General features: G+C 39.9%; 1 protein-coding gene and 2 long non-coding RNA genes across 3 annotated transcripts; 1 reads left to right on the top strand and 2 right to left on the bottom strand.

Annotated features, from left to right (window-relative positions):
* The first annotated feature begins 19,589 nt into the window (after positions 1 to 19,589).
* LOC121774643 lies at positions 19,590 to 20,590 on the top strand. The gene is made up of 3 exons (XR_006044965.1): positions 19,590 to 19,817; positions 20,257 to 20,306; positions 20,502 to 20,590. It is a non-coding gene; the product is annotated as an uncharacterized LOC121774643 (long non-coding RNA).
* A 2,310-nt stretch (positions 20,591 to 22,900) lies between these two features.
* Positions 22,901 to 29,820, bottom strand: LOC121775088. The gene is made up of 2 exons (XR_006045095.1): positions 25,369 to 29,820; positions 22,901 to 23,151 (listed from the first exon to the last, which is right to left on the bottom strand). It is a non-coding gene; the product is annotated as an uncharacterized LOC121775088 (long non-coding RNA).
* An 8,206-nt stretch (positions 29,821 to 38,026) lies between these two features.
* LOC121774389 lies at positions 38,027 to 39,095 on the bottom strand. Its single transcript, XM_042171275.1, has 3 exons — positions 39,042 to 39,095; positions 38,425 to 38,772; positions 38,027 to 38,317 (listed from the first exon to the last, which is right to left on the bottom strand). The coding sequence occupies exons 1-3, from the start codon at positions 39,093 to 39,095 to the stop codon at positions 38,027 to 38,029; spliced, it is 693 nt and encodes a 230-aa protein (XP_042027209.1).
* Between the last annotated feature and the right edge of the window lie 32,994 nt (positions 39,096 to 72,089).

A 72,089-nucleotide genomic window follows, 5' to 3' on the forward strand; every position in this document is an offset into this window, starting at 1 on the left:
AGGAGGTGGGAAAGGTGTTGGACAGGTGGCTGTGTACGTGGAAAGTGGGGAACATGGTTTTTAGGAAGTATATGGAAAGTACTAGTTTACTATAAAAGGTTAAACAAAATATCAGAGGAAAAAGAGGTAGTTAGGTGACTAGGCCTATAGATCTGAAAAGTAACAGCTGAAAAGTAAGGACAAAAGTAAAAAGTAGTTAAAAAGCAAAAGTGGTCCCAAAGTTGGATGGAGATGTTATCTTCTACAACATGAATCAAATCAAATCAGCGAATCCAGAATTATCACCATAGAAACATAGATTAACGACTTCATGAGCACAGATCTATAATTAAAACCTCCAATTGAAAGATCGAACACCGGAACTGCAATTACGCTTACTGGGTGACATGCAAGGTGGCAGAAATCACGTAAACTGGACTTTCACACTTAACCATTTCAGATCTAAAATCTAACAGCTATCTAGACTTGCAAACTCAGAGAGATTAACTACAGAAATGAAAAACATGCGATTCAACACTGGAAATATTGTAACGATTAGATCTAAGCTATCTAGGCAGAAAAGAACGAAATCAAACAAAAACCGATGCACAAAATAACTTCATATCATAGAAACGTTTGGATCACAACTAAGACTTCAAGGTAAGCAAATATTGAAAGTACGACAAATCCAACGTGAGAAAAAAAACGCGATTAACTAAGAAAGCAAATAAAGATTGTTTTGCCACTCCGGGCGATGAAACTGTTAAAACTACGAGACACGCTGGCTGGAACGAGATGATGGGGAACTCCGGCGAACTGATGAGCTTCAGGTAACCATGGCTGTCGGCGAGGAACGAGAATATGAAGGATAATGATGAAGGATTGATCTACCGAAGAGAGATTGCTAACTAAGCGTAGGAGTTCATGATCTAGTTGATGATAATTCTCTCTCCAAGTGGCTTCCTTTTATAGGGAGGCCTCCCTTGATTTTCAGGGTATACTTCAAACATGAAATGACTCTTTTGCCCCCTTGCTTGCGGCTGATCTTCCCAGCTATCCTTCTTCTCCATCTCGAGCCTTTTTGGCATGCATACTGGTCAGGATAGCAACATCCTGACGCCCTTTTTACCTGAATTCTCCGAACATTCTCATACTGGCTAGAACATTTCCCTGTACACTTTAGCAACTGTTTTACAGAATATATTCCAATTATGCACATTATACTGACCAGTAACCAAGGCCTAGAATACGACTTATCAAGGAGTGTTCCAAATTAAGCTTAATTTGGAATCCTCTTCACGACTTTGGAATCCTCTTCACTACTTACGTCGATCACATCTCCAAGAAGGACGGGAGCGTTATTTTTTGCGGGGGATTGATCGCGGCGATTGCCGAACACATTGAGATCCTGACTACGGACTTTGCCGTGGATATGGGGGAGAGGAACATCACCTACGAGGTGTTGTTTTCGGTCGGGCTTTTGAAGACTGATTCTAGTGGTCAAGCGTTCTTCCTCCAAGTGGAGCGGGATCACTTTCCCCTTCCTATTCCATACTTGATCAAGGTCGACACGTGGGACAACCAAACCATGTGGAAATTCAACACTCCCGCCCACCGAAGAGCCATTGAGCAAACCCCATTCAAGGGGAGTTTAGGAAAAGGAATGTCCCGTTGCGTATCCCCGCCTTCGACTCCGAGGAGGACTCCACCTTTGACGCCATCGAGAACTATCATGAAGGCGGAGAGCATTCACGTGCTCATGGGAGTGGGGCACCGCAACCACAACAAGAATAAGAAGAGGAAGAAGTCGAGGGCCACCGCCGCCGCTGAAGGCCGAACGCCAATGAGGAGTTCCAAGCCGACACCTCCGCCCGCTTAGGAGAGATGTTCTCCTACATGCAAAATATGTCCAACACTTGGGACAATCGATGGGCGGAGCAACAATAAGAGAATGCCTTCAACCGTCAAGGTTGGGCGGCACAAGGTGATTGGCGGACGGCGGAGCAAGATTTTTGGGAGACTAAAAGGTTAACGGATGTCAATCAATGTGAACAAATCGCCGAGCTCCAAAGGATGGTCACTGAGGCTCAAGTGGAGCGCCAAACGATGAGTAATGACATTGTTTATCTCATTGGCGCTTTCGATGACCTTAACACTCGCTTCCCTCCTCCTCAAGAATGAAGAATGAAGAGTCATGCTCATGACTTTATATGAGCATTTGTATCATATTTGTTTTTGTTTTTGTTGAAAACAATTTTTATTTTTATATTTGAACAAATTTTTCTTTAAGTTGTTGAAGTTTTTAAGTTTAATTCTTGTTTTTGTGTTGATTAGAATTTTTCGCAGGTTCTGGACATTCCTCAGTGACCGCTGACGCGCTCGCAGCGGCCCGCTGGCCACTCACTGGAACGTTTTGACTCTTAAACATGGACCGCTGGAGAGCTCCCAGTGACCGCTGTCCACTTACAGTTTTCCAGTCGCAATTTTACACTTACAGTTTTTCCAGCCGCAATTTTTGAATTTTTTCAAGGTATCTTTTCAGTGTTCATAGTTTACTCACGTCCCTACCAACTCTACAAACTTATTTTACACTTTGTTGTAAATAAGTTTGGGGGGATGAAGTGGTGGACCGTGAGTTTAGGTTTTTGTTTTAGTTTTAGTTTTAGTTTTAGTTTTAGTTTTAGTTTTTGCTTTAAAAACCCGAAGGTGAATCCATGTCATGAACATAACATGAAGAACTTAGAAACACGCATGTGTAGGGACACATTAGACCGACTTGCCAATGATATGAAGTTCTTTTCATCTTTGATTAAGTATTGCTTGACGTTTTGATTTGATGGCTTGGTGAAAAGGTGCATAATTAGTGAACTGCTTGTTCGCCTTGAATCATGCTTATACCTTGTGAGATTTGAGTCTTAATTTTTTCTTATGCGAATTATCTGCTTGCATGTATATGTTTCTAGAACTTGCTCCTAGTCTGCCTAAGTTTACATAGTGTTTAAGTTGTGAAGGAGGATGTTAGACCATTTTTTCTTAGCTACTTTTATATCCCAAATTTTCGACCCTTTCAATTTTTTTCCTTTGAAGCCAATTTTGAGCTTTTAAGCCTATTCTTTGGAAGACAAAAAATGGGGACAATTCCTTAGGTTAGTATAGTTTTTATTATCTTTTGTAGAGGAATTGGAGAAATAAGGAGGAAAGTTATAAAAGTAGTGTGCTTAAATAAAGAAAAGTGCAATCACAAGTAGAGGCAACCTCTTCGGTTACCTTGCGGAGTCTGAAGATAGATCAGACTATTTCGGTCCGATCTGTTGTGTTGGAGGTCTGAGTGGATCTGACAATCTGACGGTTCGTGTGAGAGTTCTCGTGTGTGTGCTTAAAGGTTCCAGTGTGAGTTGGCCTGGGTGACTCATAGTCGGTGAAACTTGAGGGTTTCTGGTTCTGGTGTTTTCCATGGTGCTCTCTTTTGGTAAGTTGGTCGAGATTAGATGAGGTCCTTGGCCTGGGTGAAGTTGTTGCGTGCGACCTGAGCCACAATTCCTTAATCTCTGATATACTTGGAATTTCTAATTTGCCTTTACTCGATTTTCTTATGATTGATTTTCTTGTCTACTATTCAGCTTCACTGAGTGCGCAGGTTGTTACAAGGGGTGACTGGCTTGGAGTCAAAGCCGATCAAGGTTGTTGACTAGTGCTAGGGTTCAATACCTTGTACTCCCTCCGTTCCATAGTAGTGGAGGCGTTTCTTTTCGGCACGAGATTGAAGAAAAATTGTGTTAAGTGAGTTAGGTAAATGAAGAATAAAGTAGAAAATTGAAAAGGTAAAGAGATGGAGAGAGAATAAAGTATGAGAGAATAAAGTAAGTGAAAAAAAATGTGTTGACTTTTACTAAAAAGAGAAATGGCTCCACTACTATGGAACGTACCAAAATGGAAAATGACTCTACTACTATAGAATGAAGGGAGTATTTGGTTACTTGTAGATTGTATCTTATTCTTTCTTTGATTGTATCTGGTTTGTTCTTAGGAGATTGACCATCTCCGACTTGCAATGTAAATAAAGAGTGAATCCCGAATGGCATGATCTCTACATAACGCATTTTACTTATTTCAGAATTTCTTCATTTATCCAACGCTCATCATTTGGTCATTCAGTACTACTCCCTTCGTCCCACTTAAGATGACACATTTTTCTTTCTAGTTTGTCACAACTAAGATGACATATTTCCTTTTTTGGTAACTTTCTCTCTCCAATTAATACATTTAACCACTTTTTCTTACTCCTATTTAAATATTCATCTTTCTTTCTCTCTATTTTTTACTTACACCCATCTTCTCTCTCTCCAAATAAATACATTAACCAATAACTCCTAAAATCTTGTGCCGGCTAAGAAATGTGTCATCTTAGCCGGGACGGAGGGAGTATTAGATTAGAATATTTTCTATTTCTAGTCTAATATATACTATACTTAAAAGCTCAGTTTCTTTGGGGGGAATTTTAAGGGGATTCCCCCCCTTGTTTTCAATTTTCGGTTTTGGGGGAATTTTGCTAATGCCATCCACCAACTCACACTTCCATGTATTAACCAATAGTTTAAATGACATCACACTTTTTATGCATAAAATCCGATGGTTAAAAGCAATTTACTTAGTTGTAAAGCTTATTACATTACATCATTTGCATATATACACATCATCTGTATGCATATACAACTCAAACAATTGCATAGTGAGGGGGTTTTCCCCCCCAAAAAAACCGAGCTTCCCCCCCCCCCAAAAAAAAGAGGGGGTTTTCCCTCTTCAAAATGAAGCATTTCTTAGAGCCAAAAAAGAGGGGAAATAAATTTTGAATTTGAAATGCTCAGAAATTTCTCTATAAATATCAGTTGCAATTGCACTCAATTATAATTTCCAGGTTCTTATTTCTCTCTCTACACTCTTACTGTTACTTATATATCTCTCATCAACTTCTTATTTTCTTTTATTTCTAATAACTCACTGCTTATTAACCATTTCTTATTTTGCAGATAATTAAGGTAAAATCGGTGTAATTTATTCTTCGCGTTTTAGTATTGTTTTGTTTAATGTTTATTTTTAAAAATTTATTCATTAATCCTTAATTCATTTGATGCTAATGGTTTCATATTTTACAGAGTATAAAGGTGAAATCTTCGTAGTTTAATTCTGTCGGTTTTAGTATTGTTTCTTTTCCGTTTTGTTTTTTTATTTAATTTATTTAATCATTTGTTTGTGTATTCATTTTATTTTATTAGCCTATCTATTACAAAGAAGCAATGTTAATAAAGATAAAAATATAAACACTCATTTATTATTTTTACAATATCTTCAATCCTTTTGCAGAAATCGACTTCAACTTCTACGCAGATGTTAGCCATTGTGTACTGCAAGTACTACACAAGGAAAACCAATAGAACTAAGGAAATTCGTCGATATTAAATGATTTTACCTTATAGATCTGGATCTAAAAGGAAAGCAAAAAATGTAAATTACAAAAATACGCAACAGAATTATGTTCTTTGTAGGAAGAGCTGAGAATGAGCTAACACAGATTGAGTTTGAAGATGGAAAGTAGGAAGAATTGAACAGGCGAAAACGTAGTTTGATTTGGAAGACGGTGGAGACAATTGAAAAGCTGTGTAAAGTTGTTACCATGTATATATAGGACAAATAGATACAAATCCTAATTTTATATTTGAGCTTTTTTTAAAGAGAATATGGGCCTTTTCTATTCTTCTTTTATGTGTAACAGTTGTATAATTTGTGGAATGTTAAACAATGAGTGGAAGTTCAAATAATGAAATAACATTGAGAACCATGTATTTGTATGTACTAAGTTTGTTCATCGATTATCCAACTATATGATTGATATAATGTTTTGGGAGATTCACCTTTATTAGAATATATGACAATTTGATGATATTTTGTTGAATGAAATTTTGTGTGTTGCAAAATAAATTTTATTTTATTTTTGGCGATAAAGTATATAAATTTTTGTTTAGTTGCAAGTAATTAATTTTTACAAATAATGCAAAAGATATTTAGTTTTTTCAGAGTGTAGTATTGTGATTATTTTGCAATATTGATTATCGCATAAAAGTAGTGACTACTCATTTGTAGATAATTTATATAATTGGCATATATTGTTAATTAAATATACTCCATAAAATTAAATGAATTAACTTGTCTGACCAGATACTTCATTTGTTCGTGACAGTTGTATATTTTGTGGATTGTTGTCCTACTTTCATATAATATTGTAAAAATGTCAAAAGTTATTTTGAGTGTAGTTATTAGTTTGCTGCATCGATATTTTCATAGTGTTAGTGTGAATGTATTAATACACACAAAACTCTAGGGTTTAGTAGTCCATGAGGTTAGGGTGTAGTACCTACTTAGTGAGTGAAGTTATATCCATAGCATAGTGTTCACTAATTGATCGAAGTTAAATCCATCCCCAAAGGCTTTAGTAATCCATTTGGCTAGGTTGTAGCGCCTACTTAGCAAATATTGTTTACAATTTAATACTTTTTGTTATGTGATACTATGTATAAAATACTACATTAACTAATAAATTTAAGAACATGTGATTTTTGAAGCGATGTTCAATCGTAATGTTCCAAAAATTATAATTTCATGAAATTCAAAATAATTTATTAGATATTGCAACATTTGATTACTTTTTTTATCTATGTTTTAATGAATAGGTTAAATTTGTTTTTGGATTGTCTAGGTTTATTTATGTAATTAAATAGGTTAAATTTTTGTTTTGGTTGCTGTTGATGCACTTTTTATTAGCACTAAATAAACCTGCAAGTATACAGAGTATATATAGTATATCTAAAGGTCAGTACCGAATATCGAACACAGGGGAAACAATCACAGATTGGCTACCTTCTACTAAGCTTCGTTCACTATTTGGAAAACCGAAAGTTTTGGAGATTTTGAAAACTAAAAACAGTTTGAAAACAATAAAACAACTAATTGCAAATAATTAAAGAGATAATATATCAGAGATAAGAGAATTCCAGGGATGTGCGTTCACAGTTATGGTTATACGAATTCCAACTACAATACCCTAGCACAATTTATACTTTGATAGAACGAGTCACATAAATTATGCCCATGCGATACAAGCGTAGATTACTAACACTAGGGTTGTCAATCCTAGATTCGTAACTCCTTAAAGCTCCTAAGACCCTTGAGAAGTCCTCACTCTCAATTAACAATGTCGTTTTAAGGGAAGCTAATTGTAGTGTCTACTAAGTTGATCTAACTCGCCAACCTCCTCTCATGATTATGTAGCAAGTTATATTAAATCATCATTGAATGTGTCACTCAAACATGAAGTATTATGGAACAACTTAATTACTTAATTACTTCTTTCCTCAATACATCTTGCATGATAGGATTAAGTCTACGTTGATTTTGCACGTGAGGCTTATGCCCCTCCTCAAGTAAAATCCTATGCATGCATGTGGTTAGGCTAATATCTTGCAAATCACCAATAGACCATCCTATAACGGACCTATACTTGTTTAGCACACACAACAACTTTTCACATTCTTTTTCACTCAAGGCGGCGGACACGACAACAGGGTAAGTATTACCTGGCCCCAGAAATGCGTACCTGAGGTGTTCCGGGAGTGGCTTCAATTCTACCTTTGGTGGTCCTCGTGGTTTTCCCAATGCTTTCTTCCTCTCTTCTTCTTCTTCTGGGGTGCGCAATGGCTAGAATGTGTTCCCCTTTTGAGGAATTCTTTCGGGAAGAACCTCGAGTTCTGCAATCATAGCACACAGATTAGCATCACAAGTAGATGAATCAAAAGTAGGAGTAAAAGAATTTATGACACAATATTCTAAAGGGTCCTGAGTTTGGTGGTATGTGACTTCCACTTCCCCTACACAATCCGTGACTACTTGGATGACGCTACACTCTTGATAGCCTTCTACTCCTTCCTTCCCATGGAATTTCAAAACGTCATAGATGTTGAAGGTGATACTCTTATTATGCAATCGCAATGTTAGCTCCCCCTTCTACACGTCTATCATGGCTCCCTCGGTGGCTAGAAATGGTCTTCCAAGTATCAAAGGCACCTTCTTGTCCTCTTGCATGTCCAAAACGACAAAGTCAGCGGGAAATATGAATTCTCCTACTCTTACCATAACATCTTCTACAATTCCCCTTGTTGTTGTTGTTGTTCTGTCTGCCATTTGCAAGGTGATCGAAGTGGGGAGGAGGTTGTCAATGTTGAGCTTCCTGTAGAAAGATAGAGGCATCAAATTAATACTTGCTCCTAGATCACACAATGCCTTACCTTCTACATTATTTCCCAAAACACAAGATAAAGTAAAACTCCTTGGATCTTTGTGTTTGGTAGGCAATCCTTTCTGAATTATAGCACTGCAATTCTCTGTTAGGCCTACTGTCTCATATTTCCACCACTTTTTCTTCTTGGCCACCACATCCTTCAAGAACTTGGCATAGTTGGGAATTTGTTGCAGTGCTTCCACTAATGGTATGTTGATGTGGACCTTGCTTATGGCTTCCAAGAACTTGGTAAACTGGGCGTCTAGCTTCTTGCTCTTCAATCGCTGGGGATACGGGATAGTGGTAGTGCTGGGAAACTGCGGATCTGGGGGTTGGCTCTCGGGTAGCGGACTGCTGCGAAGTGGTGCAGCGGCCGCTGGCGGCAGCTCTGCATCAGTGTCTGACTCAGGCTTGGCTGGCTGGGAAGTATCCGGCGGACCGCTGTAGAAATGTGCAGCTGGCCGCTTGATTTGGTCAGCGACTGATGTGTGAGCAACTGGTTCCTATTCCCTTTCTTTTCTTCCCTTGCCTAAATCAGCTGCTTGTGGAGTGGTATGTGGTACCACTGCGGAGTTGCAGGGCATGGCAATTTCCCTTTGGATTGATCTCTGGAGTGTGCTTGCTCCCTATTGCAGTGGCCAAAACTCCCATGTTAAATTTTAATTCCCCCACTTGTGCGGCTAGACTCGTCAATCCTTGCTCCAAAAGGTCGGTGTTTTTCTTCCAAATTGATTAACCTCTGACTAGTCACCTTCCTATTTTCCTTAACCTCGATGATGCAAATTTCTAGCACTTCCTCCCATTTAGAGCGGGGTTGTTCCTCCATACCTGCACATATTTCAGAATTTTCATTAGTATAATGATCTTGTGCATCGTATGAAAAATCAAAGCAGACTGGATCATAATAAGATCCCCCTTGGTCGGGGCTATAGCACTCTTCGGAGTACCCTCCTTGCTGATCATCACTGTAACTGTATGTACTCTCCATTTGTGTGGAGAAATCCATTGGACTAAATTAAAATTAAAATAAAAATAAAAATGAAAGTAGTACAATTCAAAGTAGCAAATTCGTCCGTTTGAAGATATCTAATCACAAAGTGAATGTATTCCCCGACAACGGTGCCAAAAACTTGATGCACTTTTTATTAGCACTAAATAAACCTGCAAGTATACAGAGTATATAGTGTAGTAAAAGGTCAGTACCGGATATCGAACACAGGGAAAATAATCACAGATTGTCTACCTTCTACTAAGCTTCATTCACTATTTGGAAAACCAAAAGTTTTGGAGATTTTGAAAACTAAAAACAGTTTGAAAGTAATAAAACAACTAATTGTAAATAATTAAAGAGGTAAAATATGAGAGATAAGAGAATTCCAGGGATGTGCGTTCACAATTATGGTTATACGAATTCCAACTACAATACCCTAGCACAATTTATACTTCGATAGAACGAGCCACATAAATTATGCTCATGCGGTACAAGCGTAGATAACTAATACTAGGGTTGTCAATCTTAGATTCGTAACTCCTAAAAGCTCCTAATACCCTTGAAAAGTCCTCGCTCTCAATTAACAGTGTCGTTTTAAGGGAAGCTAGTTGTAGTGTCTACTAAGTGGATCTAACTCGCCAACCTCTTATCACGATTATGTAGCAAGTTATACTAAATCATCACTGAATGTGTCACTCAAACGTGAAGTATTATGGAACAACTTAAGGAAGAAACGAAGTAAAAACAAAACGGATATTAAATAGAAAAGGGAATTGTATAACCAAAGTCGTTACTAACACATCCCTAGAATCCTATGAATTTAGTTACACATAATTGAATAATCTAAAAACATAGAATGAAGGGAAAACAAAAAGAACATAAGAACTAAAGCAATAAAACCGAAGTGTTGAATCCTTGTAGCCTTGATCTTCTCTCGACTCATTCTTCAACATCTTGCACAATGAAGAACTCTCTCAAATTTATTCTCTAGAATTATATGGCAATATGAAGATCCTAATGAAGATGTCTGAGGTGATATTTATAGAGGAAATTTCAAGCAACAACAAATAAGGTAAAAGGTGGCTAAGTTTGGTAAATCTTAGGGAAAAAGTAGGTCAAATAGCGGGCCGCTTCGCCTTGGCCAGCGGTCGCTGCATGTTGATCCGTAGCCTCTGCCTCTTAGATAGCGGTCGCTACACTATGTTGCAACGGTCGCTGTGAATAATCCCTTAGCTTCGGAAACTCTTCGAGCGGTCGCTGCGCACTCCCCACCGGTCGTTGGGCGTGTTCTTCGTCTCAGCATAACTTTCTCCGGAGCAGACCGCTACTGGCTCAGCGGTCGTTGGGCCCCAGCAGTCGTTGTGCATGTTACAGCGGACCGCTGGGTGTCTTGAAAGCTCCAGATTTCCAACTTCGACTTTTTGTTGTCTTTTTAGACTCAAATATGCATAATTCTCACAAAACATGTCAAAAATACCAAAATAGATAAAATATGCAAAATATTGACATGAATTGTGATTTTGACATTAAAAGCGGACCAAATAAAGGCCTTAAAACAGTGCAAAATCCGAGCGTATCAGCTGTACTTGTCTAAAATTGATTGACTATTTTTTATAGTTTTTATTAATTTAAATTTCATGATAGAATGTTGATATGTGTGTATGTATATATTAATTTTTGTAATCATTATTTTTTCAATTTCAAACTCTCATAATTTGTTATGTAGTAGAAGTATTATTTTTGGACTTTTATGTTTGAATTGAATATTGAATATATTTTCAGATATGTTCTTGGATTGTCTAAGTTTATTTATGTAATTAAAATAATTAACAAGTTAGTTGTGAATGTGTTATACCTATTTGTATTTATTGAAGGTTGCATAGAAAATCTAAATCACTCTTTTTGAGGTGGTATCATTTATTGTTGATTGACAACTTTTTAAAGTTTTGATTAATTTAAAATTTATGATAGAATATTGAGATGTGTGTATGGATGTGTTAATCTATATTAATTTATATGTATAGGTTAAATTTGTGTTTTGGTTGCTGATGGCGTATTATTTGTGTAAAAATTACAAATTGATAATGATAATTCGACTGTGTGATAATTATTTTTTTGCCGAAATTGGATATTGCCAATTGATACAAAACATAAATCATTTGCAATGATTTATATTGCATTTATTGCTGATTGACATAAATTAAAAGTTCAATTGTGAGTATAGGTTTGCATTGTGTGTATATATAGGTTTAAATTGCAATCAACATGTTTCGACTTCAACTTAAATAAATTACAGTAGTAGTATTATTTTTTGACCTTTATATATATATATTGGATATTTATTATATATTCAGTTAAATTGTTGGATTTTCTAAGTTTACTCATCTAATTTAAAATAATTATTAAGGGAATTGTGAATGCTTTATTTGTATGTTTTGAAGGTTGTATTTTTAATAAATTGTGTTAGTATTGTTTTTTATTGTTGTATTATTGTGATTGATATTTTATTAATGTATTATTAAATTCAAATTTATGATAGTAGAATATTGAGAATTTTAGATGTTTGTATGCATGTTTTAGGTGTTGGTGACGTACTATTTGTCTAAAAATCGATATGATAATTCTCTTCATTAATTGATAGTATGGTAATTCCACTCTCCGTAAATTCTATATCAGCAGAAATTGTCTATTGGCCATTGATACAAAACAGAAATTATTTGCATTGAGTTGTAGTGCATTTATTGCTGATTGACATAGCTTTAAAAGTTATATTGTGAGTATAAGTTTACATTAATTAATTTTATAGCTTTAAAAGTCATTATTTTAAGTAAATCGTGGTAGTAAGTTTTTTTGTTTCTGTGAGAAATAAATGTTTATAATTGCTATTTTGTAATTCTATTTTACGTTTTTTTGTGCTGTTAGATCGAGATTTATATAAAAAATCATTTGATATTGATGTACTTTGGCTATAAATGCGAGTTATTGTTAAGAATAGTGATGAGGCTCGTTTCATACATGTGTTCTATAGCAAAATTGCACTCAAACCCATGAACTAACGTCTATTTTTTAGAAATCAGCCATTTTCAGAAGAAAGAACTAATCAGTTGGGCGGACGAACAGATCAAGAAAAGAAGGCAAAAACTGAGGCATTGAGTTGATCAAGTCAGAAATCAAGTGGAGACAACAGGAGTTCCGCATGGAAGATAGAGCGAGAGACCCGACCACAAAATGTGAATGGCAGCAATGACATTTCAGAGAGGATGGTACCCTAGGGATCAGAGGCCTACGCCTCTCTATATAAAGGAAGCTAAACACATGAAGGGAGTCCCAGCCGTAGTTAGAAAGAGGAGTCTCAAGAACACTCTTAGTTAGAATATCTTTAGGAATTCAGCTGTAACGACCACAAATTTTTTTTTTGTCTAGACCTTATTAAATGATTATCGAACCATGAAGCGAATGCCTCTTCCTAATTACCTTAAGTGCGATAATTATACAATCTCTATGTGCGATTTTGCATGATTAATGACTAACATAGACCTGAAATTGAAAGGAACAAGCAAGGTTCGAAATGGAGTGAATATGCGTTCGTTTATTCCTTAAGTAAATTAAATACAACGCTAAATATTCCGAGCTATGTTCTAGCTTACAAAAATAATACATAATAACGAAAATAAAGGAAAAATAATACATAAGAATGTCGAGGTGAACACCTCTTGAATTTCATTCCCGAACTAAAATGTTCGACTACACTTGTAAGAAAAAAGAGAAGAAGAACTAAGGATAACCCTATCCTATTGCAAATTAGGAATGACAAGCTTAGGACCTTTTCTTTAAGTTCGGCCGCGGCCCGATCTCGACGGCCCGACGGGCCCGGATCAGCAATGTGGCAGCCGGATGGGATCAGTTTTCCCTGCAGAACACAAACGAAACAAATTAAACAAGTAGGAGGGAAATTGAGGAAAAGGATAACAACACCTTCCTAAAGAGAGCTCAAGACTTGCCTGAAATGGCAGTGTCCCTTCCAGCGCCGCCCCCCCCCCCCCAGCTGAGAGCAGTGAGCCATAGCGCGGGAGACCGTTTCCAGCCAACTACTCCTTCACCTCTACAAAATGCAAAATGTAACAAAGTAAATGAGCTAATTAAACTGCCAAAAGCTATCAAACAAATTAAGCGAAAGAAAGAAGACGACACCACCTTTTTGATGAAGACAAAAAATTGCCAAAATAGGAAGGGTGGAAGGCTGCAACCCCTGCACACCCCAGCTCATGTCCAGCTGCTCCGAGCCAAGAAAAAGGGGAGCAGCACAGCTGCAGCACCCTGCGCTTCAGCCAACCCGCCTCTGCTTCATCTTACACCTGCAAAACCGTACCAGAAACTCTGTGAGAATACTGCAAAGGGCAGGAGAATAAGGCCCTGCAGAAGGATATCAAGTACTATTGCAGGAGAACAACTATGATCAGCCTAGGGACCCCATCTTCTGCACACACAATCAGCCTTGCAGGCTTTCAGTTACAAAGACCCATATAAATATATTATGTCTCCCTCGGCCTCACTCCCTTGCCACAACATATTCAGCTAGCAAGCTATCAAGTTGGAGAGTGAGAGAGAGATTGAAGCTAGGAATAGAGAAGCAGAAACAGTGCAAGAGAAGGTAACCCCACCTCCGTTTCAAGCTCAATTTAAGTGTCATATCATCATGTAGTAACTAAAATCTCAAGCATGTTTAGAGTACCACCACTTCAAATCTTGACAGCATGTTAAAATAGAAGAAAGCAGTAAAACTTTTGCACACCCTCTGCCTCGTTTGGTTTCATGCTTAGAATAAGAAATTGGAGCTTTAACACATAAGTGAAACAAGAGAAAACAATAGGATACTGTCTTTTACTCAAACTCAGTAATAACAAACCAACCAAGTTTCACCCCACTAAATAAACGCAAGAATTGTAAATCTCACGAGCTACTGCCCAAAGAGAAAATCAACAAATGGACTAGATAATGAGAGTCATGGGACTCGAGGTTGAAAAGGGCCGAACCTGCCTGAGCTGCAACGACAAGCTCAAGCTCCTGAGGCGACGGCGGTGTTGCACGCACCGAGCAGCAGCACGACAACCGTTTGACGAGCCCCGACCACAGCTGCGAATCATCGTGGCGGTGGCTGTCTCGGCGGTGCACCCGGATGACGCCGGCAGAGATGGCGGCGGGCAGGACCGCAGCTCGACGGAGTGACGGCGCGGCTGGGAAATCGAGCGAGAGAGAGAATGGGGAAGGAGGAACGAATTTCCCTCGGCGTGAGGAAGACGCTGGCGGAGCAGTGACCGACGGACGGCGGAGGGAGAGGCGTTGGTGAACGGCGATGGCAAACGGCGGAGGTGAATCGGTGTCATCACGGAGAAGATGGAGGGGGAGAAGAGTTAAGGTTTGAGATGATTTGGGGATTTTTTTTTGGAGTGGTAAGGAGGGAGTAGGCCGACGGATGGGAGTACAGTAGGAGGTTGGGCCATTTTTTAAAAAATTGAATTGGGCCACTGAAAATAAGTCATTTGGGCCCGGTTTTATTTTCTTTGGGCCATCAATTTTACTTCTTTTGGGCCACTAATATTAACCCTTCGATCTTTGATTTCTAATTCTTGTGGGCCATAACATGTGTTGATCATTGTAGAATTTAGCCAACAACTAATTAAATTGGGTCTTACAAATTTAATCCCCTATATATTTAATCCAAGAGAATTAAATTTGAGAATGGACTAATGATAAATTAAATCATAGAACGGGCCACCAAATAAAAGATATAAGCATGACTAAAAGTCTAATTTAGTCGATAGGCTTTCCTAATGTTTTGCCAATTAAATGATGGGTAGCCATTATTTAATTTCACGACATTTAAAGGTAAAATTCTAGAATTTAACTGATGCTCGAATAATTCGGCAAATTTTCAAATAAATTAAATCGCTTGATGTAATTAATACTTAAGGATTTTATGGATTTAGGAAAAAAATGTAAATGATCACAACCTTAGGAATGCATACACGCTAAATAAATAGTTTCTTAAGTCTAATTTAAGTATACCTATTGTTATAAAGGGGCGTCGTCGCACGTCAAGTGAGACCAAGTCGAGGGACGTTCGATTGAGAGATTAAGAAAACAAGGTGGGCTTTCCCTCAAAATGTGATTTTGTGTGAAAATATAAATATATTTTAAATATGTTGTTATGCGAAGTTTTGTTTTACGATTACCTATCTGCATGGCTATGCCAAACATGTTAAATCGATTTCAGGTCCCAGTAGGGCCGCAAACCCTACTCGGACTAGTGTACACATATGGGGACTGTGTGCTAGCTTTCGAGTTGGCCGGTCCAGTGACCGACGTGGAATGTGGCCACATTCCCGGGTCACATACGTTTAGATATGGTATTCATGTTTATGTGATTGCGCAACAAATCTATGAAATGAAAAGAGTTTAGTGACTCGGTGCCCTTTTAAAATAAAAACCCCATGATCACTCAATGATGACTGACAAATTAAATAGAACTGCTTTTGGCACTAAGTCCACTGGGTATATCAAATACTCAGTCCTGCATGTTTATTTTCTAACGTGCAGGTTGAACGTGATCGAGGTGATGAAGGTGTTGGGAAGAACTCGTTAATAAGTAACTAGGTATCTGAAATAGTATGTCTCCATACATACTATTTTGTCTTGGAACCTTTCGCTGCATTTAAATGATGTACTAGGAAAAACTATGTAATTGGTTCAATACTCTGATTATGACTTGATTTTGTACCCACTCGCCTTCGAGACTATTCCCTCGAGTTAATTATTCCTTTTGCGATGAGTTATGATTGATGAGATTAAGTTAGTTGCGAAATAGCTACGCTCACTAGTATTAGGGAGTTGTGGTCATGACAGAGTAGTATCAGAGCACTATTCTTTCGCTTTGAACCCAAGAACCTTTCTTCAAGCCTTAGTCTAGAAAAATAGTACTAGACTAGGAATTGAATTAAATGTTAAGTTACAAGGATCCCAACATCTCGACTCGTCACGTTCAACCGCAGCAAAGGAGATAGATGGCCACGTTTCAAAATGGATTTTAAGAAAAAGACGAAGTCTCCTTCTTTATGAAAGGAAAATGAGAAAAATGTGTGATTTCGCGGTCCTTTATGAGGATTTAAAATGTGTTATGAAATTTTATGTGAGTCGATGCGATATTTGGATGTTATGTATAGTATATGGTCATTTATGTGATTTTTGAACTTTTGAAAGTACAACTTATTTTTATTCATCTAAAATGGTTGCACATAACAACTTTGTTATTTAAATGCATATTATTTGTTATTCTATTTTTTCTTTATTATCCTACTTTTTTTTCCTTTTTTATGATTTATTTTATTTTCTTCATTTAACTCAACAAATATCTATTCTTAAATACTGTACCTAAAATAAACTCTTTACACATAATTGATAACTATAAATGTCATCAGGTGCGCGCGCAGGGGTTGAACTAGGCCATGTGGGCGTACAATAAGATTGAATCTTTGTGATTCAATTAGCTGATTTTCTTAGTTTATCCTTTGTTGGATAGATCATATTTTAATCAAAGTTGATGAATTAATGGTTATTTACCCTTAATTTAATATTACTACTTTAAGTTTATTTTAAATTATAATATGCATACAATAAGATTTACATTTATAATTTTAATTTAATGCTATTAGTACTACTTTTGTCGTTTCAAGTACGGAGTAATTTAATTTGTACTACCAGAGATCTATATAGTATGCATGGGATTGAACGCGTCATATAGTTAGAGAGAGAAGCAGAGTGATCTAATTAGTGATATAAATAGGGTTCTAGATTTATAGATGTAGTAATAATTAACTATTATTGCCTTGGTAGTTGTATTTTTGAGAGATAAACATCTACTCAACCTGGTTTATTTATTGATTGTTGTTTTCAAGATTGTGTATGTTATGTTAGTACTATTAGTTATAAAGATGTATATAGTGAATAATTATAAGAAGAACTATATGTTGTATGCTGCTCCATATGTAATTTAGTGTGTGTTTTGTAATACGATTATATTGGACATTTTAACATGGATTATTAAATTATTATTAATTTGTAAATTACTTATAATTTATGCGTTCTATGTGAATAGTTATTTTTCAATGTTGTAAAGTATATATAATTGAGTTTTTATATTATTGCCAAGAAGGAGTATTCTTCTTTACTCTATTCTGTTAAAATTTGGTTTTAATTTATTCTCGCTAATTTTATCATCTCTCTGAAAATGTACGGTTAAAATATTCAGTAAGTTTATGTGGTAAAATTTTGTACAACCAAAAAGTGGCTTATTTTGAGAAAAAAATTGGTTTATTTATTCATTAAATTAAAGCTTATGGGCACATTCTTACTACGTGAGACGTGCACAAGATTGTGGTCATATATTATTGATTTATGTATAAATTTTTTACATTTTTGGAACCATAAAATGTAATTAGTGCATTTTTTTAATTCAAATTTGAAAAGTAATAGAGAAGGCAATTCAAATATAAAAAAATTGAAATTTAGGCCGAAGGCTAATTAAGTCTGTTAATTTTTCTGCTAACAACATACATCTATCTATCTATCTGTACTATACGTACAAGCTTAGTTGTTTTGGGGGGAAATTTTAAGGGACTTTCCCCCGATTTATTATTTTAATAATGTATAATTAATCTATCTATTTATACTATACTTAAAAGCTCGGTTGTTTTGGGAGGAATTTTAAGCGACTTTCCCCCTGATTATTATTTTAATAATGTATAATTAATACATTAAATTGTTTCTAATATCACTTTTTGGTTGTACTACAAAATTTGGTTGTTCATTATTTCTCATTTTTACATTTGTATTCCGTTTTAGTTTTAGAGTCAAAATATCTTTTGATTTTTATTGTCACGCCCGCATTTTCTAAGGATAGAAAACACGGTTGATCGCGACTAGGGGAGGGTTAAAGAAGCGGGGAAGAAAGGGGAAAACAACACAAATCGACCATATCTCGAAACAAATGAAAATAGCTCGAATAAAATCAGAGTATCTCAATAATCAACAACTCAAAAATGAATATTATCTCAGCGATACAAGAACTCAAAAGAATGACAACTACTCAGCGGAAGCATTTGAGAGAAGGAATATGCCACGTGTGAAGACATGACACATTTTAAACACTTAAATTTCTTCAACGGTCTTGCTCAACATCCGCCGCACCTGTCACGCTCAACCTGCAAATTTAAAAAGAAATGCAGGGCTGAGTACTTGATGTACCCAGTGAACACATGCCAAAATAATTTTCATAAAATATTGTGTCAGCATTTAAAAGTGAACTCGGGGTTTTATAAAAGACCAAGTCACCAAAACATTTTCTCGCTCAAAAGTATGGTTGCAGCCCATTTTTCTCTCTCCTCGTACCATATCTGAACCTCATATGTGAAACGAGAACGTGGCCACATTCTCGATCACTGGACCGGCCAACTCGAAAGATAGCGCACGATCCCCTCTGTGTACACTAGCTTGAATAGGGACTCACTCCCTAGACAAACCCAAATTCGATTAAACTCATAACTTTTAGTAGGGACTCACTCCCCACTAGGGCAATCAGATAGGCACATCCTCAAAAACAAAATACGGCATGACACAATATATTTGAAATTTAATCACATAACTCGTACTTGAAATAAACTGCTTAGGACATAGTTCTTATTTAAAAAGAAAGCCCACCTCGTTCTCTTAATATTATTAACTTGAAAACTCTCACTTCGCCTTACTCGCTTGCGAAAGAAAAACCTTTTGAAATAAAAATAAACTCATCAAACTCAAGAAAACATCTAATTAGAATGCATGGATCCTACGTGTGTACTCGTATTATTCCTCATCGGCTATTCACACGTGTACTCCCTTTCAAGCATTCACAAACACAATTAAAAATTCTTATTTTAAAAGAAACCAACAACACACTCTCCTTCCTAAAAACTATCGGCTATTCTCTCTCTCTACTGAGTTCTTTCCCAAACATTGAACAGAAGTTTAAAACTCTACTTGAAACTCAGTACCCATCCACAAATAAACCCCGTCGGCTCTCCCTCTCTCTCCCAGAATCGCTACACCGAAAGAATGAGAAAAAAAAATTAGAACTTCGTCGCTTGCTCCAAATCGCCGCTGCACCGGAGTCGACACCGCTGCTGACTCCGATTCGTCGCCCACAGAAGCTCCAGGTGTCGCCGCTGTCTCCGGCCGAACGGCAGTTGTCCCTCCTCCGTCTCTACCCTTCTTTCTTTCTCTCCGGTAGGTAAGTCTCCTCCCCCAAAACATTCAAATTCAAATTCTAATTCTAATTCTAATTCTAATTCTCTTAATCGATGTTGCTTTGATTATCAGGGATTATATTTTTCAGTTGAGACAGAGGGCTAAGGTGATTTAAAATTATCCTAAATGTATGCAAGGAATTTAATGCTAGGAATTGATCGGTGGTTACCTTCTTAGTCGGTAGAAAAACTCTCTTCTCCAACACGGTTCTTTCTCTAAATTTTAGTTCCCGATTTTTTCTTGGTATTGAATTTATGTTTAGAAAGATCGTGGAATTGATTGGATATATATATATATTTAGGCAAAACTGATAGATATTGATGGATTTGGTGGTTGGAGAGATTTTAGGGAGTGGAGATATGGGGAAATCGTTTGGTGATGGGGTTTGGAGAAATATATTTGACCAAGTAGTTGACTACAAATTTGAAATAAATAATTGATTTTTTTTGGGCTTCTCAAAATTGGTCCCAACTAAAAGAAATAAAATGGGTATAAAAAGTTGGGGTGTTACGTTTATTTTTTAATTTAAAATTATTCGTAATTGTGTCTTCTTTTAATGATATCGGTATAATCTGACCAATTGAATTTCTCCTCTTTCTTTCTCTGTAAGAGTCAATAGTGCTTCTCAAGATTTATTTCAGTTACTACTCAAAGTAAGGCAAAACAGAGGTATTATTTCGTATGGTCTTGTTTGTGGAGGAAGATTTTGTAACTTTTATAAAAATTGGTATTTCAAAGGGATTACTTATATAACTTTTGTACGAAAATAACCTTAAATGTTTGGTGTATTCAAACTTGAAATACATATTGTATTACTTTGTAGACTATTAATTATTTGTATAACAGTGTTTGCTTCTTTTGTAGTATAAAATGTCAAGATTTGAAGGAGAAGCTTCATCAAGTTTTACCTTTAGTGTGCAGTCGAAGATATCTGCATTCATGTAAACAAGAACTTCAGTCAAAGTGGATTAGTAAGATCTTAAAATTACTACTCCATTTCTCTTATTGTAATGCTGATTATTAAAATATTGTTCATTGAAATAATGATACGATTTTAATTTTTTAATTTTTATTACTATATAGATACTGCCGTTTGATTTTCTGCCAAGTGAGGTGTGTTTAATCCCTAGAGAGTCCAAAATAATGATGTATTCTACATTTCAATGGAAAGTTGTAATACCCCACTCAAATTAACGTCAATAAACGTTTATAGAGTAAATGAATATATGAAAGCAAGTAATATTTTAAACTCCTATGTTTCGTTGTATTAAAATTCTTGATGGGTTTTAATTGATAGTTAAGTGCCAATGTGAAACGAATTTTGATCAAGAACTTTGATGTGCAAGAAGAAGATACATGAAGTGATAAAATAATTGTCCATGTGCATTTATAAATCAGATGGATATTAAATGTTCATTTACAAAATATAGTCATTTCTCTTCAAATGAGATATGTACTAATTGTATTTAATTTACGGTGTTACAAAAACGAGCTAAAGCTTCTTCGCAAAGCTCGTATTCTATCTCCAGGAAACCCCAACTTCCTACAAATGATGGGACAAGTCAGAACGACAGTGCAATAATAATACTGTAACTATCACGACCACAACTCCCTAGTGATAGCGAGCGCAGCTATAACGTGACTAAAATAGTCTCAAATAGAAAGGATCAACATAAGGGATATGTCAAACTCAAAACATTAATTTCGTACATAGTCAAAATAAAATCAGAGTATAATGACAGGGTTCATAATTCCTCGGTTGTTTTGGGGGAAATTTTAAGGGACTTCCCAACGATTTATTATTTTAATAATATATAATTAATCTATCTATTTATACTATACTTAAAAGCTCGGTTGTTTTGGGGGGAATTTTAAGGGACTTCCCAACGATTTATTATTTTAATAATATATAATTAATCTATCTATTTATACTATACTTAAAAGCTCGGTTGTTTTGGGGGGAATTTTAAGGGACTTCCCCCCTGATTTATTATTTTAATAATGTATAATTGATACATCAAATTGTTTCTAATATCACTTTTTGGTTGTACTATAAAATTTGGTTGTTCATTATTTCTCATTTTTACATTTGTATTCCGTTTTAGTTTTAGAGTCAAAATATCTTTTGTTTTTTATTTTTTAATTTATAATTATTCATAATTATGTCTTCTTTTAATGATATCGGTATAATCTGACCAATTGAATTTCTCCTCTTTCTTTCTCTGTAAGAGTCAATAGTACTTCTCAAGATTTATTTCAGTTACTACTCAAAGTAAGGCAAAACAGAGATATTATTTCGTATGGTTTTGTTTGTGGAGGAAGATTTTGTATTGTTTATAAAAATTTGGTATTTCAGAGTGATCTTATATAACTTTTGTACGAAAATAATCTTAAATGTTTGGTGTATTCAAACTTGAAATACATATTGTATTACTTTGTAGACTATTAATTATTTGTATAACAGTGTTTGCTTCTTTTGTAGTATAAAATGTCAACATTTGAAGGAGAAGCTTCATCTAGTTTTACCTTTAGTGTGCAGCCGAAGATATCTGCATTCATGTAAACAAGAACTTCAGTCAAAGTGGATTAGTAAGATTTTAAAATTACTACTCTATTTCTCTTATTGTAATGCTGATTATTAAAATATTGTTCATTGAAATAATGATTTGATTTTAATTTTTTAATTTTTATTACTATATAGATAGCCGCTTGATTTTCTGCCAAGTGATGTGTGTTTAATCCCTAGAGAGTCCGAAATAATGATGTATTCTACTCCATTTCAATGGAAAGTCGTAATACCCTACTCAAATTAATGTCATTAAACGTTTATAGAGTAAATGAATGTATGAAAGCAAGTAGTATTTTAAACTCCTATGTTTCGTTATATTAAAATCCCTGATGGTTTTAATTGATAGTTAAGCGTCAATGTGAAACGAATTTTGATCAAGAACTTTGATGTGCATGAAGATACATGAAGTGATAAAATAATTGTCCATGTGCATTTATAAATCAGATAGATATGAAATGTTCATTTACAAAATATAGTCATTTCTCTTCAAATGAGAAATGTACTAATTGTATTTAATTTACGATGTTACAAAAACGAGCTAAAGCTTCTTCGCAAAGCTAATATTCTATCTCCAGGAAACCCCAACTTCCTACAATTGATGGGACAAGTCAGAACGACAGTGCAATAATAATACAGTAACTGTCACGACCATAACTCCCTAGTAATAGCGAGCGCAGCTATAATGTGACTAAAATAGTCTCAAATAGAAAGGATCAACATAAGCAATAAGTCAAACTCAAAACATTAATTCTGAAAGTGAAAATGGTACATAGTCAAAATAAAATCAGAGTATAATGACATGGTTCATAATTCCTAGTACATAATCTTGTTGCAGCGGAAGAGTCCAAGACAAAATAGTACGTATGAAGACATACTACTTTGGGCTACCTAACTACTTATTAATGGTCATTTCCCAACACCTTCGCCTCCTCGTACACGTTCAACCTGCACGTTAGAAAAGAAACATGCAGGGCTGAGTACTTGATATACTCAGTGAGCATAGTGCCAAAAATAAGTTCCATTTAATTTGTCAGCTACAGTTGAGTGAACACGTGGTTTTTATTTAAAAAAGGTCTGAGTCACTAAATTCCTTTCATTTCATAAAATTGATTGCGCAATCGGTCACTGGACCGGCCAACTCGAAAGCTAGCACACAGTCCCCATATGTGTACACTAGTTCGAGTAGGGTTTGCGACCCTACTGGGACCCGAATTCGATTTAACATGATTGGCATTGCCAAGCAGACAGGTAATCGTAAAAGCAAAACATGGCATGACAAACATATTTATAAAAGATTCACATTTTCATACTAAAATCACGTTTTGAAAAGAATGCCCACCTGATATGCTTATTCCTCAATTTAATTACTCGTGTTAGCCTCGTTTTGCCCTCGGGAAAAATTCCCTTTAAACATAAATAGTATAGTACACTAATTAGTACTTGAACTATTTCTCCTTAGAAAGAATGCATGCACCCTATGGCATAACACCTATATATTTATTCTTGTCTCATAGGATCTCTAGTCCTTTCTCGAGCTTCACTAAGTGATAGGATTTATTTATTCACTTCAGCTAAATCCAGAAAAATTTTATTATCTCAAACAAATAATCACTTGGGCACTTATTAAATAAAATATAGATTCTTGGAAAATCCCTTTTTAAATCTTTTCTTTGAATTTTCTTAAGGCTGCCCATGGTGTTGTGGGGCGACGCCGGTCGACTTTCGCATCTCCAACTTCAATATTTTCTTTCCTCGGAACTTAACAAATTATTCGGAAAAATTAATTAATTGAGCTCCAACTCAATATTTTCCATCTTCGGGAACTCAGTAATTTATTCGAGAATTAATTAATCAACTTTCGAGTTCTAAGCTCGTCTCCATAATTAATTCTAGTCCAAGTAATCTAATCGGCTCAACCAAATTAATTTAGTAGACCCAAGCTTAGTCCATTAATTAAATTCCGATCCAATCATAAAATAAATCTCAGTCCAACAGGAAATTCTCGCCCCAAATTATTAATTCGTAGGCCATCTTAATTAATTCATCTCAAGCCCAACTAATTAAATTACGTAGTCCAACTTTAACTCCTTAGAAACCCCTAGGTCCATAATTAGAACCTAGTCTTCTTGATTTGGGTAGTCCTTCTACACGAGAATTGGCCTAATTAATTAATTGGAACAACCCCATCAATTAAATACTCCAGCCCCAACATCTTATTTAGGCAACCCACTCACCTTATCCTTTTATTAACTAACTTGGCCCAAACAATAAATCTCTTGGCCCATGTATGAATTTAATTAGAGTGGCCCAACATCTAATGTACTTTACTTCTTAGCCCAATTAAACTCATCAAAGAGGGGCAGCCTCTGTACTCAACAGTCCCCTTCTCTTTCTCTCTATCTATGCTCTTATCCCAAAATCAAACAACGAACTGTATGACACTCTTCTTCTCCGGCGAAATCACCGTCAATTGGGTCGCCGGGTTCCAGCGGCCTCCTCCTCCTCCCTCCGTCATTCACTCCCCTCTCCGGGGAAGTAACGCCCGGTCCGGCTGGAGAAACCGGCGGGGTCTTCTGCAGGGGAGAACCGCCTTCTGCCGAACTTCAATTCGGCGGAGTTACACTGTAGTTTTTTTGCGTCTTCCGGCGAATCCACCAACAGGGAGAGGGCCTCGACTCCTTTTCCTTCTTCCCCGGCGTCGCTCTTAGGCGGACAGCCGTCGCCGGTGGCCAGCGATACGCTCCTCCTCTTTCGCTGCTGCCGGCGATCTGTACCAGCTCTCTCTCTCCCTGCCGAGTTCTCCGGGAGGCAGCGACTCCTGCCCGCTCTCGATCTTCCCTCGACGGTGCCGACACCAGCCCCCGCCCCGCGCTGCTGCTCCAGCGGCGCCTTCGTTCCAGCCCGACCTCCGGAACCCCGTCATTAGCCGGTCATCTCCGGGCAGCCCCAATCTAAGCTAAGTTCTTTTTTTGTTTTTTTTTTCTATTACTTGGTTTAGGCAGCAGTGGGAGTTGGTAAAATCGTTTGATGTGGAGAGCATCGTAAACTAAATGTTGGCACTACTGATTTTCGATGTTTGTTTTTTCTTGAAAACTCCCTATGTTCTTGTTCTATTATGGTGGTTGTACTACATGATGCAAAGGAGGGTATGGTGGTGTTTACCTATTGTAGTTGGGACTGAGATTTCTGATCCTTGGAACCACCGTAGCTCCTCTTGCTCTTTCTCACTCTCAACTCTAAACTTGGTTGATTTGAAGTGTGTAAGAGTGAAGTTTGATGTGTGTGAAGGGGTTTATATAGGCAAAACTTGGTGTACTTTGGGGAATTAAATGGGGTTGATCCTCATTTGTTTTCATACATAGCATATCCTCTTATTTGATCTCTTTGTAGTACCATTAGTTAAGGAGTTTTGGTGGTATTTGTAGTACTAGGTACTTAGCTAATAACTCTCATTTGTTTGGATTTGTAGTACTAGGTACTTGGCTAATAACTCTCATTTGTTTGGATTTGTAGTACTAGGTACTTGGCTAATAACTCTCATTTGTTTGGATTTGTCTTGCTCTCTTTGGTGAGGCATTTGTCTCCAATGGTTAAAGGAGAGTTGTCATTTTTCCTCAAATGGCTTTTAAAGGAGAGGGTGTTACATTCTACCCTCCTTAATGAAAATTTCGTCCTGAAATTTGCTTACGTCAAACAAAAAGCTCTGGGTACTTCTCTTTCATCTTGTCTTCTAGTTTCCATGTAGCTTCCTTGTTATGATAGAATAGAGTAATTGTGTAATCGACAAACGAAAGAACGTAAGGAGACACAGAATTTACGTGGTTCGCCAATTGGCTACATCCACGGGCAGGAACGGAGAACAAATTGTATTATGACTGCAGTTACAGATTTCAGATCTAGGATCACGATAACAGAATTATGTGCTCTACTCACATATAAATAGGCACAGATCCTATCCTAATTCGGAAACATAATCATATCCCAATTAGGAAATATAATCCTATCACAATTAGGAAACAAATTCAAGGCATACTAACATTCCTCATGGCCATAATGTTTCCATAGAACTTTCATTGTTACAAAAGATTTATCCCTCAATTCTTTTATCTTCCGATCCACGATTGCCTCTGGTTTCTCTTCATAGCTCAAATCTGGTGCTAACACCATTTCTTCTTGGTGAACTATGTGTTTGGGGTCGAACACATATTTCCTCAATGGTGAGACATGAAAAACATTGACACATGAAAAACATTACTACACAGGATCGACTTCTTCTAGTATTTCATAGGGTCTGATAAAACACGGTCTTAGCTTGCCCTTGACGCCGAATCTCGTAATCCCTTTAGACGGGGATACCTTCAGAAAAACCTTGTCTCCCGCCATGAACTGCAGATCAGTTCGGCGAACATCTGCGTAAGACTTTTGCCTGTCTTGAGCTTCCTTGATTCTTTCTCGGATCTGTCGGACAATTTCTATCATCTCTTCTATAGGTTCTAGTCCAAGAATCTTTCTCTCACCGACTTCATCCCAGTACAGTGGTGACCTACATTTCTTCCCATACAGTGCCTCCTATGGGGCCATATTTATAGTTGCTTGATAGTTGTTGTTGTGAGCAAACTCTATAAGTGGTAGTACTGGCTCCCAGCTCCCTCCACGGTCGAGTACTATGCATCTCAACATATCCTCCAATGTCTGGATCGTCCTTTCAGACTGCCCGTCCGTCTGTGGATGGAATGCGGTACTGAAATTTAACCGGGTGCCTAGCTCTCGCTGCAGGCTTATCCAAAATCTGGAAGTAAACTTTGAATCATGATCTGAAGTGATCGTTACCGGTACCCCATGTAAACGTATGATCTCCTGCACATAGATCTGGACTAACTTGTCCGATCCATACATGATACGGATTGGTATAAGGTGAGCAGTTTTGGTGAGGCGATCTATAATCACCCAGATGGCAGTATTTCCTCGTAGGGACTTTGGCAGTCCCGTCACAAAATCCATCGTGATATGTTCCCATTTCCATTTTGGAATTTCCAGGGGCTGCAGCTTCCCATAGGATCGTTGATGTAGAGTCTTCACTTGCCGACATGTCAGGCATCTTTCTACGATCGACGCTATGCTCCTCTTCATGCCATTCCACCAAAATTGTTTTCTTCATATCTTGGTACATTTTTGTGCTCCTGGGTGAGCAGTGTATAGTGTTTCTTGTGTTTCACTCATTATCTCATTTCTAAGTGTCTCATCATTGGGCAAATGAAATCTTCTTTCAAAAGTGAGGGCGTTATCTGCCTCTTCGCGGTAACTTTCTTCTTTCCCCGTCCTCACTCTCAGACGGATTTTCTCTAATGCTTCATCACATCTTTGAGCCTCAACGATTCTGGCCCTTAGGTCCGGTTCAATATCCAAGGTGGCGATCCTACTTTCTACCGTTTCCGGTGCCCTTACTACTTCCAATCGCATCTTACGAAACTCTCGTATCAGATCTTCATCATGTGTGAGAAAAGTGGCCAAATGGGGTGTAGCCTTCCTGTTCAAGGCGTCTGCCACTACGTTTGCCTTTCCTGGATGGTAATTTATACCACAGTCATACTCTTTTACTAATTCGAGCCATCTGCGTTGTCGCATGTTCAGATCCTTTGCTCAAAGAAGTACTTGAGGCTTTTGTGATCCGTGAAGATTTCGCATCGAACTCCGTAGAGATGATGTCTCCAAATCTTCAACACATGTACCACTGCCGCCAATTTCAGGTCGTGTGTTGGGTAGTTTAACTCGTACGGCCTTAACTGGCGTGATGCGTGTGAAATCACCTTGCTATTCTGCATCAACATGCATCCGAGTCCGATCTTTGATGCATCTGTATACACCACATAACCTGTTCCCGGTTCTGGCACGGCTAGGGCTGGTGCGGTGGTCAACTTTTCTTTTAACAGCTGGAAACTTGCTTCACATTCCGGTGTCCAATTGACTTTAACTCATTTCTTGAGTTGTTGAGTCAATGGTCTTGCTATTTTAGAAAATCCCTCAATAAATCTTCGGTAGTATCCGGCCAATCCTGAGGAACTCCGAATTTCATTGGGTGTCGTTGGTGACTGCCAATGTTGTACTGCTTCTACTTTGGAAGGGTCTACTCGGATCCCTTCTGCCGTCACTATGTGTCCAAGGATATTTACTTTGCTAAGCCAGAACTCACACTTGCTAAACTTGGCATAGAGCTTTTCGGCTCTTAACGTCTCCAAAGTGTTCCTCAATTGTTCCTCGTGTTCTTTCTCATTCTTCGAGTAGATGAGCACATCGTCTATAAAGACTTGGACGAACTTGTCCAGGTATGGGTGGAACACGCGGTTCATTAGATTCATGAACACAACTGGGGCATTGGTAAGCCCAAAATGCATTACAGTGAACTCGTAATGGCCATATCTGGTGCGGAATGCAGTTTTGGGTATATCGTCCTGTCGGACCTTCAGTTGGTGATAAATTGATCTCAAGTCCGTTTTTTGAGATCACACCGGCTCCTCGAAGTTAGACAATTAGATCATTAGTCCTTGGTAGAGAGTACTTGTTCTTGAGTGTCAACTTTGATCAACTCTCGGTAGTCAATACACATTCTCAATGTTCGATCTTTCTTCTTATAAGAAGAGTACTGGTGCGCTCAATGGTGATACACTGGGTCGGATGAAACCCAGGTCTACTAGTTCTTGTAACTGGATCTTAAGTTCTCCTAACTCATTAAGCACCATTCTATATAGTGATTGAGATAATGTGGTTGATCTAAGCCATCCATTGATTAATTTATTTTGTCTGACTAGTGAAGCCATTCCTCATCTTAGATTTCATCGTCAAATACTGAGTTCTCTAATGCTTGCATCGATCGTAATTGTAGCCATTGAGGTAGCGGGTTGACCTCGTAACCTCTCGCTTAGCTGGGGTAGTCTACTTTTCACAGTCTTTAGGATACTTTTGTTCTTGTCGAGATCTATTTTGTCATGATTTAGTACGGACTTCATTTTACTTATGTTTATTTTTTAATATTGAAATAGTATAGGGGTGTTGGCTTCTTTCTCTAAACATTGCTGGTTTCGTGCCCTTTTTGGTTCGACTGGACTATTCGTGGTAAGATAATCTAGCATGACTTTCCAAAAGATCTAGACCTCATGTCTAGGATTAACACAAAACTCTATCGCCAGTTCCTTTCTGGGCCGCTTAATTGGGGGTGTGCAACGTATCATAAAATACTTCTTCGCATTGTGTTGCTAATGTTTTCCCTTGCTCCATGTTGTAGGACTCCATATCCGTTTCTTCGCGATAACTCTTTAAAGAAAATTTTTTTTGACTTTTCTCTTTTGTAGCAGGGTTGGTGAGGGCAGTGGTGCTATCACACGTTCTTTTTCTCAAATGTCTCTACAACTTGTGGCTCTTCTTGACCACCTCTCGGGCGAATCTCTCTGGTTGATGGAATTTGTTTAGTCAAACGTAAACTACGAATGTACTCGGATTTTCTACATGATTTTCATTACATTACCATGATTGAGGCTTCGTTCTTGTAGTTTACTTATCTTACTCGGAATAAGCATTTCGATCGATCAAACATTTATATATATATATATGGTCTTATACATCATCAAAAGTTGTTTGATCCATGTATATTCCTTCAACTTTTCTCTTCTTCTTAAGGTTAGTTACCTATCTACGTAGCATAATATTCGATCTTTTACCAACTCGTTACAAGTGGTACATAGATATGAAACGTTTCGTATTGTCAGTTATGTTGACGCTTCTAGTTGGTGTATCATTTTTTGTCTGTGTGTCAAAAGAGACTTATTTATCATATGTATCTGAAAGGAATTAAGGCGATGCCTTTCCCGATAGCCTTGTGTCAAGAACTCGATGATTAATATAATAGTCTTAACTTGGATAGGAATTATCATACAAAAGAAGTATGACTGAAAAGTATGACTGAAATTCGAAAGGCTCCAGAATACCCAATGGGACAAGAATGACATCTCTTGTTCAACTCATATGAATTTTCGTCGACAATTGACTTTGAAGGCAAGTACTGAGTTCAATTGAGTTTATCATGTTCATTCAAAGAACTACGTAGCTCAACTGGTTTCAGATAAACCCATAGAAGTTGAGGCTAACTCCTGACAGGGCTCGAAAGAACATGAGATGGGTCATGAAAACTGGATGGAAATGAATTAACTGTAAATTTCCATAGTAGGCTGCCACATAAGACAGTACTGTTGTCCAATTAAATTGAAAGGATCTGGACATTAAGGGTAGTGGTTCAACATGTCACCGCCTAAGATGATCAGCCGCGAAAAATGTAGAAACATAGGCGATTGCAATGAAGGAATATTGATCATGTTTCAAAGACATCTTGATATGGAATAACAAAATCACATCAATGATTTCATAGGTTCATTAAGACACTACACTGAAATGAACTATTTGGAAAAATCTGCTAGATCAAACCCGTTAGGAATAATACATGTACTAGAACTGAGATAGAATAATTTAACCTATGTAAGAAAGATATTGCTACAACACGGTTATAAAATAGAGAGGTGAACAAAAGTTCCAACATAATATGAAATTCTCTGAGGAAAATGTTTTAATGGCGTGATTATTTTGGAGGTCATATATGTAAGCATCATAAGAATGAAATTTCATTGTATGAGTCCAAGAAATCAGGATATAGATCTTATATATTGTGGTTCAAAGAAGACAACAACAACTAACGACGCTTGAAACATAGGAGTATTCTAATTTTGGGAATTGAAACTGAGTCACCACTTTCGTGGGAAAAAAATGAAAGTGGCGTATTACTTGCAAAAACGTGAGTCAATCAAAAGTCTTAATAGACGACAGGGCACCATTGTTGAGAAGGTTCAGTAATTGTACGAGGGATGGGATTATCTTGAAGGTCATAGACGCAAGCAACTTTAGAATTAAAGGTTTATGCTTGGAGCTTACAAAGTCAAATCATTACTCTTTATGAACAATGAGTCAAAGGACTGTAGTCAATAAACTGGAAGTGAGTCATAACTTGCATAGAAAAAGGAATACAGACGTGTTGCTTGCAAAGATGCGAGTCAATCTAAAGTCCGAAATAGATGATGGGTACTTTCGTTTAGGAGGATTCTTAGAAAGAAATTTGTGGGAATCCAAGTAAGTACTGTTGATCATAATCATCGCTTCGAGTCATGTGACACTTCCTTGTTTGTTCTTGTGGAGCTCGGACATGATAAATGCGTTCTAGAAAACATACATTCCAAGATGGGATTCCTCGTGCTGTTAAAACTAATAACTGCAGTTGAAGGTCATACTTTCATATTGTTCTCGATAACTTAGAACGTTAATTCTTGTAAAGCATTGCATTCTCCATTGTGCTTCACAGCATGCTATAAGGATTTTTTTCTGGGTCGCGTAGCCACTTTTGACATGTTACGCAAGATTGAATCACTTAATTAGATCGTGGGTACGATCTCTTTTCGTGTAGGGATACATCTCCCTAATAGGATTGAGGGTACACTCATTCGGTTATGACTTAGTTATCATCAAGACATTGGGAACTTCATCATTTAAACGCTCAAGAGACGCCCATGTGTCGTAGGTAGTTCTTGACTCTCGTGTGATCGTTATCATCTAAGAATAGATGAGTCCATTCATAAGGCTCAATCTTGTGCATTTGATATTGTTCCAAAAAACATCATAAATCGTGGTTTCGTCAAGACATAGGGTAGAGGAAAAGATGTGGGGTCCGCTTTCAGACTCATTCATCTACATTCTCCATTTTTTTAAAAACAGAATTAGGGTTTGCCCTAACTTGCATATACTTGTTCCTTTGATCGCTTAGAAAAGCGGTAAGGAAGTCATCAAATTACAATACTGTTCAAGAGCGTCAAGCCTAACATATTTCTTAGGCATTCTATGTTCGCATGCATTAGTCATTCCATAACTTTCTAGAAGAAACTACCTTAATCCATCATCATACTCCACATAATCGAATATGCACAATTCATAATACTTTAGCATTTGTCTCAAATACCTCCTTATGCTTAACATACTAAACTTGACATTTCACAAGTCGTTGGGAGAAATGAAGTTGACATTCTTTTTCCTTGAAAACCTTGAATTTTTCAAAATATTCTCATAACAAGATCATTTTTCCATCAATCAAGTCCTTTCATAAATAACTGATCATTTTCTCGTAATACTTCTTCTTACCTCATAATTGCGGTTGAACGTGACGAGTCGAGGTGTTGAGCTCCTTTAAGTTTAATATTTTAGTCATATTCTAGTCTAGTACTTTTATTCTAGACCAAGGCTTGAAAGAAGGTTCTTGGGTCCAGAGCGAAAGAACATTGCTCTGATACCACTCTGTCAAGACCACAACTCCCTAGTGATAGCGAGCGCAGCTATAACGTGACTAAAATAGTCTCAAATAGAAAGGATCAACATAAGGGATAAGTCAAACTTAAAACATTAATTCTGAAGGCGAAAATGGTACATAGTCCAAATAAAATCAGAGTATAATGACTGGGTTCATAATTCCTAGTACATAATCATGTTGCAGCGAAAGAGTCCAAGACAAAATAATACGTATGAAGACATACTACTTTGGGCTACCTAACTACTTATTAATGGTCATTTCCCAACACCTTCGCTTCCTCGTACACATTCAACCTGCACGTTAGAAAAGAAACATACAGGGCTGAGTACTTGATATACTCAGTGAGCATAGTGCCAAAAAAAAGTTCCATTTAATTTGTCAGCCACAGTTGAGTGAACACTGAGTTTTTATTTAAAAAGGCCCGAGTCACTAAATTCTTTTCATTTCATAAAATTGATTGCGCAATCACATGAACATAAATACCATATCTGAACGTAGGTGAACCGGGAATGTGACCACATTCCACGACGGTCACTGGACCGGCCAACTTGAAAGCTAGCACACAGTCCCCATATGTGTACACTAGTCCGAGTAGGGTTTGCGGTCCCTACTGGGACCCGAATTCGATTTAACATGATTGGCATAGCCAAGCAGATAGGTAATCGTAAAAGCAAAACATGGCATGACAAACATGTTTAGAAAAGATTCACATTTTCATACTAAAATCACGTTTTGAAAAGAATGCCCACCTGATATGCTTATTCCTTAATTTAATTACTCGTGTTGGCCTCGCTCTGCCCTCGGGCAAAATACCCTTAAAACATAAATAGCGTAGTACGTTAATTAGTACTTGAACTATTTCTCCTTAGAAAGAATGCATGCACCTTATGACATAGCACCTAAATCTTTATTCTTGTCTCATAGGATCTCTAGTCCTTTCTCGTGCTTCACTAAGTGATAGGATTTATTTATTCACTTCAACTAAATCCAGAATATTCTATTATCTCAAACAAATAATCACATGGGAACGTATTAAATAAAATATGGATTCTTGGAAATCCCTTTTTAAATCTCTTCTTTGAATTTTCTTAAGGCTGTCCATGGCGTCCCGGGGCGACGCCGGTCGGCTTTCGCATCTCCAACTTTAATATTTTCTTTCCTCGGAACTTAATAAATTATTCGGAAAAATTAATTAATTGAGCTCCAACTCAATATTTTCCATCTTCGGGAAATCAATAATTTATTCGAGAATTAATTAATCAACTTTCGAGTTCCAAGCTCGTCTCCATAATTAATTCTAGTCCAAGTAATCTACTCGGCTCAACCAAATTAATTTAGTAGACCCAAGCTTAGTCCATTAATTAAATTTCGATCCAATCATAAAATAAATCTCGGTCCAACAGGAAATTCTCGGCCCAAACTATTAATTCCGTAGGCCATCTTAATTAATTCATCTCAAGCCCAACTAATTAAATTGTCCAACTTTAACTCCTTAGAAACCCCTCGGTCCATAATTAGAACCTAGTCTTTTTGATTTGTGTATCCTTCTACACGAGAATTGGCCTAATTAATTAATTGGAACAACCCCATCAATTAAATACTCAGCCCCAACATCTTATTTAGGCAGCCCACTCACCCTATCCTTTTTTTTCGAAATCACCAATGACGGTGGAGGGTTCGTTGGTCCCTCGACCCTATATATCATAAAATCAACATTACATCAGAAATGCCCAAAAAAGTGGCATGATTTTGATCATATGAGAGTATTCAGTTGTCCAACCGCCAAACAAGGGCTGGACACCCTGCTACTCACCCTCAAAAGGAAAATACATGTTAAGCTATTCCTCATTCTCAACTCTAATATTTGGAAATTCCCATTTGTTCCATCCGGACGATGGCTTAAGAGATGTCTTGGGGCAGAGAGGCCATCAAAGATAACATTGGAGATAAAGCCAGAGCCATGTTGACTAGAGATCCAACAGCCATGTTACCTTCACGGTGAACGAAGGTGGCCTTGAGGACACAAGACGTTGGAGGAGAGTGAGTTGTGCCATGAGGTGGCACGTGAGCTGGTCTCGAGTTTCTTGTGTTTGATGAGTGAGATGACTTGTGTCCGCATCCAATTCAATCCAGATTGCAGTTTCCAAATTCCTTGGGCCACAGAAGCCTGCGAAGGACTGCGCTTAGCTCTGCTTCAAGGACCGACTCACGCGAAGGGGTGTGCGAAGGCTTTCAGTAGCGCGCCATGGTGATTACAGATGATCCCCCACCTCCTCTCGCATTTCCAGTAGCATCAACGCAGGTTACCCTTAGCATTGAGCTTAACCCAAGGGGGGTTCTGGGGGGTTCCACTTGATCGGGATAACCATTGAAGTGGAACGTTCTTCTCTTCCGCCCGATGCGGCATATCAAATGTCGTGCTCATGCCCTTCCATGTTTTGGCTCCAATCTTCCCCACGGTCATGAGGTTTCGGATGAGCAATTTAAACCTGCCCGACACATTAATAGGTTTTAATCGAATTACCATCATGTCTGGCTCTTGTTCGCTCTGTCCAAATGAACCAGTGGATAAGGTACGAGGTTACTTGCTGAGGTGTGACGGTTCTGTGTTGATTGGAAGATTCTCTTGGACCATGCCTCGAGCCGATCTTGAATAGTGTCTTAATATGGAGGTGGTTTCGATTGCCGGCAACCAAACATCAAACTCTTCCCAGACTTTTGAAGCCCCTAATCCTGAACAAACAAGTGTTGCAAGATTCAATCCCTGGTCGGACCTGACAGCAATGGCACTGGAGGCGAGTTCGATATGTTCTCCATTGCAACTTTGTTGTCAAGCTGAGGCTAGGGTGAAGTTCCCCGTCCGCGACAGATTCCACCCGGGATGTCCTGCTCCCCAATCAGAATTGGGGTCCGCAACGATTTCATCACAATCTGTTGTGGGGAGAGGACCGGCACTGGTAGTGGAGGAGTTGTAGTTTTGGGCAGTGCACCAACTGTTTCATCCCAGAAGTCTGAGACCCGAGCCGTAGGGTAGCCTCTATCATCAAGGCTAACGTCCCTCAGGGGGCATTTCCCAACCAAATATCATCCCAGAAGTAGATTGTCACCACTTCCAATAACCCACCGATGTGCGGCTGGACCTGGGCTCATATCCGAGCGAGCCTACGCCATGTAGGGCTGCACCTACTCGAGACTGACTGGGTGAAAGGGGAGGATGTTCAGAAGTATTTGTTCTGCAGGTACACAGCCCCAGTAGTTGTGCTCCCGGAACCTTTAACCACAATTTGAGATTAAAGGCCCTGAGGACTTCTTTGAACCTTCTAATCGCGAGTCCTCATTCCATCGTGGGACGGCAGATCTGTTCCCAGCTAATCTAGTGGGTTTTGTTCTCCTGTCATTGTTGGAACCCCAAAGAAACGTGCGGGAGTTGGTCTAGTGTTTGAGCGCTCCTTTCGTCGGTTCAATGGCTTGAAAGATGTGTTAGAGGAATTGCTTCTAACGTACTTTTGATGAGGGTGAGCCTACCTCCAAAGGAGAGGTGACCATGTGCCATCCGTTGATTCTTCTCGCAATCTTGTCTCTTGAGGAAAAGGAACATGTCTGTAAGTTTAGCTCCCCCGGAAGATGGGTACCCGAGATAGAGAAACGGGAAAGAGCCATTGTATACCCTCCGAAGCGTTGGATGTTGGAGGGCCCAATCTTCATCAATCTCCGCAATAAAGAAGTTGCTTTTTGCTGCGTTGATCAGTTGGCCGGAAACTGCTTCATACTCTGCGAGACAGCTCCTCAGATGGCTCATGGGTTTCCTCCTCTCCTTGTGCGAAGAAAAGGATGTCATCCGCATATGCGAGATGGCTGATTTCCCAGGCAGCGCCGCGTGGATTTATACGTCATGTTCCATTTACCCAAAATTAACTTATCCAATGATCTCGAAAGATAATCTGCCGCGATCACAAAGGGAGCCGGGGAGATGGGTCTCCTTGCCTAAGACCACGGGTTGCTTTTAAAAGAATCCAGAGGGAGACCCATTGACGAGGATGGGAAAACCAACACCATCTGATGCAGTGTTCGAATAGGCTGATCCAGAGCTCGGGAATCCCATTCGCCGGAGGATTTGAGGAGGAAAGACCATTGGACCCGATCTAGGGGTGAGCAAAAAAACCGGAAACCGAATATCCGAACCGAACCAAACCCGAAATTTTGAAATTCGGTTCGGTTATTTCGGTTTTTTCGGTTCGGTTCGGTTTTGAAAATACAAAATTTCGGTTTTTCGGTTCGGTTCGGTTCGGTTCGGGCGAAGAAAAAAACCGAAAAACCGAATAACCGAATTATATATATTCTATGAATTTAATATATTATATTATATATAATATATAGTATATTCTTTTAATAAATTCTACTATATTATATATATTATATGTATTATTAGTTTTATATTATATATAAATATTCCATTAGTATATATAAAATAAAATAAATTACACACACATATATATATTAATATTATATTTATTTTTTCGGGTTTTTCGGTTTTTTCGGTTTTGTTCGGATTTTTCGGTTTTTTAAGTTCGGTTTTCTATTTTTCGGTTTCTGTTTTTCGGTTTTTCGGGTTCGGTTCGGTTTGGATTTTAAACTAAATTCGGTTTTTCGGTTTTGGTTCGGTTTTAATAAAAAACCGAACCGAAACCCGAATGCACACCCCTAACCCGATCATATGCCTTGGCCAAGAAACATCTGGTAAGCTCATGGAACATCTCTTGGGCAAGGAGGACGTTGTCATTAAGGAGTCGACCTTTGACAAAGCAGCTCTGGTTTTGAGAGACCACGAGGGGGAGAAGGGGAGTAATTCTAGCTGTGAGGATCTTCGTGATAATCTTATTTGTGACATTGCACAGGCTAATAGGACAGAAGTCCGACCATGTTGCCGGAGCTTCCTTTTGTGGGATGAGCACGATCGATGTGGCCGTGATGCTTCGGGGCAGGTAGGCGCCGAGAAAGAACTGCCTAACAGCAGCTGAAACGTCATGTCCCACAATTGTCCAACAAGATTGGAAGAACGGTGCCGTGTACCCATCTGGACCTGGGGTACTATCCCCGGAAATGTCAAAAGCTGCTCTCTTGATTTCTTCAAGATCGGGGGGAGTGATGAGAGCTTCAAGGTCTGTAGAGGGAGGGAGCTCTTGAATCAGGCTGAGATCCGGTTCACTGAGTTGAATGGGATCAGGGGCGAGAAGACCTTTAAAGAATGCCACTGCTGAGTTTTGGATATCAGCCTCGTCTTCCCAGTCTCTCCCATTAGCATGAATTTTGTGGATGTGCAGCCGGACCCTTTTCTGTTTTACCCAACTCTGGTAGAACCTGGTGTTCCTATCCCCATCCGAGAGCCATCGGAGGGTGGCCTTTGATGCCAAAAATCCTCTTCCATCTTTAAGGTGAGAATGTAGGTTGCAATGTGCTTATTGATGGCTGCCCTGTTTTGCGGTGATGGTCAGCTTCAAAATTGGTTTGTGCCTCAACGATCAGCTCCTCGGTAGCTTTGAGGTTTGCTTGGACGTTGCCAAACACCTCCTTGTTCCACGTTTTGAGGGTCTTCTTGAGTCTCGCAAGTTTCATCTGGAGGTTAAGTAGACCTCCTGCACCCATGTCCTGACTCCAGTCGTCACAGATGACATCCAGAAATTGGGGTGGCGGATCCACATATTTTGGAAGCGAAAGGCTCTGGCTTTATGACGAGTGGGGGCCTGCAAACACCTCATAAGAACCGGCCCATGGTCAGAGGCAACACGTGGAAGGTTAGTCACCCTCGTCGAGTCGAAAACACTTGCCCATGCTTCATTCAGAAAAATTCTGTCAAGTCTTTCAAAGAGGCTATTTTTGGCCCAAGTGTAATTGGCACCGTCAAAATCCGGGTCGAGCTGCCTACAGTCCTCGAGTGTCTCGGCGAAATCAATCATTTCCGTAGAACGGTTGGACTCACTGCCAATCCTGTCGTGCGGATGAAGGATAGTGTTGAAGTCCCCTCCAATTGCCCACGGAGTGTCTTCTGAGAGAGCAGCCAGTTCACAAAGCTTTTCCCACAGGGGATACCTGTCCGCCCTTGGGCACTTAGCATAGACGGCCGAAATATGGAGGGGGCGTGTCACACCGGACAAGGTCAGCTGACCATGCAGCACCTGCTCCGAATCATCCAAACCTCAAACGTGGTTCCTTGTTCCGCAAAAATCCAAATCTTTACATTGCCATTTGACCCTTTGAAGTCCAGCCCCAGGATGCTTGAGTATAGCCCGGGTTTGGTTGGGTGAGGGGTTCCATTACCGCAAGGAAAGCAATACGATGCAATTTGATTAGTCTTTTGATCACGTTTCGGGTAGACGCATTAGCGATCCCTTTAGCGTTCCAAAATAAAAGATTGCGCGACATAATCAACAACAAGGTCCCATACCTGAGGGGAGTGGACTCCACTTCTGGTATTCAATCTGCTAGTTCCTGCTGTCATTGAGGTTACCTCCTACACCGGAACACCCAGCGGCCCTGGTTCAGGGCAGTCACCCGGGATGATTTCCATATCAAACTCCTCATCTTCCTCAAACGTTTCGGTATCGAACGTCCCATCTTCCATGAGTTTGTAGTACTTATTGCTGGTGATAGTTTCTCGGTGAAAGGTCTCCGAGAGATCGTCCACCAAAGGGTTGGAATCTTTCCCCTTTGAGCCAGCATGTGTCGGAGACCAGGAACCGTGTCTGGACGTACTTCAGCTTCTAGATGCTCCTCGATGAACCAGCCCCTATGTTTTCCCCAGCTCTCGGCTGCTACTTGGAGAGTGCCCCGAGTGCCTTGCCCCATTTTTCCTCCGCCCCCGAGTTTGAAATCCGGCCTCCGAATTGCCCAGCTCCATGAGATCCCCCATGATGTCTGGGAGGGGATTCATGTCCACGTCATCAAGGCAGCCTTCGTTTTGCTTTCGAGGAGGCTCGACTCATGGACAATGTGGCGAGACCTTATCAGCAATTTGTTGTTTAGTGGAGCTTGCCATTCCATTATTCCGCATAGGCTCTTGCGGTCTTGCACTTGATGAGGCCATGTTGTAGTTCCTTTTCACTGGACGCTCCCCACGCCCATTGGCATAACAAACCTCGCTCGAGTGGCCAACGTGTTTGTACTCCGTACAGTAGGTGGAAATTTTATCCCATTTAATTTTTTGAACTGTCTCTCTGCCGCCAATATCAAGAATGATTTCATCTGGGGGAGGCTTTGTGATGTCGATTTCGATGCACATTTGGGCGAAGGACAACCTTGATTGGAGGCGGTAGCTCGGTCGATTTGAATTGGATTTCCCAGCAACTTACCAATTGTGAACAGAGCTGCTGTGTCAAAAGGTGGATTGGTAGGGCAATGAGGTTGCACCAAATTGCCGCTATCGGGGATTCACAGAAGACATCGAAATCAGGAGACCATTTGAAAACACGCATCGGGTGTCGCTCAATGAACCACGTCGGAGAGCCCTTTGGACCACCTAGGAACCTTGTGTAATCCGTCAAGCCATCGAACTGGATAAGGACTTGTTTTGCATTGATATACTTCCAAGAGAAGCTTCCATTGAATTTGATGTTGTTCAAAGCCTTTTGAATTTGATGTGTCGCCGGGATGGAATGAGAGAATTTTCCCACTATGGCGTGGCCCATATTTGCAGCTAGCTTCTGTATCTCCGCACCAGAGAAATAGATGGATGGTACCCCATTACTTAGAGTTGCGAAGCCAATCCTCTGGATATTATCAGGCTGGAAGACGTGCGGCTCATTTGGATTTGGTGTGTCACGGATGATTTCTGCCATGGATTTTTGTTTTGGGGTCACCGCCGGCGCCTCCGTGCCCGAGGGGTTGGAGGATTGCTGCTTAGTGAAGTTCTTGTTGGCTCCATCGGAGGTTTCGGCGTGGCCCTCAGATGCGATAACCTTAGGTGTGCTCGACTCCCCTGGAATGGGACGAGCTTCCCCTGTTTTACCAGCTTCCGTCCAAGTTGCTGCTTTTGTGGTGTTCGAAGCTCCCTTCTCAAAAGCATAGCACAACTTTTTGGTGTGGCCCCGTTCAAGCGGTGGAACTCATCCAGCGGCGCGTAGCACATTCCCTCGGGGGAGGGTGGTACAGCCTCCAATCCTGGTCTCAGCCCTCCCTCAAATTGACTGGGCCCCCTCCATGCTAAGATTTCCGAGTTCGTCGTCCTCACGTTGTTGTGCTTCAGGGGTTGGGCTGTGAGGCAGTCAAGGGTTTCAGCTGCATTGGGGGATGCAAGGTGGATGATGGAGTCACTTTTGGCTGGTTCTCGGCTGTGTCTGGGTGGGATCACGTGATACATCCTTTTGAAATAAGACCATTTGTCTTTCGGAGGGGGGGTTTGTGGTATTAGCCATTTCGGGAAGGTTGACTCTCCCTGCAGCAGCGCGGCTATCCTTGACATCACAACACGGGCAGGAACGGAGAACAAAATGTATGTATGACTGCAGTAAGATGTCGATCTAGGATCACGGAAACAGGAAATATACATCGCTGCCTCTACTCACATAATATATAGCGCAAGATCCTATCTAATTCGGAAACATAATCATAATCCCCAATTAGGAAAATAATCCTATCACAATTAGGAAACAAATTCAAGGCATACTAACATTCTCATGGCAATAATGTTTCCATAGAACTTCATTGTTACAAAAGATTTATCCCTCAATTCTTTATCTTCCGATCCACGATTGCCTTGGTTTCTCTTCATAGCTCAAATCTGGTGCTAACACCATTTCTTCTGGTGGTGAACTATGTGTTTGGGGCGAAACACATATTTCCTCAATGTGAGACATGAAAAACATTGACACATGAAAACATTACTACACAGGATCGACTTCTTCTAGTATTTCATAGGTCTGATAATAAAAACACGGTCTTAGCTTGCCTTGACGCCGAATCTCGTAATCCCTTTAGACGGGGATACTTCAGAAAAAACCTTGTCTCCCGCCATGAACTGCAGATCAGTTCGCAGCGAAATCTGCGTAAGACTTTTGCCTGTCTTGAGCTTCCTTGATCTTTCTCGGATCTGTCGGACAATTTCTATCATCTCTTCTATAGGTTCTAGTCCAAGAATCTTTCTCTCACCGACTTCATCCCAGTACAGTGGTGACCTACATTTCTTCCATACAGTGCCTCCTATGGGGCCATATTTATAGTTGCTTGATAGTTGTTGTTGTGAGCAAACTCTATAAGTGGTAGTACTGGCTCCAGCTCCCTCCACGGTCGAGTACTATGCATCTCAACATATCCTCCAATGTCTGGATCGTCCTTTCAGACTGCCCGTCCGTCTGTGGATGGAATGCGGTACTGAAATTTAACCGGGTGCCTAGCTCTCGCTGCAGGCTTATCCAAAATCTGGAAGTAAACTTTGAATCATGATCTGAAGTGATCGTTACCGGTACCCCCATGTAAACGTTATGATCTCCTGCACATAGATCTGGACTAACTTTGTCCGATCCATACATGATACGGATTGGTATAAGGTGAGCAGTTTTGGTGAGGCGATCTATAATCACCCCAGGATGGCAGTATTCCTCGTAGGGACTTTGGCAGTCCCGTCACAAAATCCATCGTGATATGTTCCCATTTCCATTTTGAATTTCCAGGGGCTGCAGCTTCCCATAGGATCGTTGATGTAGAGTCTTCACTTGCCGACATGTCAGGCATCTTTCTACGATCGACGCTATGCTCCTCTTCATGCCATTCCACCAAAATTGTTTTCTTCATATCTTGGTACATTTTTGTGCTCCTGGGTGAGCAGTGTATAGTGTTTCTTGTGTTTTCACTCATTATCTCATTTCTAAGTGTCTCATCATTGGGCAAATGAAATCTTCTTTCAAAGGTGAGGGCGTTATCTGCCTCTTCGCGGTAACTTTCTTCTTTCCCCGTCCTCACTCTCAGACGGATTTTCTCTAATGCTTCATCACATCTTTGAGCCTCAACGATTCTGGCCCTTAGGTCCGGTTCAATATCCAAGGTGGCGATCCTACTTTCTACCGTTTCCGGTGCCCTTACTACTTCCAATCGCATCTTACGAAACTCTCGTATCAGATCTTCATCATGTGTGAGAAAAGTGGCCAAATGGGGTGTAGCCTTCCTGTTCAAGGCGTCTGCCACTACGTTTGCCTTTCCTGGATGGTAATTTATACCACAGTCATACTCTTTTACTAATTCGAGCCATCTGCGTTGTCGCATGTTCAGATCCTTTGCTCAAAGAAGTACTTGAGGCTTTTGTGATCCGTGAAGATTTCGCATCGAACTCCGTAGAGATGATGTCTCCAAATCTTCAACACATGTACCACTGCCGCCAATTTCAGGTCGTGTGTTGGGTAGTTAACTCGTACGGCCTTAACTGGCGTGATGCGTGTGAAATCACCTTGCTATTCTGCATCAACATGCATCCGAGTCCTATCTTTGATGCATCTGTATACACCACATAACCTGTTCCCGGTTTCTGGCACGGCTAGGGCTGGTGCGGTGGTCAACTTTTCTTTTAACAGCTGGAAACTTGCTTCACATTCCGGTGTCCAATTGACTTTAACTCATTTCTTGAGTTGTTGAGTCAATGGTCTTGCTATTTTAGAAAATCCCTCAATAAATCTTCGGTAGTATCCGGCCAATCCTGAGGAACTCCGAATTTCATTGGGTGTCGTTGGTGACTGCCAATGTTGTACTGCTTCTACTTTGGAAGGGTCTACTCGGATCCCTTCTGCCGTCACTATGTGTCCAAGGATATTTACTTTGCTAAGCCAGAACTCACACTTGCTAAACTTGGCATAGAGCTTTTTCGGCTCTTAACGTCTCCAAAGTGTTCCTCAATTGTTCCTCGTGTTCTTTCTCATTCTTCGAGTAGATGAGCACATCGTCTATAAAGACTTGGACGAACTTGTCCAGGTATGGGTGGAACACGCGGTTCATTAGATTCATGAACACAACTGGGGCATTGGTAAGCCCAAAATGCATTACAGTGAACTCGTAATGGCCATATCTGGTGCGGAATGCAGTTTTGGGTATATCGTCCTGTCGGACCTTCAGTTGGTGATAAATTGATCTCAAGTCCGTTTTTTGAGATCACACCGGCTCCTCGAAGTTAGACAATTAGATCATTAGTCCTTGGTAGAGAGTACTTGTTCTTGAGTGTCAACTTTGATCAACTCTCGGTAGTCAATACACATTCTCAATGTTCGATCTTTCTTCTTATAAGAAGAGTACTGGTGCGCTCAATGGTGATACACTGGGTCGGATGAAACCCAGGTCTACTAGTTCTTGTAACTGGATCTTAAGTTCTCCTAACTCATTAAGCACCATTCTATATAGTGATTGAGATAATGTGGTTGATCTAAGCCATCCATTGATTAATTTATTTTGTCTGACTAGTGAAGCCATTCCTCATCTTAGATTTCATCGTCAAATACTGAGTTCTCTAATGCTTGCATCGATCGTAATTGTAGCCATTGAGGTAGCGGGTTGACCTCGTAACCTCTCGCTTAGCTGGGGTAGTCTACTTTTCACAGTCTTTAGGATACTTTTGTTCTTGTCGAGATCTATTTTGTCATGATTTAGTACGGACTTCATTTTACTTATGTTTATTTTTTAATATTGAAATAGTATAGGGGTGTTGGCTTCTTTCTCTAAACATTGCTGGTTTCGTGCCCTTTTTGGTTCGACTGGACTATTCGTGGTAAGATAATCTAGCATGACTTTCCAAAAGATCTAGACCTCATGTCTAGGATTAACACAAAACTCTATCGCCAGTTCCTTTCTGGGCCGCTTAATTGGGGGTGTGCAACGTATCATAAAATACTTCTTCGCATTGTGTTGCTAATGTTTTCCCTTGCTCCATGTTGTAGGACTCCATATCCGTTTCTTCGCGATAACTCTTTAAAGAAAATTTTTTTTGACTTTTCTCTTTTGTAGCAGGGTTGGTGAGGGCAGTGGTGCTATCACACGTTCTTTTTCTCAAATGTCTCTACAACTTGTGGCTCTTCTTGACCACCTCTCGGGCGAATCTCTCTGGTTGATGGAATTTGTTTAGTCAAACGTAAACTACGAATGTACTCGGATTTTCTACATGATTTTCATTACATTACCATGATTGAGGCTTCGTTCTTGTAGTTTACTTATCTTACTCGGAATAAGCATTTCGATCGATCAAACATTTATATATATATATATGGTCTTATACATCATCAAAAGTTGTTTGATCCATGTATATTCCTTCAACTTTTCTCTTCTTCTTAAGGTTAGTTACCTATCTACGTAGCATAATATTCGATCTTTTACCAACTCGTTACAAGTGGTACATAGATATGAAACGTTTCGTATTGTCAGTTATGTTGACGCTTCTAGTTGGTGTATCATTTTTTGTCTGTGTGTCAAAAGAGACTTATTTATCATATGTATCTGAAAGGAATTAAGGCGATGCCTTTCCCGATAGCCTTGTGTCAAGAACTCGATGATTAATATAATAGTCTTAACTTGGATAGGAATTATCATACAAAAGAAGTATGACTGAAAAGTATGACTGAAATTCGAAAGGCTCCAGAATACCCAATGGGACAAGAATGACATCTCTTGTTCAACTCATATGAATTTTCGTCGACAATTGACTTTGAAGGCAAGTACTGAGTTCAATTGAGTTTATCATGTTCATTCAAAGAACTACGTAGCTCAACTGGTTTCCAGATAAACTCATAGAAGCTGAGGCTCACCCCTGGTGGGAGCTAGAAAGAATCATGAGATGGGTCATGAAAACTGGATGGAAATGAATTAACTGTAAATTCCCATAGTAGGCTGCCACATAAGACAGTACAGTTGTCCAATTAAATTGAAAGGATCTGAGCATTAAGGGTAGTGGTTCAAACATGTCACCGCCTAAGATGATCAGCCGCGAAAATGTAGAAACATAGGCGATTGCAATGAAGGAATATTGATCATGTTTCAAAGACATCTTGATATGGAATAACAAAATCACATCAATGATTTCATAGGTTCATTAAGACACTACACTGAAATGAACTATTTGGAAAAATCTGCTAGATCAAACCCGTTAGGAATAATACATGTACTAGAACTGAGATAGAATAATTTAACCTATGTAAGAAAGATATTGCTACAACACGGTTATAAAATAGAGAGGTGAACAAAAGTTCCAACATAATATGAAATTCTCTGAGGAAAATGTTTTAATGGCGTGATTATTTTGGAGGTCATATATGTAAGCATCATAAGAATGAAATTTCATTGTATGAGTCCAAGAAATCAGGATATAGATCTTATATATTGTGGTTCAAAGAAGACAACAACAACTAACGACGCTTGAAACATAGGAGTATTCTAATTTTGGGAATTGAAACTGAGTCACCACTTTCGTGGGAAAAAAATGAAAGTGGCGTATTACTTGCAAAAACGTGAGTCAATCAAAAGTCTTAATAGACGACAGGGCACCATTGTTGAGAAGGTTCAGTAATTGTACGAGGGATGGGATTATCTTGAAGGTCATAGACGCAAGCAACTTTAGAATTAAAGGTTTATGCTTGGAGCTTACAAAGTCAAATCATTACTCTTTATGAACAATGAGTCAAAGGACTGTAGTCAATAAACTGGAAGTGAGTCATAACTTGCATAGAAAAAGGAATACAGACGTGTTGCTTGCAAAGATGCGAGTCAATCTAAAGTCCGAAATAGATGATGGGTACTTTCGTTTAGGAGGATTCTTAGAAAGAAATTTGTGGGAATCCAAGTAAGTACTGTTGATCATAATCATCGCTTCGAGTCATGTGACACTTCCTTGTTTGTTCTTGTGGAGCTCGGACATGATAAATGCGTTCTAGAAAACATACATTCCAAGATGGGATTCCTCGTGCTGTTAAAACTAATAACTGCAGTTGAAGGTCATACTTTCATATTGTTCTCGATAACTTAGAACGTTAATTCTTGTAAAGCATTGCATTCTCCATTGTGCTTCACAGCATGCTATAAGGATTTTTTTTCTGGGTCGCGTAGCCACTTTTGACATGTTACGCAAGATTGAATCACTTAATTAGATCGTGGGTACGATCTCTTTTCGTGTAGGGATACATCTCCCTAATAGGATTGAGGGTACACTCATTCGGTTATGACTTAGTTATCATCAAGACATTGGGAACTTCATCATTTAAACGCTCAAGAGACGCCCATGTGTCGTAGGTAGTTCTTGACTCTCGTGTGATCGTTATCATCTAAGAATAGATGAGTCCATTCATAAGGCTCAATCTTGTGCATTTGATATTGTTCCAAAAACATCATAAATCGTGGTTTCGTCAAGACATAGGGTAGAGGAAAAGATGTGGGGTCCGCTTTCAGACTCATTCATCTACATTCTCCATTTTTTTAAAAACAGAATTAGGGTTTGCCCTAACTTGCATATACTTGTTCCTTTGATCGCTTAGAAAAGCGGTAAGGAAGTCATCAAATTACAATACTGTTCAAGAGCGTCAAGCCTAACATATTTCTTAGGCATTCTATGTTCGCATGCATTAGTCATTCCATAACTTTCTAGAAGAAACTACCTTAATCCATCATCATACTCCACATAATCGAATATGCACAATTCATAATACTTTAGCATTTGTCTCAAATACCTCCTTATGCTTAACATACTAAACTTGACATTTCACAAGTCGTTGGGAGAAATGAAGTTGACATTCTTTTTCCTTGAAAACCTTGAATTTTTCAAAATATTCTCATAACAAGATCATTTTTCCATCAATCAAGTCCTTTCATAAATAACTGATCATTTTCTCGTAAATACTTCTTCTTACCTCATAATTGCGGTTGAACGTGACGAGTCGAGGTGTTGAGCTCCTTTAAGTTTAATATTTTAGTCATATTCTAGTCTAGTACTTTTATTCTAGACCAAGGCTTGAAAGAAGGTTCTTGGGTCCAGAGCGAAAGAACATTGCTCTGATACCACTCTGTCAAGACCACAACTCCCTAGTGATAGCGAGCGCAGCTATAACGTGACTAAAATAGTCTCAAATAGAAAGGATCAACATAAGGGATAAGTCAAACTTAAAACATTAATTCTGAAGGCGAAAATGGTACATAGTCCAAATAAAATCAGAGTATAATGACTGGGTTCATAATTCCTAGTACATAATCATGTTGCAGCGAAAGAGTCCAAGACAAAATAATACGTATGAAGACATACTACTTTGGGCTACCTAACTACTTATTAATGGTCATTTCCCAACACCTTCGCTTCCTCGTACACATTCAACCTGCACGTTAGAAAAGAAACATACAGGGCTGAGTACTTGATATACTCAGTGAGCATAGTGCCAAAAAAAAAGTTCCATTTAATTTGTCAGCCACAGTTGAGTGAACACTGAGTTTTTATTTAAAAAGGCCCGAGTCACTAAATTCTTTTCATTTCATAAAATTGATTGCGCAATCACATGAACATAAATACCATATCTGAACGTAGGTGAACCGGGAATGTGACCACATTCCACGACGGTCACTGGACCGGCCAACTTGAAAGCTAGCACACAGTCCCCATATGTGTACACTAGTCCGAGTAGGGTTTGCGGTCCTACTGGGACCCGAATTCAATTTAACATGATTGACATAGCCAAGCAGATAGGTAATCGTAATAGCAAAACATGACATGACAAACATGTTTAGAAAAGATTCACATTTTCATACTAAAATCACGTTTTGAAAAGAATGCCCACCTGATATGCTTATTCCTTAATTTAATTACTCGTGTTGGCCTCGCTCTGCCCTCGGGCAAAATACCCTTAAAACATAAATAGCGTAGTACGTTAATTAGTACTTGAACTATTTCTCCTTAGAAAGAATGCATGCACCTTATGACATAGCACCTAAATCTTTATTCTTGTCTCATAGGATCTCTAGTCCTTTCTCGTGCTTCACTAAGTGATAGGATTTATTTATTCACTTCAACTAAATCCAGAAATATTCTATTATCTCAAACAAATAATCACATGGGAACGTATTAAATAAAATATGGATTCTTGGAAAATCCCTTTTTAAATCTCTTCTTTGAATTTTCTTAAGGCTGTCCATGGCGTCCCGGGGCGACGCCGGTCGGCTTTCGCATCTCCAACTTTAATATTTTCTTTCCTCGGAACTTAATAAATTATTCGGAAAAATTAATTAATTGAGCTCCAACTCAATATTTTCCATCTTCGGGAAATCAATAATTTATTCGAGAATTAATTAATCAACTTTCGAGTTCCAAGCTCGTCTCCATAATTAATTCTAGTCCAAGTAATCTACTCGGCTCAACCAAATTAATTTAGTAGACCCAAGCTTAGTCCATTAATTAAATTTCGATCCAATCATAAAATAAATCTCGGTCCAACAGGAAATTCTCGGCCCAAACTATTAATTCGTAGGCCATCTTAATTAATTCATCTCAAGCCCAACTAATTAAATTGTCCAACTTTAACTCCTTAGAAACCCCTCGGTCCATAATTAGAACCTAGTCTTTTTGATTTGTGTAGTCCTTCTACACGAGAATTGGCCTAATTAATTAATTGGAACAACCCCATCAATTAAATACTCCAGCCCCAACATCTTATTTAGGCAGCCCACTCACCCTATCCTTTTTTTTTCGAAATCACCATGACGGTGGAGGGTTCGTTGGTCCCTCGACCCTATATATCATAAAAGATCAACATTACATCAGAAATGCCCAAAAAGTGGCATGATTTTGAATCATATGAGAGTATTCAGTTGTCCAACCGCCAAACAAGGGCTGGACACCCTGCTACTCACCCTCAAAAGGAAAAATACATGTTTAAGCTATTCCTCATTCTCAACTCTAATATTTGGAATTCCCATTTGTTCCATCCGGACGATTGCTTAGAGATGTCTTGGGGCAGAGAGGCCATCAAAGATTAACATTGGAGATAAAGCCAGAGCCATGTTGACTAGAGATCCAACAGCCATGTTACCTTCACGGTGAACGAAGGTGGCCTTGAGGACACAAGACCGTTGGAGGAGAGTGATTTGTGCCATGAGGTGGCACGTGAGCTGGTCTCGAGTTTCTTGTGTTGATGAGTGAGATGACTTGTGTCGCATCCAATTCAATCCAGATTGCAGTTCCAAATTCCTTGGCCAACAGAAGCCTGCGAAGGACTGCGCTTAGCTCTGCTTCAAGGACCGACTCAACGCGAAGGGGTGTGGCGAAGGCTTTCAGTAGCGCGCCATGGTGATTACAGATGATCCCCCCTCCTCTCGCATTTCCAGTAGCATCACGCAGGTTACCCTTAGCATTGAGCTTAACCCAAGGGGGGTCTGGGGGGTTCCACTTGATCGGGATAACCATTGGAAGTGGACGTCTTCTCTCCGCCCGATGCGGCATATCAAATGTCGTGCTCATGCCCTTCCATTGTTTTGGCCCAATCTTCCCACCGGTCATGAGGTTTCGGATGAGCAATTTAACCTGCCAGACCACATTAATAGGTTTTAATCGAATACCATCATGTCTGCTCTTGTTTCGCTCTGTCCAAATGAACCAGTGGATAAGGTACGAGGTTACTTGGCTGAGGTGTGACGGTGTTGATTGGAAGATTCTCTTGGACCATGCCTCGAGCCGATCTGGAATAGTGTCATTAATATGGAGGTGGTTTCGATTGCCGGCAAACCAAACATCAAACTCTTCCCAGACTTTTGAAGCCCCTAATCCTTGAACAAACAAGTGTTGCAAGGATTCAATCCCTGGTCGGACCTGACAGCAATGGCACTTGGAGGCGAGTTCGATATGTCTCCATTGCAACTTTGTGTCAAGCTGAGGCTAGGGTGAAGTTCCCCGTCCGCGACAGATTCCACCTCGGGATGTCCTGCTCCCCAATCAGAATTGGGGTCCGCACGATTTCATCAACAATCTGTTGTGGGGAGACCGGCCTGGTAGTGGAGGAGTTGTAGTTTTGGCGTGCACCAACTGTTTTCATCCCAGAAGTCTGAGACCCGAGCCGTAGGGTAGCCTCTATCATCAAGGCTAACGTCCCTCAGGGGGCATTTCCCAACCAAATATCATCCCAGAAGTAGATGTCACCACTTCCAATAACCCACCGAATGTGCGGCTGGACCTGGGCTCAGATCCGAGCGAGCCTACGCCATGTAGGGCTGCACCTACTCGAGACTGACTGGGTGAAAGGGGAGGATGTTCAGAAGTATTTGTTCTGCAGGTACACAGCCCACAGTAGTTGTGCTCCCGGAACCTTTACCACAATTTGAGATTAAAGGCCCTGAGGACTTCTTTGAACCTTCTAATCGCGAGTCCTCCTTCCATCGTGGGACGGCAGATCTGTTCCCAGCTAATCTAGTGGGTTTTTGTTCTCCTGTCATTGTTGGAACCCCAAAAGAAACGTGCGAGGAGTTGGTCTAGTTGTTTGAGCGCTCCTTTCGTCGGTTCAATGGCTTGAAAGATGTGTAGAGGAATTGCTTCTAACGTACTTTTGATGAGGGTGAGCCTACCTCCAAAGGAGAGGTGACCATGTGCCCATCCGTTGATTCTTCTCGCAATCTTGTCTCTGAGGAAAAGGAACATGTCTGTAAGTTTAGCTCCCCGGAAGATGGGTACCCGAGATAGAGAAACGGGAAAGAGCCATTTGTATACCCTCCGAAGCGTTGGATGTTGGAGGCCCAATCTTCATCAATCTCCGCAATAAAGAAGTTGCTTTTTGCTGCGTTGATCAGTTGGCCGGAAACTGCTTCATACTCTGCGAGACAGCTCCTCAGATGGCTCATGGGTTCCTCCTCTCCTTGTGCGAAGAAAAGGATGTCATCCGCATATGCGAGATGGCTGATTTCCAGGCAGCGCCGCGTGGATTTATACGTCATGTTCCATTTACCCAAAATTAACTTATCCAATGATCTCGAAAGATAATCTGCCGCGATCACAAAGGGAGCCGGGGAGATTGGGTCTCCTTGCCTAAGACCACGTGTTGCTTTAAAGAATCCAGAGGGAGACCCATTGACGAGGATGGAAAACCAACACCATCTGATGCAGTGTTCGATAAGGCTGATCCAGAGCTCGGGGAAGCCCATTCGCCGGAGGATTTTGAGGAGGAAAGACCATTGGACCCGATCTAGGGGTGAGCAAAAAAACCGGAAACCGAATATCCGAACCGAACCAAACCGAAATTTTGAAATTCGGTTCGGTTATTTCGGTTTTTCGGTTCGGTTCGGTTTTGAAAATACAAAAATTTCGGTTTTTCGGTTCGGTTCGGTTCGGGCGAAGAAAAAAACCGAAAAACCGAATAACCGAATTATATATATTCTATGAATTTAATATATTATATTATATATAATATATAGTATATTCTTTTAATAAATTCTACTATATTATATATATTATATGTATTATTAGTTTTATATTATATATAAATATTCCATTAGTATATATAAAATAAAATAAATTACACACACATATATATATTAATATTATATTTATTTTTTCGGGTTTTTCGGTTTTTTCGGTTTTGTTCGGATTTTTCGGTTTTTTAAGTTCGGTTTTCTATTTTTCGGTTTCTGTTTTTCGGTTTTTTCGGGTTCGGTTCGGTTTGGATTTTAAACTAAATTCGGTTTTTCGGTTTTGGTTCGGTTTTAATAAAAAACCGAACCGAAACCCGAATGCACACCCCTAACCCGATCATATGCCTTGGCCAAGAAACATCTGGTAAGCTCATGGAACATCTCTTGGGCAAGGAGGACGTTGTCATTAAGGAGTCGACCTTTGACAAAGCAGCTCTGGTTTTGAGAGACCACGAGGGGGAGAAGGGGAGTAATTCTAGCTGTGAGGATCTTCGTGATAATCTTATTTGTGACATTGCACAGGCTAATAGGACAGAAGTCCGACCATGTTGCCGGAGCTTCCTTTTGTGGGATGAGCACGATCGATGTGGCCGTGATGCTTCGGGGCAGGTAGGCGCCGAGAAAGAACTGCCTAACAGCAGCTGAAACGTCATGTCCCACAATTGTCCAACAAGATTGGAAGAACGGTGCCGTGTACCCATCTGGACCTGGGGTACTATCCCCGGAAATGTCAAAAGCTGCTCTCTTGATTTCTTCAAGATCGGGGGGAGTGATGAGAGCTTCAAGGTCTGTAGAGGGAGGGAGCTCTTGAATCAGGCTGAGATCCGGTTCACTGAGTTGAATGGGATCAGGGGCGAGAAGACCTTTAAAGAATGCCACTGCTGAGTTTTGGATATCAGCCTCGTCTTCCCAGTCTCTCCCATTAGCATGAATTTTGTGGATGTGCAGCCGGACCCTTTTCTGTTTTACCCAACTCTGGTAGAACCTGGTGTTCCTATCCCCATCCGAGAGCCATCGGAGGGTGGCCTTTTGATGCCAAAAATCCTCTTCCATCTTTAAGGTGAGAATGTAGGTTGCAATGTGCTTATTGATGGCTGCCCTGTTTTGCGGTGATGGTCAGCTTCAAAATTGGTTTGTGCCTCAACGATCAGCTCCTCGGTAGCTTTGAGGTTTGCTTGGACGTTGCCAAACACCTCCTTGTTCCACGTTTTGAGGGTCTTCTTGAGTCTCGCAAGTTTCATCTGGAGGTTAAGTAGACCTCCTGCACCCATGTCCTGACTCCAGTCGTCACAGATGACATCCAGAAATTGGGGTGGCGGATCCACATATTTTGGAAGCGAAAGGCTCTGGCTTTATGACGAGTGGGGGCCTGCAAACACCTCATAAGAACCGGCCCATGGTCAGAGGCAACACGTGGAAGGTTAGTCACCCTCGTCGAGTCGAAAACACTTGCCCATGCTTCATTCAGAAAAATTCTGTCAAGTCTTTCAAAGAGGCTATTTTTGGCCCAAGTGTAATTGGCACCGTCAAAATCCGGGTCGAGCTGCCTACAGTCCTCGAGTGTCTCGGCGAAATCAATCATTTCCGTAGAACGGTTGGACTCACTGCCAATCCTGTCGTGCGGATGAAGGATAGTGTTGAAGTCCCCTCCAATTGCCCACGGAGTGTCTTCTGAGAGAGCAGCCAGTTCACAAAGCTTTTCCCACAGGGGATACCTGTCCGCCCTTGGGCACTTAGCATAGACGGCCGAAATATGGAGGGGGCGTGTCACACCGGACAAGGTCAGCTGACCATGCAGCACCTGCTCCGAATCATCCAAAACCTCAAACGTGGTTCCTTGTTCCGCAAAAATCCAAATCTTTACATTGCCATTTGACCCTTTGAAGTCCAGCCCCAGGATGCTTGAGTATAGCCCCGGGTTTGGTTGGGTGAGGGGTTCCATTACCGCAAGGAAAGCAATACGATGCAATTTGATTAGTCTTTTGATCACGTTTCGGGTAGACGCATTAGCGATCCCTTTAGCGTTCCAAAATAAAAGATTGCGCGACATAATCAACAACAAGGTCCCATACCTGAGGGGAGTGGACTCCACTTCTGGTATTCAATCTGCTAGTTCCTGCTGTCATTGAGGTTACCTCCTACACCGGAACACCCAGCGGCCCTGGTTCAGGGCAGTCACCCGGGATGATTTCCATATCAAACTCCTCATCTTCCTCAAACGTTTCGGTATCGAACGTCCCATCTTCCATGAGTTTGTAGTACTTATTGCTGGTGATAGTTTCTCGGTGAAAGGTCTCCGAGAGATCGTCCACCAAAGGGTTGGAATCTTTCCCCTTTGAGCCAGCATGTGTCGGAGACCAGGAACCGTGTCTGGACGTACTTCAGCTTCTAGATGCTCCTCGATGAACCAGCCCCTATGTTTTCCCCAGCTCTCGGCTGCTACTTGGAGAGTGCCCCGAGTGCCTTGCCCCATTTTTCCTCCGCCCCCGAGTTTGAAATCCGGCCTCCGAATTGCCCAGCTCCATGAGATCCCCCATGATGTCTGGGAGGGGATTCATGTCCACGTCATCAAGGCAGCCTTCGTTTTGCTTTCGAGGAGGCTCGACTCATGGACAATGTGGCGAGACCTTATCAGCAATTTGTTGTTTAGTGGAGCTTGCCATTCCATTATTCCGCATAGGCTCTTGCGGTCTTGCACTTGATGAGGCCATGTTGTAGTTCCTTTTCACTGGACGCTCCCCACGCCCATTGGCATAACAAACCTCGCTCGAGTGGCCAACGTGTTTGTACTCCGTACAGTAGGTGGAAATTTTATCCCATTTAATTTTTTGAACTGTCTCTCTGCCGCCAATATCAAGAATGATTTCATCTGGGGGAGGCTTTGTGATGTCGATTTCGATGCACATTTGGGCGAAGGACAACCTTGATTGGAGGCGGTAGCTCGGTCGATTTGAATTGGATTTCCCAGCAACTTACCAATTGTGAACAGAGCTGCTGTGTCAAAAAGGTGGATTGGTAGGGCAATGAGGTTGCACCAAATTGCCGCTATCGGGGATTCACAGAAGACATCGAAATCAGGAGACCATTTGAAAACACGCATCGGGTGTCGCTCAATGAACCACGTCGGAGAGCCCTTTGGACCACCTAGGAACCTTGTGTAATCCGTCAAGCCATCGAACTGGATAAGGACTTGTTTTGCATTGATATACTTCCAAGAGAAGCTTCCATTGAATTTGATGTTGTTCAAAGCCTTTTGAATTTGATGTGTCGCCGGGATGGAATGAGAGAATTTTCCCACTATGGCGTGGCCCATATTTGCAGCTAGCTTCTGTATCTCCGCACCAGAGAAATAGATGGATGGTACCCCATTACTTAGAGTTGCGAAGCCAATCCTCTGGATATTATCAGGCTGGAAGACGTGCGGCTCATTTGGATTTGGTGTGTCACGGATGATTTCTGCCATGGATTTTTGTTTTGGGGTCACCGCCGGCGCCTCCGTGCCCGAGGGGTTGGAGGATTGCTGCTTAGTGAAGTTCTTGTTGGCTCCATCGGAGGTTTCGGCGTGGCCCTCAGATGCGATAACCTTAGGTGTGCTCGACTCCCCTGGAATGGGACGAGCTTCCCCTGTTTTACCAGCTTCCGTCCAAGTTGCTGCTTTTGTGGTGTTCGAAGCTCCCTTCTCAAAAGCATAGCACAACTTTTTGGTGTGGCCCCGTTCAAGCGGTGGGAACTCATCCAGCGGCGCGTAGCACATTCCCTCGGGGGAGGGTGGTACAGCCTCCAATCCTGGTCTCAGCCCTCCCTCAAATTGACTGGGCCCCCTCCATGCTAAGATTTCTGAGTTCGTCGTCCTCACGTTGTTGTGCTTCAGGGGTTGGGCTGTGAGGCAGTCAAGGGTTTCAGCTGCATTGGGGGATGCAAGGTGGATGATGGAGTCACTTTTTGGCTGGTTCTCGGCTGTGTCTGGGGTGGGATCACGTGATACATCCTTTTGAAATAAGACCATTTGTCTTTCGGAGGGGGGGTTTGTGGTATTAGCCATTTCGGGAAGGTTGACTCTCCCTGCAGCAGCGCGGCTATCCTTTGGGTCAGAGGGGCCTAGAGCCCCCTCCCTAGGGTAGTTCTTTGTCTCATTATCCATCCCAATGATCTTCTTTGCCATCGGCAATGGGAGCGCCTTTTCCGGTGGAATCCTTGAGAAGGCAGAGGTTGCAGTAGGAAGCGACACCTGCAGGGCCTCCTTCGTGCTCTCATCAGTCACTTCCCTCACATCAGCCACCTTACCTCATATGTCTTCGAGGCCTTTGCCGGTAGGGAAAGCCCTTTTGCACTTTGGCTCCTCATTCGGCAAGCTGCTGTCTGTTGAAAAATCAAGTTTTTCCGGCGTTGCTTGTCCTCTGGAATCGGGGAGAGGGTGAAGCGTTTTCGGCCATCCCCTTTGATAAGAGAGGAAGGTGTACCCTTCCTTCCAGTCAGTTTTGATGTGACATTCTTCACCCTCATTTTCCTTGTCGGCTTCCTCATGGAGCTGCTGCAGTCCGGCCTTACTTACGGGCGGCATAGTTGGCACACCGACCCGGTGCCGGCAGGGCTTCGCGGGGTAGCCGGATAAAAGTGTGTATGAAACAAGTCAGGTAATGGGAAAGGATGGAGCAACGGTGGGACCGTGGAGCGGTCACCGAGGGTTCAAACATGCGGTAGGGTGGTTGGGCGGTGCTGCGGTGGGGCATGGGGCGGTAGGGTGGCTGGGCGGCGGATGATGGGATGGTTACCAAATCACCGTGCTTGGCGAGAGAGAAATTTTAGAGAGAGAAAATTTTCACTCACCTTATCCTTTTATTAACTAACTTGGCCCAAACAATAAATCACTTGGCCCACATATAAATTTAATTAGAGTGGCCCAACATCTAATGCACTTTACTTCTAAGCCCAATTAAACTCATCAAAGAGGGGCAACCTCTGTACTCAACCGTCCCCTTCTCTTTCTCTCTATCTATGCTCTTATCCCATATCAAACAACGAGCTCTAATCCTCTCTTCTTCTCCGGCGAAATCACTGTCAATAGGGTCGTCGGGATCCAGCGGCGTCCTCCTCCTCCCTCCGTCATTCACTCTCCTCTCCGGGGAAGTCACGCCCAGTCCGGCTAGCGAAACCGGAGGGGTCTTCTGCAGGGGAGAACCGCCTTCTGCCGAACTTCAATTCGGCGGAGTTACGCTGTAGTTTTTATGCGTCTTCCGGCGAATTCACCGACATGGAGAGGGTCTCGACTCCTTTTCCTTCTTCCTTGGCGTCGCTCTTAGACGGACAGCCGTCGCCAGCGGCCAGCGATACGCTCTTCCTCCTCCGCTGCTGCTGGCGATCTGTACCAGCTCTTTCTCCCTGCAGAGTTCTCCGGGAGGCAGCGACTCCTGCCCGCTCTCAATCTTCCCTCGACAGTGCCGACACCAGCCCCCGCCCCGCACTGCTGCTCCAGCGGCACCTTCACTCCAGCCCGACCTCCGGAACCCCGTCGTTAGCCGGTCATCTCCGGGCAGCCCTAATCTAAGCTAAGTTCTTTTTTGTTTTTTTTTTCTATTACTTGGTTTAGGCAGCACTGGGAGTTGGTAAAATCGTTTGTTGTTGAGAGCATGGTAAACTAAATGTTGGCACTACTGATTTTTTATGTTTGTTTTTTCTTGAAAACTCCCTAAGTTCTTGTTTTATTATGGTGGTTGTACTAGATGATGCAAATGAGGGTATGGTGGTGTTTACCTGATGTAGTTGGGACTGAGATTTCTGATCCTTGGAACCACCGTAGCTCCTCTTGCTCGTTCTCACTCTCAACTCTAAACTTTGTTGATTTGAAGTGTGTAGGAGTGAAGTTTGATGTGTGTGAAGGGTTTATATAGGCAAAACTTAGTGTACTTTGGGGAATTAAATGGGGTTGATCCTCATTTGTTTTCATACATAGCATATCCTCTTATTTGATCTCTTTGTAGTACCATTAGTTATGGAGTTTTGGTGGTATTTGTAGTACTAGGCACTTAACTAATAACTCTCATTTGTTTGGATTTGTAGCACTAGGTACTTGGCTAATAACTCTCATTTGTTTGGATTTGTCTTGCTCTAATTTGTTTGGATTTGTCTTGCTCTCTTTGGTGAGTCATTTGTCTCCTATGGTTAAAGAAGAGTTGTCATTTTTCCTCAAATGGCTTTTAAAGGAGAGGGTGTTACCGTAACAAAATTAACTTTTACCACGTAAAATAACAAGTACTATTTGAATGTATACAACAATAAAAGAAAGTCCGACATCTCCAGCAATTAGTAAATCCCGCTTCCATTTCAGAAAAACCTCCTACACGAGAAAATGACCACGGTATAGTTAAATATATATATCTACCTAATGGGCAAAAGAATAGGAAGTGGGGAAGGGAGGAATAGTACCAACTTTGTTTTTCTTACCAAATCATGCACCATCCCGGGATAGGCATGCACACGGTTCAGGAACTGCCGGTTCCGGTTCATGATTCCCATTAACTGGAACCGGCCCGCCAAGGGTCCCGGCGGTTCTGGTTTCGGTTCAAAAAACCCACCGGTTTATGGGGTGGTTCAAAATCGCCGATTTTCGGCCTGAACCGCCGGTTACTACAAACGCGGCGGTCGTGATACAACATGTAAAGGGTAGATTTCTATTGAAAACTTAATTAACTTGAAGGAAAAAAATTTTCTTTTTGTTTTAAAGAAACTTAAAATTATAACTTTGCTATTAAATAAAACAACATATGATAAACATTTTTAAAAGAAGCAGCGGAGAAAAATAGTTATTTAAGACCCAATCAACTTCTAAGAAAAACATGTAGTCTAACTCACATGAAAGACATCATTTTCAGACAATAATGTAAATAGACGTTTAAAACCTAACGTGACCAAAACATGCTCATCATAGCACGAAAAGATTTAAGTATTGAAACATGATTCAAAAACCTAGCAGCGGAAATAAGGTTCAAAGGAAGAGTCAAGGATCACGCCTATGTATGAAGACACGACGCATCCTAAGGCTAGCTCAACATCCTCTGCAACATCCTGCTCAACCTGCACATAAGAAAATAATATGCAGGGCTGAGTACTTGATGTACTCAATGGGCTCATGCCGAAAACATTTTAATAAGTTATGTCATCCATACCAGTGATCTCGAGTTTTATATAGTAAGAAATATCACGAGAACACAAAAATCCAAGTCTGGCCAGACAATTTATCTCCAAATTTTCCACATCAATCAATGAATCACATCCTCTTACCATAGTGCGACGAAAGTGTGGCCACACTATTCGCCCACGAGACCGGCCTACTAGCAAGGACGGCTCACGATCCCCTCTGTGTACACAGCCTGATAGGGTTTGCGGCCCTACTCAGACCCGAATTCGTTTATCATAGCCCTATAGCCTAATGGAGCGAACTCACAAACTAGGCATCAAGCACAATCTTAACATAGCCCTATAGCCTAACGGAGCAAGCTCAAACGAACTAGGCATCAGGCAAAAATCTCAACATCAAAACAATCACGGCATGACATAACACTTTAAACCACCCTTATAACACCACATCATATTTTCGGAAAAATAAAGAGGTTTGAAAAGAAAGCCCACATCGATCGCTTAGCAAATTCACAACCTAACTTATAGCAACTCTCGATCCTCGAGTTCATGAGTACACAACACCCTTGTCAACGACAACACAAGTCAGCCTTCCACAACAACATTTTACTATGCATGTCCTATCGTTTTCTCTCTCATCGTTTTTCTCAAATTCCCCAACCCAACATACGTCACAAAGGTGTAAAGACACACGTAACACATTCCAACTTATCACAAGTGATTTCAACATTTAAACACGTTCCTTGGACATACATGCATCATATAATACTTTTAAACTTGAAACTAGGTGTCATTTTAACAAGGCAGAAAACTGGCAGAACTGCGCGACCGTTTTGTAAAAAATCACTATAAATTCACCCGACCTCATATGAAGCTAAATTTTGGATCACAATACAGAGGACACATTCAAGTTCATCCATGAAAAGTTTTACACCGAAATCACGTCATTTAGTCAGTCATATTACATATTAAACTCTCTGGTCGGAACATACAATCTCTGACAGCACTGCGCAGTTCATTTGAAAAATTTACCATAAATTCATACAATGCCCAAAAAGGCTGAAATTTTAATCGGAGGTCATTTGGTCAGTCAAACAGAAAACGAAACATTCATGGCGAGAACATGAGTTTCTGGCAGATTTGCGCAGTCAAGTTCAAATATTTATTAAAAATTTACTTTTCGATAAAAAGGGCTGAAATTCACACGAGACACAGGTAAAACCTTGAATTTTACTCAGTAAAATTTTCATATGAAAACTCGGCCGTTTGTTAGGTCAATTACTCATCAGAAGCTACTGGTCGAACATCACAGGTAACAGATACACAATTTCTAAATTAGGGTTTCCTTCTCAATCATCCAAACACCAATTCTCATGCTTATAACACACAATCATGCTTGATAAGACTCTCTTAAACATGTTTGCACATAAACTTACATCATTCACCAAAGATTCAAATCAAACTTCACACAAATCAATTGAAAACGCATATTTATCAAAGTTTTCAAGCAAACTCACTTTTCCTCCCCGATTAAACTTGCGATCTACGATTCCTACACCCACTACATGCATGTAGGATTCAAGAACATGGTTCAAATGAAAAGAATGAGGAAAAGTGAAGCCAATATACCTTCTTTGACAAAACGAATCGGTAGAACCAAGAAACGAGGTGATTCGTCGGAGATTCTTGAAAATAAACTTCAATGGATGCAAGAAACAATGGTGGAAGAAGTTTTTTGGAGAGAATGTGGAGAGGGAGGAGGGAGGCACGAAAATTGAGGGAGAATGAGGGCTAGGGTTTAGTTTAGGTGTTTTTACAGGATTAGGGTTAGGTTTAAAATCAATTAATTAATTAATCGTGGGGAAAAATACAATTAAATAAATCCCACATTTAAAAGAATAAAATAAGCATGTGGGAAGGGGAGGAAATTTTTGAAAATTCCATGTAGGAATAGCAAGGAATTTATTTGGTATTTACTTGGAGAGAATATATTCACAACTTAGGAAATAAAAGTGAATATTTCATAAACAAGGGAACAAAATAAATTAAATCTCCAAGTATGAAAATAATGGTTGGGGGCCGAAAATTTCCGTAAGGAATTGCACAAGGAAATTATTTAAATCCCCAATTAAAAGAATAGGATTTAAATTAGACAATTTATTTATAGGAAAAAGGCTCCCATAAAATAGGCAACAATTAATTAAATTCCCACAAGGAAAATATTGCATAGGGGGCGTGTGATATGGAAGAAAAGTAGGAGAAAAATATTCACATCCCCAATTAATTAGACATAGGAATTTATTTGAATAAAAAGGGATTCCACAAATTAGGAAACAAATAAAATATCCTCCAAAATTTAGTGGAGGGGCCGAAAATTGCTAACCAAGGAATGTCCCAACTCTCTATTTATTTTAGGTGAAGAAATAAATTATAACATGATTTAAATGGATTAAATTCAAAGGAAGAGAGTCAATAAAGCACCAATTAAATCAAATGAAAATAATACTTTCTCCTATAGGAGATTTTCGAAAACTACCAAGGAAAATAAAAATGGAGTTCGAATTCCATGTAGTACCATTTAGGGGTCATTTGGTTTGGATTTAATTTGGATAAGTATCCCAAGACAATTAATTAAATCCAAGAAATGAAATACTATTTCAATAATTAGGAAGGGCCGAAAATTCCAATGAATTGGCTCGAAGAATATAAATGCATGATCCTATTAATTATTTCCCCACATTGGAAAATATAAAACATCAAGCTCATCATCCCACATTAACCACGAAAATTTATTTCACGCAAAACAGTTAATCACATAGAAACGAAAGTTTCATAATTCCAAGAATCCAAAATTCGAATAACATATAAGAAGAGTCACAAAAATTTGGGATGTTACATCCTTCCCCTCTAAACAGAAATTTCGTCCCGAAATTTAATCGTCTCACACAAACAATTCGGGAAACTTTTCTTTCATCTTATCTTCTAACTCCCACGTAGCTTCCTCGGGACCATGGTGCTTCCACAACACCTTCACGGACGCTATCGTCTTGTTTCGTAGCTCTTGTACCTTCCGATCTAGGATTGCTTCGGGCCTTTCCTCGTAGCTCATGTCGAGGGTTAGGATCACTTCCTCTTGGTGAATCACATGTTTGGGGTCGAACACGTACTTGCACAACTGCGATACGTGGAACACGTTGTGCACGTTCCCAAAGCTGGGTGGTAACGCCAATCGATACGCTACAGGACCTACTTCGTCGATAATCTCGTACGGTCCCACAAAACGCGGTTTCAGCTTGCCTTTCACTCCAAATCTCACAACTCCTCTCGTCGGGGACACTTTCAAGAACACTTTGTCACCAACGTTGAATTTGATTTCCGTTCGACGCACGTCAGCATACGACTTCTGTCTGTCTTGAGCTTCCTTGATCCTTGTGCGGATTTGATGTACAATTTCAGTCATCTCCTTTATAGCGTCGGGTCCTAACATCTTCCTCTCGCCGACTTCATCCCAATAAAGTGGAGATTGACACTTCCTACCATATAAAGCTTCGTACGGAGCCATATCGATTGTTGCTTGATAACTGTTGTCGTAGGCGAATTCAACCAATGGTAGGACAGTTTCCCAACTTTCCCCTCGATCTAGGACAACGGCTCGCAACATATCCTCAAGCGTGTGAATCGTCCTCTCTGACTGCCCGTCCGATTGCGGGTGATAAGCAGTGCTGAAGTTTAGTTGTGTGCCCAATTCTCGTTGCAAACTCATCCAAAACTTCGATGTGAACTTCGTATCGCGGTCTGACACGATGGTCTTTGGCACTTCATGCAATCGCACAATCTCATTCACGTAGAGTTTAGCTAACTTGTCCGCGCCATAAGTAATTTTCATCGGTAAGAAGTGCGCGCTTTTAGTAAGTCGATCAATGATCACCCAAATCGCGGTGTTGCCCTTCTGTGACCTTGGCAAACCCGTCACGAAATCCATAGCTAGATGCTCCCACTTCCATTCTGGAATTTCAAGCGGTTGTAACTTCCCATATGGCCGTTGGTGTAAGGCCTTCACTTGTTGGCATGCTAGACATCGTTCCACATATGACGCTACGTCCCCTTTCATTCCATTCCACCAAAACTGTTGCTTCAAATCTCGATACATCTTCGTGCTTCCACTTACGCAAGATTAAACTATACTAATTTAAATCGCGAGTATGATCGCTCGTCGTTGCATGAAAATATCTCTTAGCATCGGTTCTTCTTGTTTCGCACCTTGACTTAAGCGTTTGCCTAAACTCTCATATTCTCGTACGTTTCATTGCTCGGAAAAGCAATAGTTATGTTTTTCACTTAGAACTACGATTCGCGCGGTCAACTAGACTTATGTTTTAGGTACTCTAAGTTCACAACACAATTCATCATCTCATAGATCATCATCGACTTCAATTTACGTCATAACACTTTCACACACATAGCACATACTTAAGTCATCAGGCCAATCTTGCTCATGTCTCACATAATCATACTATAACAGTATCACATTCGTAAATACAACACGTGTCTTAACTTATCATGCCAGTCATACTCGTATTCCACGTAATCATGCTATTACAACATCATGTCTACACACATAATACATGCTCAAGCTATCATGGCAATCATGCTCACATAGTCATCCCATTATAACTCATCCTCATGCATATCGTTCATTCACATGCATAAACTTGTCAAACGTCATATCATATAATCATCCATTTCGTGCATCCATCTCACATGCCTTCAACAAATAAAACATACCTCACTTTCATTGGTTGAGCGTGATGCTGTGGATGTTGAGCCTTCATGACACTTCTAGTCAATAAGGGTTCACTAACTTAGACTCAAAGTAAAAGAAGACTCTCGGACCAGAGCGAAAGAACAAAGCTCTGATACCACTCTGTCACGACCGCCCATACTAGGGTTACTACAAACGCGGCGGTCGTGATACAACATGTAAAGGGTAGATTTCTATTGAAAACTTAATTAACTTGAAGGAAAAAAATTTTCTTTTTGTTTTAAAGAAACTTAAAATTATAACTTTGCTATTAAATAAAACAACATATGATAAACATTTTTAAAAGAAGCAGCGGAGAAAAATAGTTATTTAAGACCCAATCAACTTCTAAGAAAAACATGTAGTCTAACTCACATGAAATACATCATTTTCAGACAATAATGTAAATAGACGTTTAAAACCTAACGTGACCAAAACATGCTCATCATAGCACGAAAAGATTTAAGTATTGAAACATGATTCAAAAACCTAGCAGCAGAAATAAGGTTCAAAGGGAGAGTCAAGGATCACGCCTATGTATGAAGACACGACGCATCCTAAGGCTAGCTCAACATCCTCTGCAACATCCTGCTCAACCTGCACATAAGAAAATAATATGCAGGGCTGAGTACTTGATGTACTCAATGGGCTCATGCCGAAAACATTTTAATAAGTTATGTCATCCATACCAGTGATCTCGAGTTTTATATAGTAAGAAATATCACGAGAACACAAAAATCCAAGTCTGGCCAGACAATTTATCTCCTCATTTTCCACATCAATCAATGAATCACATCCTCTTACCATAGTGCGACGAAAGTGTGGCCACACTATTCGCCCACGAGACCGGCCGACTAGCAAGGACGGCTCACGATCCCCTCTGTGTACACAGCCTGGTAGGGTTTGCGGCCCTACTCAGACCCGAATTCGTTTATCATAGCCCTATAGCCTAATGGAGCGAACTCACAAACTAGGCATCAAGCACAATCTCAACATAGCCATATAGCCTAACGGAGCAAGCTCAAACGAACTAGGCATCAGGCAAAAATCTCAACATCAAAACAATCACGGCATGACATAACACTTTAAACCACCCTTATAACACCACATCATATTTTCGGAGAAATAAAGAGGTTTGAAAAGAAAGCCCACATCGATCGCTTAGCAAATTCACAACCCAACTTATAGCAACTCTCGATCCTCGAGTTCATGAGTACACAACACCCTTGTCAACGACAACACAAGTCAGCCTTCCACAACAACATTTTACTATGCATGTCCTATCGTTTTCTCTCTCATCGTTTTTCTCAAATTCCCCAACCCAACATACGTCACAAAGGTGTAAAGACACACGTAACACATTCCAACTTATCACAAGTGATTTCAACATTTAAACACGTTCCTTGGACATACATGCATCATATAATACTTTTAAACTTGAAACTAGGTGTCATTTTAACAAGGCAGAAAACTGGCAGAACTGCGAGACCGTTTTATAAAAAATCACTATAAATTCACCCGACCTCATATGAAGCTAAATTTTGGATCACAATACAGAGGACACATTCAAGTTCATCCATGAAAATTTTCACACCGAAATCACGTCATTTAGTCAGTCATATTACATATTAAATTCTCTGGTCGGAACATACAATCTCTGACAGCACTGCGCAGTTCATTTGAAAAATTTACCATGAATTCATCCAATGCCCAAAAAGGCTGAAAAATTTAACACGACTCAGAAGACACTTCAAATTTTCATCTAGTTCAAGAATCACATCAATCGGAGGTCATTTGGTCAGTCAAACAGAAAACGAAACATTCATGGCGAGAATACGAGTTTCTGGCAGATTTGCGCAGTCAACTTCAAATATTTATTAAAAATTTACTTTTCGATAAAAAGGGCTGAAATTCACACGAGACACAGGTAAAACCATGAATTTTACTCAGTAAAATTTTCATATCAAAATTCGGCCGTTTGGTAGGTCAATTACCCATCAGAAGCTACTGGTCGAACATCACAGATAACAGATACACAATTTCTAAATTAGGGTTTCCTTCTCAATCATCCAAACACCAATTCTCATGCTTATAACACACAATCATGCTTGATAAGACTCTCTTAAACATGTTTGCACATAAACTTACATCATTCACCAAAGATTCAAAACAAACTTCACACAAATCAATTGAAAATGCATATTTATCAAAGTTTTCAAGCAAACTCACTTTTCCTCCCCGATTAAACTTGCGATCTACGATTCCTACACCCACTACATGCATGTAGGATTCAAGAACATGGTTCAAATGAAAAGAATGAGGAAAAGTGAAGCCAATATACCTTCTTTGACAAAACGAATCGGTAGAACCAAGAAACGAGGTGATTCATCGGAGATTCTTGAAAATAAACTTCAATGGATACAAGAAACAATGGTGGAAAAAGTTTTTTGGAGAGAATGTGGAGAGGGAGGAGGGAGGCACGAAAATTGAGGGAGAATGAGGGCTAGGGTTTAGTTTAGGTGTTTTTATAGGATTAGGGTTAGGTTTAAAATCAATTAATTAATTAATCGTGGGGAAAAATACAATTAAATAATTCCCACAATTAAAAGAATAAAATAAGCACGTGGGAAGGGGAGGAAATTTTCGAAAATTCCATGTAGGAATAGCAAAGAATTTATTTGGTATTTACTTGGAGAGAATATATTCACAACTTAGGAAATAAAAGTGAATATTTCATAAACAAGGGAACAAAATAAATTAAATCTTCAAGTATGAAAATAATGGTTGGGGGCCGAAAATTTCCATAAGGAATTGCACAAGGAAATTATTTAAATCCCCAATTAAAATAATAGGATTTAAATTAGGCAATTTATTTATAGGAAAAAGGCTCCCATAAAATAGGCAACAATTAATTAAATTCCCACAAGGAAAATATTGCATAGGGGGCGTGTGATAAGGAAGAAAAGTAGGAGAAAAATATTCACATACCCAATTAATTAGACATAGGAATTTATTTGAATAAAAAGGGATTCCACAAATTAGGAAACAAATAAAATATCCTCCAAAATTTAGTGGAGGTGCCGAAAATTGCTAACCAAGGAATGTCCCAACTCTCTATTTATTTTAGGTGAAGAAATAAATTATAACATGATTTAATTGGATTAAATTCAAAGGAAGAGAGTCAATAAAGCACCAATTAAATCAAATGAAAATAATACTTTCTCCTATAGGAGATTTTCGAAAACTCCCAAGGAAAATAAAAATGGAGTTCGAATTCCATGTAGTGCCATTTAGGGGTCATTTGGTTTGGATTTAATTTGGATAAGTATCCCAAGACAATTAATTAAATCCAAGAAATGAAATACTATTTCAATAATTAGGAAGGGCCGAAAATTCCAATGAATTGGCTTGAAGAATATAAATGCATGATCCTATTAATTATTTCCCCACATTGGAAAATATAAAACATCAAGCTCATCGTCCCACATTAACCACGAAAATTTATTTCACGCAAAACAGTTAATCACATAGAAACGAAAGTTTCATAATTCCAAGAATCCAAAATTCGAATAACATATAAGAAGAGTCACAAAAATTTGGGATGTTACATTTAGCAATTCAACTTTAAATGTTGAGTTAGTCTAACAATCAACAATTATAGTAGAATTCTCAAAACATTCCCGGATTTAACCTTATAGAGAAATCTACTTCATCGGCTAGAGTATATACAAATGCAATTATTTAATTGTATTTGCATATTTTTAAAGTAGGAACAAATGGAAAAAAAAAAGAAATAAAGGGAAAAGGACTTGAGCTCAACTTAAATTTAAAATTTAAGTTGAGGTGCCTTCGTATCCCCAATGCTCATTTGCATTAGGGAATCAAAGCTCACGTAGTTCTCTTACCTTACTTACCTATTTGGCTTGGCCGGCAGCGGTTGACGGTTGGCCTACGATTCATCCCCGTTGAATTCATCTTGTGATCCCTCCTGACGATCATTCCAATCATTTTCTTGTTCTCTGACGTCGGCTTTGGCCCAATCATCAAGTAACATCACGGCTTCCATATTTTTCGCGGAGAGCTTACTTCTTGATTCATCCAACACACGCGAGCCAACACTAAAAGCGGACTCGACGGCGACAGTGGAAGTCGGAATGGAATAAATCTCCTAGGCCATTGACGCAAGTATGAGAAAATATTTCTCGTGGGTTCCCCACCAATCGAGGATGCCGATTTGGGCGGGAGGAGTAGGACCTTCATCACCAAAGGAAAAGAGTGAATCGGAAAATAAATCTAATTCACTTACCATATCTGAGGACCTTCAGCCGGTGTTGTAGCTGTATAGGTCGGCTAATTGGGATTGCGCGTCGGGGTCATCATAATCGGCTTGAAATGCGAAGCCATAGTTATGTTATGGAGGAGGGGGGGTCTTCTGACTTAGTTTCATATTCGGTGTTGTAGCTGTTATATCTGAGGACCTTCAGCCGGTGTTGTAGCTGTTATACTTGGTTTCATATTCGGTGTAGAGAACACGCAAGTTAAACTCGAAGGTTTGTTGGATAATTGACCTATCCGGGAGGGTTATTTGAAATGTTTCTGAGAGGTGTACTCCAAATTCGTCACTGGTATCTGATTGCACCGTTTGAAGTGGACCAAGATCAATAGAACTCAAATTGTTATAATAAAAATCTAAAATCCTGGAGGTACCGGCTAATTTCCATTTTGGATCCAAGACCGTTGCAATCAAAAACACCGTTGGAATCTCACTGAAATACTTAAGTCATTTTTCAATCATATAATTTCAAACACACATCAATTCAAGTGAAGAGGAAGCAATTTTTATTGCAGTTTTAAAACCAAATGATATATACATGTAATGCTCTAAAACACGAACAACAGTGCAATAATAAACACCCGATAATTCAACAGTAGCATTTTTGAAATATTTGAACAATTTAAATAAAGCCACGCTATGATCCCACCAACTATACGAAAGATATAAATCATGAACGGGATAGGTTCTAAAAAAATCTCATAAAGAATCTTTATGCGTCAAAGTAGAATTCAGACAATCATATGTCGAATTTCATCTATGAGACACATCCATAGTAAAATTTGTATATCTTACATTCTTTTGATGGCAACATTTCTTCCAAACTTTGCCAATAGCTGGCTTTTGATGGATTAATCTAACTGCAGTTCTAATAGGACTAACATGCTTTTGCCATAATTCAAGCGCATCTTGCGGTGTTAGCAGTTGCATTATCAAAACCAATAGAAAATATCTTATTGCATAATTGAAACTCATTCAAAACTTGAATAATTAAAGAAGCAATTTCGGGTGCAGTGTGTGGTGTCTCAAATTCTCTAAAACCAATTAAACGCTTGTTCAAAGTCCAACTATTGTCCACAAAGTGAACCGTAATGCCCATGTATGAATGTCGGTTAAAACAATCAGTCCATACATCTGAGCAAATGTTCACTTTGTGGCCCAAGTTAACAAATAACGTGATAATTTAACCTTTTTCTCTAAACATTGTCTAACGGTAGATCGTTGAACGGTCATTCGACCTATTCTTTTGATAGCTACGTTTAAACCACTTTGCATAGTAACCTCAAATTTTTTGTCATCATAAACATTAAAAGGAAAATGCTTCATTGCAGCTCATCTAGTCATAATGTCAGAAAAAAATTTTTGATCATATTTAAAAGAGGCGTACCTGACGAACCTGAGCCACCGGGTTGGAAGTTTAGTTGGGTTTGGGTAGAGGTAGTGCCACATTCTACCGGATGCTTTGTCACCAAATGACGACGGAGGGTGCCATATCCCCCACCACTCGCAAATTTGTAGACTTTATCACAATAGTTACAATATGCACGGAATACGAGAATGAGATCTATCATCATTGTTGTCCAAGTCCGACGATATAGACACGTCGTACTCGTCATTTTGTTGGGAACCATCGCCCCTGCCCCCACCTTGATGCATTTCAGCTAGTTGCATGGTCATCCTATGATCTTCTTCTATCTATAAATATAATATAAGTTGAAGTTTAATTAGGAACACAAAAAAAATTAAAAAATTCAATCTGATGAAATTATGAATTGTAAAAATAATTTTATTTTTTAGAACTTACTTGCAGGCGTTCAGCCGCCACTCGGGAAACCTCTTCCATAACTTCTCGACGACTAGGTCGCCTTGATTTTGAGGGACAACTACTTTGATCTTGGGCAATTCCTTTGCCCCGATCACCACGTCCCGGTCCACCACGAGAAGAAGACATAGTGATAAATGAAAGTAGTATGGATGGAATATGGAGTATGGAATAAATGGTAAATTACGAACACATCAACAAATATAGTAGTAAGTAGTAACTAGTAAACAACTTGAGCAATTAAAGAGAATGAGGAGAGAATAGAGAAAGTGAGATTGAGAATGAAATCCTTGTTAACACAAGAATGGGATGAGTAAAAATGAGGGGGGAAGTGGGGTATTTATAGGAGTAAAATAGGAAGAAATAAAAAAAATTGAAATTTCAAATTCGGTCGGTTTATCGCCTGAACCGACGGTTCAGGCGATAAACCGACCGAATAGCTGGCTTTTGATGGCAATATTTCTTCCAAATTTGCCAATAGCTGGCTTTTGATGGATTAATCTAACTGTAGTTCTAATAGGACTAACATGCTTTTGCCATAATTCAAGCGCATATTGCGGTGTTAGCAGTTGCATTATCAAAACCAATAGAAAATATCTTATTGCATAATTGAAACTCATTCAAAACTTGAATAATTAAAGAAGCAATTTCGGGTGCAGTGTGCGGTGTCTCAAATTCTCTAAAACCAATTAAACGCTTGTTCAAAGTCCAATTATTGTCCACAAAGTGAACCGTAATGCCCATGTATGAATGTCGGTTAAAACAATCAGTCCATACATCTGAGCAAATGTTCACTTTGTGGCCCAAGTTAACAAATAACGTGATAATTCAACCTTTTTCTCTAAACATTGTCTAACGGTAGATCGTTGAACGGTCATTCGACCTATTCTTTTGATAGCTACGTTTAAACCACTTTGCATAGTAACCTCAAATTTTTTGTCATCATAAACATTAAAAGGAAAATGCTTCATTGCAGCCCATCTAGTCGTAACGTCAGAAAAAAATTTGTGATCATATTTAAAAGAGGCGTACCTGACGAACCTGAGCCACCGGGTTGGAAGTTTAGTTGGGTTTAGGTAGAGGTAGTGCCACATTCTACCGGATGCTTTGTCACCAAATGACGACGGAGGGTGCCATATCCCCCACCACTCGCAAATTTGTAGACTTTATCACAATAGTTACAATATGCACGGAATACGAGAATGAGATCTATCATCATTGTTGTCCAAGTCCGACGATATAGACACGTCGTACTCGTCATTTTGTTGGGAACCACCGCCCCTGCCCCCACCTTGATGCATTTCAGCGAGTATCATGGCCATCCTATGATCTCATCTATCTATAAATATAATATAAGTTGAAGTTTAATTAGGAACACAAAAAAAATTAAAAAATTCAATCTTATGAAATTATGAATTGTAAAAATAATTTTATTTTTTAGAACTTACTTGCAGGCGTTCAGCCGCCACTCGGGAAACCTCTTCCATAACTTCTCGACGACTAGGTCGCCTTGATTTTGAGGGACGACTACTTTGATCTTGGGCAATTCCTTTGCCCCGATCACCATGTCCCGGTCCACCACGAGAAGAAGACATAGTGATAAATGAAAGTAGTATGGATGGAATATGGAGTATGGAATAAATGGTAAATTACGAACACAACAACAAATATAGTAGTAAGTAGAAACTAGTAAACAACTTGAGCAATTAAAGAGAATGAGGAGAGAATAGAGAAAGTGAGATTGAGAATGAAATCCTTGTTAACACAAGAATGGGGTGAGTAAAAATGAGGGGGGAAGTGGGGTATTTATAGGAGTAAAATAGGAAGAAATAAAAAAAATTGAAATTTCAAATTCGGTCGGTTTATCGCCTGAACCGACGGTTCAGACCAAAACCGGCGGTTCAGTCCACGGTTTCTGACGGAAACCACCTGTTTCTGACCGGTTTTCAGGCCTATACGCTGCACCCTACGCTCTGCCACCTGAAAAAGCACCGGAACCGTCAGAAACTGACAG

The sequence above is a fragment of the Salvia splendens genome, chromosome 17 (assembly GCF_004379255.2).
Source record: "Salvia splendens isolate huo1 chromosome 17, SspV2, whole genome shotgun sequence".
Classification (NCBI taxonomy): domain Eukaryota; kingdom Viridiplantae; phylum Streptophyta; class Magnoliopsida; order Lamiales; family Lamiaceae; genus Salvia; species Salvia splendens.

Excerpts from the sequence above, each read along its gene's own strand:
- LOC121774389 (XM_042171275.1), bottom strand. The coding sequence starts at position 39,095 with ATGACAGCAGGAACTAGCAGATTGAATACCAGAAGTGGAGTCCACTCC. Across the intron at positions 38,773-39,041 it reads GTGGAGTCCACTCCCCTCAG|GTGCTGCATGGTCAGCTGAC; the intron begins GTATGGGACCTT and ends GATTCGGAGCAG. Across the intron at positions 38,318-38,424 it reads TTTTTCTGAATGAAGCATGG|AGCCTTTCGCTTCCAAAATA; the intron begins GCAAGTGTTTTC and ends TCATAAAGCCAG.